The 61,641-nt window shown below is 35.2% G+C and overlaps 5 protein-coding genes and 1 non-coding gene across 10 annotated transcripts; all 6 read left to right on the top strand.

Moving 5' to 3' along the window:
- The first annotated feature begins 1,075 nt into the window (after positions 1-1,075).
- On the top strand, positions 1,076-8,708 carry LOC133291357 (D-2-hydroxyglutarate dehydrogenase, mitochondrial-like). Of its 3 annotated transcripts, none has more exons than XR_009748792.1 (14): positions 1,076-1,589; positions 1,736-1,837; positions 1,985-2,032; positions 2,627-2,697; positions 3,103-3,221; positions 3,504-3,599; positions 3,675-3,784; positions 5,068-5,148; positions 6,294-6,394; positions 6,879-6,987; positions 7,802-7,907; positions 8,091-8,176; positions 8,251-8,391; positions 8,471-8,493. XR_009748792.1 is itself a non-coding variant. In XM_061489611.1 (14 exons), the coding sequence occupies exons 1-13, from the start codon at positions 1,116-1,118 to the stop codon at positions 8,348-8,350; spliced, it is 1,575 nt and encodes a 524-aa protein (XP_061345595.1). In that variant the 5' UTR covers positions 1,076-1,115; the 3' UTR covers positions 8,351-8,391; positions 8,471-8,708. The 3 variants fall into 3 exon arrangements, 2 of the variants coding, with proteins under 2 accessions (XP_061345595.1, XP_061345594.1); XM_061489611.1 differs by having other exon boundaries at positions 8,091-8,163; positions 8,266-8,391; positions 8,471-8,708; XM_061489610.1 differs by having other exon boundaries at positions 8,266-8,391; positions 8,471-8,708.
- A 15,254-nt stretch (positions 8,709-23,962) lies between these two features.
- Positions 23,963-27,678, top strand: LOC133291382 (probable ubiquitin-conjugating enzyme E2 16). The gene is given in 7 exon segments (XM_061489640.1): positions 23,963-24,151; positions 24,272-24,375; positions 24,606-24,708; positions 24,808-24,871; positions 26,924-27,012; positions 27,299-27,352; positions 27,354-27,678. Coding segments are annotated over 7 exon segments (492 nt in total). The 5' UTR covers positions 23,963-24,121; the 3' UTR covers positions 27,402-27,678.
- A 3,844-nt stretch (positions 27,679-31,522) lies between these two features.
- On the top strand, positions 31,523-33,379 carry LOC133291399 (agamous-like MADS-box protein TM6). 3 transcript variants are annotated; one of them, XM_061489662.1, is made up of 7 exons: positions 31,523-31,716; positions 31,847-31,916; positions 32,019-32,080; positions 32,216-32,321; positions 32,864-32,905; positions 33,055-33,099; positions 33,216-33,379. In XM_061489662.1, the coding sequence occupies exons 1-7, from the start codon at positions 31,529-31,531 to the stop codon at positions 33,372-33,374; spliced, it is 672 nt and encodes a 223-aa protein (XP_061345646.1). In that variant the 5' UTR covers positions 31,523-31,528; the 3' UTR covers positions 33,375-33,379. The 3 variants fall into 3 exon arrangements, with proteins under 3 accessions (XP_061345646.1, XP_061345645.1, XP_061345647.1); XM_061489661.1 differs by having other exon boundaries at positions 33,213-33,379; XM_061489663.1 differs by having other exon boundaries at positions 33,259-33,378.
- A 2,914-nt stretch (positions 33,380-36,293) lies between these two features.
- On the top strand, positions 36,294-37,842 carry LOC133291413 (probable LRR receptor-like serine/threonine-protein kinase At4g36180). The gene has a single exon (XM_061489677.1). The coding sequence runs from the start codon at positions 36,559-36,561 to the stop codon at positions 37,813-37,815; it is 1,257 nt and encodes a 418-aa protein (XP_061345661.1). The 5' UTR covers positions 36,294-36,558; the 3' UTR covers positions 37,816-37,842.
- Positions 37,843-40,057: 2,215 nt separating this feature from the next.
- On the top strand, positions 40,058-40,128 carry TRNAG-GCC (transfer RNA glycine (anticodon GCC)). The gene has a single exon. It is a non-coding gene; the product is annotated as a tRNA-Gly (tRNA).
- Positions 40,129-50,261: 10,133 nt separating this feature from the next.
- LOC133291411 (GATA transcription factor 5-like) lies at positions 50,262-51,988 on the top strand. The gene is made up of 3 exons (XM_061489675.1): positions 50,262-50,452; positions 50,623-50,972; positions 51,102-51,988. The coding sequence occupies exons 1-3, from the start codon at positions 50,335-50,337 to the stop codon at positions 51,789-51,791; spliced, it is 1,158 nt and encodes a 385-aa protein (XP_061345659.1). The 5' UTR covers positions 50,262-50,334; the 3' UTR covers positions 51,792-51,988.
- The last annotated feature ends 9,653 nt before the right edge of the window (positions 51,989-61,641 follow it).

Genomic DNA, 61,641 nt, shown 5'->3' with positions numbered 1-61,641 from the left:
ATTGAATTTATGAATATTTATGAAATTACTAGTGTTGTTGATTATACATTCTGTTTGGATAAATTTTTGTTGTTTTATTTTTTTAAAGCAGGCTAACGGGCTAAACAAGGCTTTTATTTTTTGTAAATAAGTCAGGCCACAAGCCGATAATTATATTTATAACCGGTAACGGGCTTGGTTAGGTTGATACATTTAAATACAGACTTAGTCTTTTAAAACCAAAGCTCGGCTCGGCTCGACCTATTAACACCCTTATTGGTCAATATAACACACTCAACAGCTCAACATGAGTATTCACTTCATCTGCTTGTTCTTGTCACTCTCATCTTTCCATGTAAGAATCAGCACATCACACTTCACCGAGCACATTTCTTCTTACTTCAATATAAAAGGGAAAAACTACTCTTATGTTGCATAAGAGTAGTTTTATCTCCTATACACTCATCGAAAATCGTGACATTCATTTTTATTTTTTTTTAAATGGCGGATCCCACCACATATGTGTCATAACATGAGAGAAGATCTCTCCTTTAACATAAGATTAAATGAACCCTATATAAAATGCATATATAATCTTGCTACATTGCAATGGCATGACTTGTTTGTCTTACATTACATGCATGTGTGTCGTTTAATGTTTTGTCCATAAACGCCATCTAGAATCAGCAGTGGGTAGTGGATAATAGCTTTCATCTATGTTGCACTGGTATCGACACGAGACACAAGATATGATACGGACACAAGATATGATACGACACGGCACGTTTTGATATTATATAATTTTTTTAATTTATGTAATGTATATTATATTTAGTATTCAATAATTTAACAAAAAAATAAAGCTAAACTTATAATACCAATCAATGTTGTAAAGAAACATAATATATATTAAACTAAATAAATCGTAACCGTAATTTAACGAATCTACTAGTTGGAACTCAAAATGTAACACAACGTAACACAACATAATATATCTCAAATGTTTATATTAAAAAATAATATTTAAAATTTTTTTCCTAGAAACTAATAATTTTTTTTTCCAATCATTATACATTGGGAACACTGGGGAGAAAAGTCGAGCTATTGCAACCAGCAACAGAAACTGAAGCTGAAAAATGGTGAATCAGAATAGCAGAGCTACCCTTCGCTTGCTCACACGCTCCTTCAACCCGTTCTTCCATCGCCGAAGGAACACAGCTCTTCTCCCTTCTGCAACGCCGTATTCTGATTTTACTTTGGGGACAGGTTTTGATGAAAACTGCAGACAGTTACAACGGAACATAGTTCGTGGGGAGTGTAAAGATTTGTCTTTTTTCAATCCATTAAGAAATTTCTTGAAAACTAAACAACTGGGTGTTGGAATTACGAGTGGAATTCAACATAAGTGTTATGGTTCAATGGCTGGGTTGGTTGATAGGAACCCCAGATTCTCAAAGTTGAACGATGATGATGTTAGATACTTCGAGGGGATATTGGGTAGCAAAAGTGTCATACAGGATGAGGAAAAGCTCATCCCCGCAAACACTGATTGGATGCATAAATACAAAGGCTACAGTAAGCTCTTGCTACAACCACGGAGCACTGACCAGGTTCTTTTATTAATTTATTTGCTTTTATTGAATTGAATGAACAATTACCCTTTAGAACTTTGGTTCAGTGAAGTATTTGGAAATTGGCTTTGTCCTGTGTTTTCTTTGTTTAATTGATTTTTTCCCCAATTATTTCCCTTTTGCAGGTTTCTGAGATTCTTAAATACTGTAACTCCAGATGTCTGGCTGTTGTTCCCCAAGGTGGAAACACTGGTCTTGTAGGCGGAAGCGTACCTGTCTTTGATGAAGTATAGTGTATACCCTTTCATTCGTTCTCTTACATTACAAGGGTTCAACCTTGAAAATAAAAATAAAAATTACAGTATTACAGGAAGCATATTATGCTTTTTTTTCCTATCGTGTATTGACAAACATCCTATAATCTGATGCTGCAGGTGATTATCAGTCTTAGATCTATGAATAATATCATATCTTTAGACAAGGTAGACCATTTACTTCTTGAAAGGCATATTTGTTACAAGCTCCCTCCTTCCTCTGTATGTGTGTGTGTGTGTGTCTTTGTCTATCTGGTTTTGGATGAAATTTTTTCTTTAATTGTTTTAGAGCTTAATATGACTTTTATTGAGCACTGAGCAGCATTTGTGTCATTAAAAAAAATAGAAGCATCCCGTCTTCTTATATCAATTTCTTAATAGATTATTGCTTTCCTGTCCTATAGCCTTTTATTTTTTAAAAATAAATCTTGAGTGTGTGTTTGGATATTGGATTAACTTATTTTGTGTTCAGAAAAGCTTTGTAATCAACATGTTGCAGATCGAACTTATGGCTAAAAAGTTGTTTGTGTGTAAAAATTAAGCAAAACTAAGCAGATTACAATTCACAAACATCCATATTCAACTCACCTCAATGCAACGGTTTCTTGTCATATGAGCAAATGACGTCTATTCCACAAGTCACCTTGTACACCCTTTTGCATCAAATTTGTATTAATTTGAATGGAATTAAAGTCAATGTCAAACATGGGAGTGACAGATATGTATGCTTAGTTCTGAAGTTTCTGCCACTGTGTTTTTTAGGTTAGTGGAATATTGGTATGTGAAGCTGGGTGCATATTGGAAAATATAATATCATTCCTGGACAATGAAGGGTAATCTTTTTCACTTTATAAGGTCATTGTAATCTGTAGTTTTTATGGATCAATTTCATAGAACTGTAATTAGATGAATTTTTTTATTTGGTTTTTCTTATGCTGTCTACTTTTGGAAGAAGAATTTACAATTCTACCGAAGTTGTTACTTTTCTTCCATATTTTGCTTTAATAATTCTGAAACAGAATTGATTTGGTCCTTTGCTTGACAGAATTATATTGATAATGGAAAAAAGATTTACCCTTTGGTTTGTTCTTTTCTCAAAATTATAAATGTTGCAAGTGCAGTGATATAACTTAGGTGTTGAAATTTTTGGATGATCAGTTCCCCTTTCTTTGCCCTTTTGAGTTATACAGCTCATAACTATGCTTTCTGTATTTAAGTTGTGTACACTTTTCATTCAGATTTATTATGCCACTAGACTTAGGTGCAAAAGGGAGTTGCCAGATTGGTGGAAATGTTTCAACTAATGCTGGTGGTTTGCGTCTTGTTCGTTATGGATCCCTTCATGGAAACGTACTTGGTAAGAAAATACTTTTAACCCATTAAACTTGAATGTTCAAACAGGTTGACTGTTGCTTGTTTTTCTATATCATCTGAATTCAATGTTTCCAAAGTCAATGTATCAACGCTGGATGATTGTATTGATTTAGTCATTTTTAGAATGTATTCCAGTTGAAAGGTGGAACATCTTATGTCAGAGTATCAAAGCACTGGGATTGCTCTATATATTGCAAACTTAGTGGCATCTTTGATCCGTTTTTCTTTTAGTTCTACTAAATTTATTCCAATGATTTCCTTGCAGGTGTTGAAGCTGTTCTAGCGAATGGTACTGTACTTGATATGCTTAAGACATTGCGCAAAGATAATACTGGCTATGATTTGAAACATCTATTTATAGGTATGTAATTAACAATAATGCAAGTCTGGAAAATAATAGATCATGTGATTGTAACTTAACCAACCAATGATGTAGGAAGTGAAGGTTCCTTGGGAATTGTTACGAAGGTTTCAATACTTACTCCACCAAAATTATCTTCAGTGAATGTGGCTCTTCTTGCTTGCAAAGATTATAGCAGCTGCCAGGCAGGATCAATGCTCTTATTTTGAAATTTATTTTGTTTAGTGAATTCCTAAAACTTAGTCATTGTTTTATTCTGGTTGCTGCATTTATTGCTTTAGTCACTTACCTTAATTGATTGACCTTTAGGATTTTGGTAATTTTATGGTGAGGAATTGAGAAGCATTGTATGTTTTCTTTTTTCTTTTTGTTTATGTTTTCCTTTTTCGTTAATGGGGACCCTTATCTTTCAAATTCATTTTATTTTTTTATCATTATCTTATTGAATTTTTTTATAAAAAGAAAAAATCACTTACATTAAGGATGTAGGATCCTGAATATGATACAAAAGGACTCACACGAACCTCATTATATTTTATAAGGAGCAGACACACATATAAGAAAGGTACGAAAACATAACAATCAGGTGTATTGCTGAAGAAAATAAAACAATTTATATAAGGATTTACTTAGATAATTGTAAAGAAACATTCCAACACAAAGGCTTAAGTTAATAGTTGAAGGCCACATTTATGGTTTTATATCATACTTATTAACACGCTTCCTCACACAAGAGTCCATTAGGTTTGAAGGGTGGACAATGCATAGGTTCACCTACCTGGGCTAAGAAATTCGACAATATTTAATTATTTATTAATGGAATTGGTGGGGAGGGGTGGAAATTGAACTCGTAACCACTTGGTTACAGTTGCTTTGATATTATGTAAAGAACAATTTCAACCAAAAAACTTGTTATGTGAAAGCCATGTTAATGGTTTTATATCATACTTCTCTAACAATATTGAATTATTTTGTTTGAAGGAAAACTTATCCACCACCAGTACCTTTGAATAAATAAATAAAGAAATAACTCACCATGAAACCCTGACTTGTGAGGGTAGAACAGTGGTAATATTTGTACGCAGTCTTACCTTTGAATTTATGCAAATAGATTGTTTCCTGGATTCGAACTCGTGACCACCAATACCTTTGAATAAGCATGAGGAAAACTGGTCTTTAATGACAAGATATTAAGCTTCATATGAACTTTATGTTACCAATTTAGGTGAAATTCTTATGTAAGTTTACCTGTTGCACTCATCTTTGTTTGTCAAATTTTCACAATTAATACTGCTAAAGAAGTAAAAATTATCTGAAATTTATATGATCATATTTTTTTGTGCAGTGTAATCTCTTCAGTCAATTTTTACTAGAAAAGTTTATGCCTATATACTTTCCCCTATTGTTTCTGAGAATGAAACAGGCATACATCTTATCAGATTACTTTTGTTTCTATGCTGCTCATCAGAAACTGCTACAGGAAGCAAAAAGGAAACTTGGGGAGATTTTATCTGCATTTGAATTTTTGGATAGCCAGTCTATGAATTTGGTAATCTCTACTTATACCTTGTGATGAAATTGATGTGTGTGTGTGTGTTTTGAATGCTACTTATAAATACATTAAAGTAATCTTGATGCATACACATATGTTAAAACTTCATCTAAATGCTACCATAATCTCTAGAGCTTTGATATGTTTAATTGATTCATCACAGAAGATTAAATATTCTAAAATAGCCAAACCTGTGTTCTGAAAAAAAAAAATGGTATGCAATGAAGTTTTATAACAACAAATTCACATGTATGAATCATGAAAATTAACTTTATGCTTGGTAATACTAACTACCTGTGTACAAGTGTGCAAATGATAGTTTCGCCATTCTGCATCCAAGAATTTAACAAGGCTACAGCTGACATACCATTCATGTGTCTGTTTGTAGTCTGAATTAAAGTAAATAGCATTGATGGTGGGGTGAGATGTTGAGCACAGGAGCAACAAAGAGAATAGTAATTATCACATAATGCAGACAATTAACAAAAATTGAAATATTATCTCTTGAAGTGATTTCTTACTGAATAGGTCGGTAGAGATTATAGATAAAACTGCCAATGGGAGTTATAAATGAAAAATCATTTTGTTGAGATTTTTAGTTTTTGCTGCTGTATTGGTAGGATTTAACATCTAAAACACAAAAATTTTCTCATATTCATTGTGTAGAAATTCATTTATGTGTTTCCTTTTCACACTTGAATGTAATTTCATCAACAAAATCCCACTGCAATTCCTACACCCCAAATATTTGAAGTCAACAAAAGGTAAAGCGTACTCACTAAAAAACACGCATAAATGGTAAAGTGTATAATAAATTTCTGGCCAATCCTATGATATAGGCATAATAACATGTCTATATGGAGCTTTTGACTTTGATCTATGGTTTTAAAGAGGGTCTACTTGTTGTCATTGAATCCATTATAAACTTTATGTGAATTACTAAGTAATTTCTGATTATTGCAATATGCAGAATTTGCACCAATCATAACATTAACTATCGTAATTTAATTTTTTTTTTTTTTGATTGAGACAAATTACTCCTATAAAAATCTAGTTGAGAACATGATTCAAATTTTGTGTCTATATTTTCTTTTTCCCTTGGTTGGATCGTAGTCATGCTGATTTGATTGGATTCCTAACAGGTTCTGAATCATATGGAAGGTGCTCGGAATCCATTACCTATGCCGCTGCATAACTTTTATGTTTTGATTGAGACAACTGGCAGTGATGAATCTTCTGACAAGTACAGTCCTTGCCACTTTACCTTCATTGACTTTGTTCTGAATTTTTATCAATTAAATACTCCCGTTTAAATTAAAATTTAATCCTGAATGGAGATCAGTGTAATTTACCATGTTAATGGATTTAGTTAATGCTGAGTTTCGTTCCTTCTCATCTAAGGCTTCTGCTGGCATTAACAAATTTGCACCAGCTACTTGTTATTCTTTTAGGGGGTTGGATAGGAGAATGAATTGTAGGGTCTAATCAGTAACAGATAAGGGGACACTTATTTTAATATCTTATCCTTCGTAATTCAAACTTACAGCATTCTAAGTTTATTCAAATGAAAAATTCTATGCAATGAGCCTTAAAATGTGCTTGAATATGTTCCTTAACATGTTTTCCTTTCTTTTCTTTTTTTTTGTGTTTTTGTTTTAGTTGTCCATTCAGAGTGTGTAATTAAGGTCCTTCACATTTGATGTCACATTTTATTTTGATATCTCCAGACAAAAGCTTGAAGCATTTCTACTTGGCTCCATGGAAAATGAATTGATATCTGATGGTGTTCTTGCACAGGACATAAACCAAGCATCATCTTTTTGGCTTCTACGTGAGGTTTATATTTTCCACTCCATGATTCTCCTTTTTGGAGGAATAATTTATGCTCTCCAAAATTAAGGATATATCCGTGCTGCGCTTAGCTTTAAATGTTGGTGATCTTGTTTCTCTTAGCTGATTTTCCAATTTTTTAGTCAGTAGTTATATCTATTTTGAATTTATACTCCATTTTTAAATCAACAAGCTTGACCGAGTTAGGTCAGCTATACACCTTGGATTTGAAATTTGTATACCAATGTCATATGAAATTGTTTTATATATGTGCCTGACTCCTTACCACTTGCATGCCTACTAAGGCTCTCTACTGGCTGCTTTATCCTTAGAGCAAATTTCAATTCAAACTTTCCATATGGTTTCACACATTTACTCTTAAGAGTGGTATGAACTTCCTGCTCAATTGCTCATATTTATTCTTCTTCTTTTTTTGGGCTAAGATGCTCATTTTTATTCTTATTTCAGCTGTTGATGCTGCTGTTATAGGTTCTTGTGGATGCTTTTCAGTAGAGTATAGACCCTTCTTTTTATTTCTTCTCAGCTTATTGACATGGACAAAATAACTAGATGTTTGAACGTATTGAGTAGAAGAATTACAGTGATTGTGCTGCAGAAACTAATTTCATTTACCTATCTCATGAGGAGTTTGAAAAGGATTTCCCCCCCCTAAAAAATTGCTATATCTTCTGTTTATTGTTCAGCTATGGTTTGTCGTCAGTAACTAAAATTTCAGTTTAATATGAAATTTTAATAATTTTTCTATGAAAAAGTACTATTTTAGAATTTGGTTATATTAGATGGTATTTAATGTTTTCAGAGTATACCAGAGGCATTGATGAGAGCCGGAGCTATTTACAAGTATGATTTATCGCTACCTGTTGAAAAGATGTACAATCTTGTCGAAGAAATGCGCTCTAGACTAGGTAAGAAGCAGACCAACGTTTCCATTTATTTGTCATATTTTCGTTTCCCTAAGTTTACGGTGCATAGAAAACCTACATATACTTTAGACTTTAATGTAAAATATGCCATCAGTTGTATCACAATCGTGCATATTAGAACACGATTATGTATTTTATTTTATTTTATTTTATGTGGAATTGTAGGTAATGCAGCTAATGTAGTTGGCTATGGTCACCTTGGAGATGGTAATTTGCATTTAAACATTTCTACTCCTCGGTATGATGACAAGGTGGCTCAAGCAAACTCAAAAGAACTGTTTAGTTTCGAAATCATTCTTTTCATTTTATATAATAAGATTATCAGTATTAAAATTTGCAGATTTTATCACAAATTGAGCCATTTGTGTATGAATGGACATCTAAGCACGATGGCAGTATTAGTGCAGAGCATGGTCTGGGACTAATGAAAGCTAACGAGATTTTCTACAGCAAGTCACGTGAAACTGTATGTATACCATTATTGACCCAAGTTGCAGTTCTCTATTTGTGAATTGAATGTCTAAAGTATGTATCAAATTGAACAGGTGCAACTGATGGATTCAATCAAGAATTTGATGGATCCCAATCACATACTCAACCCATATAAAGTTCTTCCTCACTCTCTCATTTCCTAGTCTTACGAGGGAAACTTTGATCTTTTGTTTGTATCTTTGCTCACTTCCCTTAAAAGTGAGATATGGTTTGCTTCTTTGATTTCCTTAGAATGCTTCCTTCATTTGCTGCTAAATAATAATTTACTGTTCGAAACCCAAAAAAAGAAAATACTTACTGCGACATTGTAGATAATAAATAATTATGTACTAAATTCGTGTTAATCTTCCATAAATGTCCATTTTTTAGTACATACATCGGTTTGACTAATCGGATCAGGAATCAACTATATTTTTATATAAATATTATTTACTTTTTTATATAAATATTATTTTGTTTAAGAGGAGGGATATAATTATACAGAAAAATATTTCTGCTGTTAATGCAAATAAATTATCTGCATTTATTTTCAAAACAACGTCGTTTTGGGATTGAAAGATTAGAAAATTATAATTATAAAGACTGTAATAATCTTGAAATAAATTAAAATTATAAAAACATCATGATTTTCGTCCTAAAACGATGTCGTATTGAGCTTACTGCAGATAACTTATCTGTCGTAACTGCAAAAAAAATGAACCCATAATTATAATGTAAAAGTTTTACAACATCTTATTATTAAATTTTAACCGTTAATTTTTGCTGATCTAATGGTTATAATTTGTTAGGATATATTTATTAATTTATTAATTTTTAATAAATTATAATCGTTAAATTAATAAAAATTAATGGTTAAAATTTAGTGGTAAGAAGTTGTAAAAAATTTAGGTTATAAATATATCTTCCCTCTTAGTTTAATAATAATTTAGGACTCATGTATTTTATTTTTGAATGAATATTTTGAGAATAAATTAAATGTATTAAAATTGAAAAAAAAGTACTTTGCAGTTTGCCCTCCATATACTAGCGCTTTGCGGTCATTAAATCAAATTGAGAATGTATGGCTATAAATATAAATAGGGAAAGTATTGTCTCACGTAGAAAGTTATGTCATCATTTTTTTTTTTTATGGGTGATGAGTCCACCACATCATGTGTCTTCAATAACATGAGAAATAAAACCCATATAAATAACCTTTAAATTATAGATTAAAATTCTCAATAGAACTGATCCGACCATGAATTAGATATATTTCTTGTTTATTTAATTTAATTATGTTTTAGAAACTGTTTGTTAAAAAAATTAATTAAAATATAGGTTTGTGGAAATTTTATAATTATTTAAATAGATTTTCTTAGAAAAATAGCTTTAGTATTTATTATAAGTTAAAAAAGTTAATCCTAAAAAGGTTTTGAGAAATTATATTACAAAAGTGCTTTATTTTTAGGTAAATGATTTTTTTTTGGTAAAAACAAAAAACTAGTAAGTGTCGTAAATCTTGTATGTGACTTCAATGGTGTATTTGTTGATCACGTGGAATTAAGATCAAATTAATTACACCATTAATGTCTAAAAAATGAGTATTTATTTAATTAGTCACTATTACAATTACACAGAGAGACTTCTATTGGATTTACACTCACCTGGTCAATTAATGTGATTAATAATGTCTTAAAATTCTTATTTTTCTTAATTTTATTTTAATGATATGATACTCTGGTGCCTAACAATTAAGGCGGTGATCATCTTCCTTATCCCTCCCTAATTTCACCACTACTTACAAGTTCATATTATGCAAATCATTCTAATCACTCTTCATAGCTTATTTGATGGCAAAATGTGGGGAGGCCCAAGCAATGTAATTTTTAATTGGATTTTTCATTATTTATTAACTTCTTCTCCTCAAAAGCATGAGCAAGAAAATATAGACTAGACGATTCGCCCGTGTTTGTCAATACTCAATACTACACCCATCTTTCATGATGTTTCAACTCACAACGTGATGGTATGTTTTGACCCGAAGTTTTTCCAAAGGACAAACTGGGATATAAGTGTTCCACTAATCACGCGTGGAATATGCTTATCTCCAACCCTGAATTTGCCTTGGAAACAAGCAAAATTTAGAAGTTTAAATTTATTAGTGCTTAAATTGGGACACGACACACACGACACGAGGTCATTGTAAGGCATCCACTGAGAACAAAAAAGTTATAAAAACCATAAAGTCGTAAAGTTTTTTATTTCTCCCTAGCTAGTCTTAATATTCTCAGGGTTTCAGCAGAAAGCAGAAAGGCACTAGCAGCGCCGCTTTGTAGTTTTTCTCAGCTCGCACTTCTGGTTTTATAAATTAATGCTATTGTCTTCATGAAAAAACCTAAATAAGTGTATTTATCTATAAGTATAAAACTATATTATATATAAAAATATAAAGTTAGAGATTCATAAAAGACGTTATTTTTTCAAATTAACTATCATTTTCCATATCTCACTATAACAAAATTTTATGCCATTATGTTTTTTAAGATAAAAGCTGATTTTTTTTTTCAAGATAATTGCCTAATTTAAAATTACAGAAGACTGGTTTATCAAAAGATCAAAGCTTACTTTAATATTTTTTATAATTAAATAATTAGTTGAGTAGTGTTATTTTAAACAAAAAAAATCATTCTTTAAATATTAATAAAAATAAAAGACTGAAATTTTACAACTATTTCTGTTTGTGATAAGTATAATGATATCTTACTTTGAAAAAGGTCTTTAAAAGAGAATTTATATTTGAAGTGAATTAGATGAGCATCCTCTTATTTTATATCACTTATTTATAGTTTTATAAAAGTTATTGGCTTCTAATTCAGTGGCTGATCCTTATTGTGATAAGGAGAGTCATGCTCATGCCTTTTACAAAAGTCATTAAAACCTTTTGAAATATATTTAAAAAACAAACATTATGCAACTTGTAAGGAAAAAATATTAGAAAGAACTGTCAAAAAAGAATTTATTGAAATCGCGACTTAATATTTAATTTTTTTGCTTAAAATTACGGCTGGAAATCATTCAGTCCTTGATCCTTTTTTACAACCACAATACTGAATTATTCTATTATTAACCATAACCTTATAAAAACTAGGGGAATATGTTATTTATCTTGTATCAGATAAAATTATTTCATACAACACACAAAAAGGTTTGTGGGATCCACTAAAGAGAAGAAAGAAAAAGAAAAAATGGATTTCACTCACTTTTTGTGTGTACATGAAACAATTTTATCTTATGTAACACGAGAAACATATTTTCCAAAAACTATTATACTTTCATTTCTTAATTGTATTCACTCAAATCAACATTGTTGGGTTTGTCCATGACATGATCATCAGTTGTCATAGCCACATCCATACTTACTGGTTCAATTTTATTTTATTATTTCTTTATGCAATTTTAAGTCTATGTAAATAATAAAGATCAAATTCAATTCCGAATACATATATAAAATATGCAATTTACAACAACTATATAATTCTTTAAATCTTAGATCATAATAAATGATTCGAGACCAATATTTTTTTTTCTCCCGCAAACTTTTTCTTCGAGCTCTGCACTGTTCGAATCTTAAACGAGTGTGGGTGGAGGGACCATTAGATTCATATCAAGGCAAATAATAGTGTCTAGTTGTTTTGGGGCTTTCACTTGACAACCTGGCTGAAATATGATACACCCAACGCACGTTGCGAAAGTAACTTGACATTAATAATAAGTAGTGTTCATGCATCAATTCTTAAAATATGAACTCTACAATCGGACATATCTTCCCATTTTATCTGAGCTTTATTATACGAATATCACTATCACTATTCACTAGGATCCACACGAGGTTCTATATTGAATTCCATCCTCCAATTTTCACAACCCGACCAATGGCTTGTAATGAAATTATGGACCACGTCTTCGCTCTTCAACGGCTCAAAGTTTTACGTGACTCCTTTGTCTATTTTGGATTTTGTTAAAGGTAAAACTAATCTTATATTACATAAGATAGTATACTTCATATTGTGAAAGAAAATTAAGGTGGGATCCACTGGCTTTTTGACCCTTTTACCCCTCATTAATTAATTAATAACCAATTTGCCCCTCTCTAAGAACTATCCACCATCCTGCTCTCATTTAGTCGATCAAGTTGCACTTTTAATCGACTAAATGGGCAAAATTCAGAAATCAAGAAACACGAATTTTAGTCGACTAAATATTCACCTTGATCGACTACATGTCGAGCACATTTAGTCGACTAAGACCATTATTTAGTCAACTAAATATCGCAGAAAATCCTATATCCAGACCTCTCTCGGTCTCATTTGCAATATTTTCGAAATCAAAACCCCTCTTTCTCTTGTTTGTCAGCTGTGATCCTTCCAATCACCCTTCCATTTCATCCCACCATCTCCAATGCATAGTAATTGTGAAATCATTGTCATTTCCCTTATTTTCTGATTTGTTTCCCCCAAATCCGAACCCAAAACCCTAAAATACGATTCCTACCCCCAAATTCGTGTGAAAGATAAGCTCAAGTCCAAACATGTATGTTACCATGATTTACTATGATGGAAAGCATTATGAAGGCCCCAACGGTGTTCAATTTGAAGGAAAAACGAAAATGTTGAAAATCAAACGGGGCACTACGTACAATGAGCTTAAGGGGAGGATTCACCAAAAATTGGGGCTACAAGGCAGCCAGTACGTTCAACGGATGATCGCCAGGGTAGAGTCTATGGTTGGTAAGGATGCTATATTCTACATTGGTAATGATATATGTGACGATGAAGATGTGGAATGTGTCATAGATGCAATTGTGGACCGAAAATTTCAAAACTTTATTGAGATATATGTTGAAATAGACTGTGGTCAATCTTCATCTTCACCTATGCATGAAAGAAGTCAAAGTCAAGAAGGCAGAGTGGTCGATTTATCTGCTCCTGCACCTATCTTAAGTCAGATAACACTGAGGGAAATAGACGAGTACGAGGATGAGCATGAGGAGGATATGGACAGTGAAGACGATGGTGAACCCGAGAGTGTTATTCCGCTGGGTGACAGCTCAAATACGGACGTAGAGGGAAATTTTGACGCTGACACTAGTTCAGGAAACTTGAGTTCCCAGGTGATGCCACCACTCCGTGTTGACCCTGTTAGCTGTGGTAAGATAGTAAATTAAAGTTTTTAAATGAATATTTCCTATTTGTGTTATCAATCGTACTGACGAAAAACTCCTGGAATTTGGACGTAGGTTCTGATATTGAGCCGTTTTGGAACGAAAGCCCACATTATTCCTTCATTAATTAGGCTCACCCTAATGATGAGACAGAGATATTGTATGGCGACGATGACTTCCACGGTGGCTGACATTTAGGGGATCCATTATATTTGTACCAGGAGTTTCGAACTAAATCTGAAATGCAACATGCAGTCAAATTATATTGTATGAAGTCTCATCGTACTGTTGTGGTGGCAAAAAGTGATGACCATAGATTTGTGATGAAATGTCGACACCATATTGATGGTTGTCCCTGGTATGTGCGGTGTAATGTCCCACATCGGTTGGAGAGGGGAACGAAGCATGCCTTATAAGGGTGTGGATACCTCTTCTAGTGTGAGGCCTTTTGTGGGGTGTCCCAAGAAACAAAACCGTGAGCCCGACGGTGCTTGTGCGCGGGGCAAAGCGGACAATATCATGCTACAGGGTTTGGGGCTATTACATTTGGTATCAGAGCTTGGCCCTGGACCGGTGTGTACAGCGGGGACGCTGTATTCCCAGTGGGGGAGGATGTAATGTCCCACATCGGTTGGAGAGGGGAACGAAGCATGCCTTATAAGGGTGTGGATACCTCTTCTAGTGTGAGGCCTTTTGTGGGGTGTCCCAAGAAACAAAACCGTGAGCTCGATGGTGCTTGTGCGCGGGGCAAAGCGGACAATATCATGCTACAGGGTTTGGGGTTGTTACATGCGGGCTATGTTGCCCAAGAATGGAAATACTTGAGTTGTTAGGAAGTGGGGTAAAGAACACACCTGCCTAAACCAAGGCCTTACCCGGGACCATAGACAGCTGGATTCTGATGTAATCTGTGCAGCCATTATAAGTATGTATTACGTGATGTTTGGTTTAGGGTTTATGTTTACGTTATTTTTACGGTATATTTATTGACTGTGTTGACTTTGATTTTTGTATAGGTATGTTAAAAGAAGATCCATCTCTCAAACCAGTTCTTATTCAGGAGAGGGTACAACGTTTGTATGGATACAACATATCTTATAGGAAGGCTAAAATGAAGGCCATTGTGAAGTTGTTTGGCGACTGGGATAAATCATATGCCATCTTACCTGGTTGGCTGACCTACATGACACAGATTAATCCTGGTTCTGTGTTCAAGATTGATACGGACGAGTGTTGATACGAACGACGTGTCTACACCGATAAGGCTGTCTTTCGCAGGGTATTTTGGACTTTTCACCAGTGCATTGAGGCTTTCAAATATTGTAAACCCATAATCCAAATTGACGGCACGCACCTGTACGGGAAATACAAAGGTACCCTCTTGATTGCTACGTCACAGGATGGTGATGGATACATTCTGCCTATTGCGTTTGCCATTGTTCCACCGGGTGAGAGATTGGATGATTGGTTGTGGTTTCTTAGCCTGATGTGTTTCCATGTCACACAAAGGCATGGTATATGTCTAATATCCGATCGTCACCCCAGCATCATCAGGGCTGTGAAGGATCACACAGGTTGACAGCTTCCATATGCGTATCACGTGTTTTGTCTTCGTCATATTGGAAGCAACTTTAACACTAAGTTTAGGGACGTGGAACTGAAGAAAACGCTGATGAAACTAGGTAAGCTATTTTCATGAATGTGTACATGTTGTATGTAATGTTGTTTATGTATAACTCATTCAATTTGGGTTCATTTTTTGCAGGATACATGTGTTCGAAGATTCACTTTGATTTAAGATTTCAAGAATTTGTCGACAGTAACCCCCAAGTAGCCACATGGATAGATCAGATTCTGAAAGAGAAATGGTGCAGGTCTTATGATGAGGATGGCCGAAGGTTTGGTCATATGACGACTAACCTATCTGAGTGTATCAATAAGGTCCTACGGGGTGCACGTAATTTTCCAGTAACGACATTGGTCAAGATGACGCAAAGTAGACTTGTAGAGTATTTTGTCAAGAGGCGTGAAAAGATCCAAAAAGCAAAGACCAAAGGATGGAAAATTGCAAAAAAGGTTGAGGACTTCTTACAAAAGAATGATCAGTTAACTGTCAGTCTCTGTGTCCGTGTTTTTGATAGAGACTTGCAGTTGTTTGAAGTTGAGGATGCCTACAATCAATCTACGCATGATGCCGGCGACATTATGAGGGTTGACTTGCTAAATCGTAAATGTCAATGTGGACGGTTCACAGCTAGACGATTTCCTTGCAGTTATGTGCTAGCGGTGTGCAAGGTTGAAAAATTGAACCACTATGACTATGTCGATCCTGTGTTCTCAATTACACAAATTGAGAAGGTCTATGCTTCACATTGGTTTCCAATGGGTAATGAGTTGTTGATTCCAGAAATAGATGGTCCAACTATTATCCCAAATGCATCTTTGGTTCATGCACAAAGGAGACTGAAGTCTACAAGGATACAGAATGAGATGGATTGGGTTGAGTCCCAACCCACAAGCAGTCAAAGTAGATGTAGCACCTGTAAGCAAATTGGTCACAATAAACGTACATGTCTTATGAGGATTAGACAAAGTTGAACCAATCATGTGCATGTATTTAAGGTCTTATGGTAGAGTTCATGTAATTGTGTTATGAATTTTTATGTTACTTTGTGTTACTGTCATTGTCATTATGTTATTTGACTTTTCATGCCTATTCAAATTAGTAACATTGGTCCATATTGATAGATTGAAACTCATAACAATTATTGATATGACCCCTAAATGAATTCACCTAGTTTCGGGGAGCGTAAACAAACGGTTTCAATCAAACGTACCCAACAATGCATACGAATGGGGTATTGACTGTTTTGTACCTGAAATTATGTTCCCCAAGTCATAATACGCTTGTACATTAGACTACAATTGTAGCGCCCCTCTTGTATGCATCCAAGAGATGCGTTATTGCTAACTTGTATTAGAGTCGCAGCGGAAAAAAAAGATTGGTTTAACGTTTGCAAAAGCTAAACACAAAGAATCTTTACTGAACCACTCAAGATTAGAAAACCTTGTACTTAAAATTGTTTCGTCACGAAAACAGCGAAAGTTTCAAAATAAGCGCTTGCTGAAATTTTCTCTTGTTACCAGAAAAACGTACTATTCTCTAAAATTCATATAAAATCAATCTGATGTCGGGTAAAAATGATTCTTCACTACGGTGAAACTAGATACACGGGGCTTCGCGTCCATATAAAATATGTGCGATTCCGAGATGAATAGCCCCTTGAACTTGAACTCGCAAGTTGCTCGCGAATTCTGCGAATTTTCTTAAAAACCTGCTGTCTTGCGTTATTTTTCAGAATTCGTACAGTTACCATAAAATTTTGACTTCTGCAGATTCTTAAAGGTACTTTCAGGGGCTTCGCGTGCATATAAGTTATGCCGCATTTGGAGGTTCGTAGCCCCGGGACGCCAACTTTTAAGTTGCTCGCAAAATAACAGTTTCCAGAAAACAATCCATACTTCCAAAAACATAGTCATTAATCCAAAACAGCAATTAACCAAAAGTTCAAGATCAGTAACTGGACCAGAATTTTCCCAAACAAAATAAACAACTTTTGTAAAATCCAAAATAACAGAATAATGAAACTTCAAGTTATCCTTCTTGCAAACACAGTCATCCAACTCAACAAACAGCCATGAATCCAGTTACGGGTACACAAAACAGCCAAGCATCGCATAACAAAACATCAAATACTTTTGCGTCCTCCTGCCATTGTACATCAGAAAACAGAAGCCCCAAAGGGGTGAGAAACATTTCCCAGTAGTGTGAGACAATACCAAAATGCAAAGAGCATAAGCTAGAACCCGAAATAGTTGAAATAACAAGATTTATCATATATATATATACATGCTGCCATATGCTAAACAAGATGCGTAAAATGCCAATAGTACGTTATAGCACTAATGTGCCCGTACTACCAAGCACAGTGGATTACCCTTGATGGCTTCTCAAGAAGGGATCCAACCGTGGCCTAAGCGGACTGAAGCCAACTGTCCCAAGACCTTGGTACCGAAGGTAATGCCTATATGGTGCATGCTCATCCATATGCTTAGTTTTTAAAAATGATTGTTTTGTCGCAATAGGAAATTGATGCTCGAATGCTATGCTTTGTGACGCACGCAGCAAACAAAATAAAATGTCCTAAGAGTTCTCGTCAGGCAGATTCAGAGAAGACATAACCGTACTGTTTTAAATTTAATTAATTTAAACCAGTAGCACTTTATTCACAACCGGTAAAAGTATTTTTAAATTTTAACAAGATACATTTTCTTCAAATCATCAGAGATTCGGTTCTTACAGCAAGGGGCAGATCAAAACAGAATAGAAATTTAGAAGGTTCAGCCCTTGTTTTACCTTCAAGACCGAACAGAAAGGAAGAAAGAGATGGATTCAGATTTCTGCTTGTTGCTACACCAAGTCGCTCGCACGTTTGACCACTAGGCAGCCACCAACGCCTTAGCTGGACAAACCGAGAGGAGTCTTTAATAATTTTAACGAAGTCAGGGACAAAAATATATAGCAAGAAGATACCTTACCTTCTTGAGCAGGAAGGCACGGCTGAACAGAGGGAAAAGGTATAAAGACGTTGAATCTTTGTTTCTGCTTCAAAAGGGGTTACACGGTTTCTGCAACAGAAACCCAAGAAGAGATGAAACCGTTCTTCCGTTTGAACTCCAATGATGTTGCGGTTTAGGGAAAATACAAGAAAATAGAATCAGAAGATAACTTTACAAGTTTATCTTGGTTGAGGAGAGGAAAAGAGGGAGGTTGGCTGTGAGTTGATCCACACAACCAGAGATCAAAATTTATGCCCATCACTCTGCTGATGAACGCGTGAGGGAAGAAGGAAGGGAGATAAAAAATTTATCCAATTAGAAAGCATGCATCCTGCTCTCTGTCAACCGATTGGCTGCTCCTAGAGGTGGGCAGATTTTAGGGGTTTACAAAAAGAGTTAGGCAAGGTAGGCTGAAACCCTATTTCTGATCTTTCTCCACTGCACAAGGCAGAGACGTGACTCACTAGGTGATAAGGTTGCTTTGGCCAAGAGGATTTTCATCCAATCACGTTGAGAGGAGAGGGATTTCACGCTGATTAGGTAGGAGTGGAAGGCTGGATCAGATTGGGAAGTGAATTGGGTTGGGTTGCTGCTCCAAGGCTCTTGGGTCGCAGGTCAAAACAATTGTTGTGGCCCAACATACTAACTTATGAAATCAATTTGAGATTAGCCCATCAGCAATAAGCCCCAGTGCTTTTAAATTAGGCTGACTAATACTCATCATCCTATGGGCCAGCGACCTTCTCCCCCAAACAAGGCCCAACATGCTAATTCCTCTTATATTATAATTCAGCCCATCACTAATTAAATTCATTTAATTAATTTATTGCCTCTTACTTTATTTTTAATAACTTATGGCTGCAATTCTAAATTAGCTTTCTCATGCCTAACATAATTTCTGTGACTAATTAATTTGTTTCAAGAAACTTCCTAACTCAAATTAATTTTCTCCTAATAATTATATACTCGAATCAAAGCACAAAGCACATACAAGAACATAATACCCAAAATTCTCATAGCAACATAATATATTTCCTATTTACGTGGGATGTTACAACAATCGGTTCCATACAAAAATTTTTCGAGGAAATCAGATTGGGGTGCCAAAACCACTGATTTAGTCGAGCAACCACTGATTCAATCGGTTCCACACACACACTACAAACGTAAAGTAAAAAACATAAACCCTAAATCTAATCCTCCTCCTCCTCCTCCTCAGACGTCGTCTCCTCGTCATCCTGGTCGGACACATCAGCCCCCTGCTCTGCAACATCCTCAACCTGCTGTCCAAGCTCTAGACAAGCAAGCCTATCTTCAACACCCTTGAACCGTCCCTGTATATGTCTAAACCTTTCATTCCCTTTCTGGATGTGACTCTTCCTCCATTTTTTGTGTTTCAGCGCCATTTTTTCTATTTTCTTCAGCGTGGCGTTTATGCCCTTCATGACATCACGCAATGAAAACCCACCCTCAGGCTCAGCTATCTCCTGCTGATCACCCTCATCATCATCGTCAGCATCATCCTCCACCTCGGGCTCAACCATGTCTGCAAGTGGAGCAACCATGTCAGCTTTCCAAACTTATGATTATACCTTGTGGTCTTCTTCAAGGTCACATTGCCCATGGGAACACCAAAGTGTTCCAATATCCTCTGAACAAGACAAGCAAATGGAAGTGCACCCTTGTGTTTGGCCTTATACATCATCCAACAGATGTAGTGCCTCCAGTTCACCAAAGTACCATGTCGGATAGCCCACATGATAGGAATGTCATGTTCCAACACCCTGGAATGGTTGAACGCTCGCGGAAACAGAATGTGGGTGATGACATAGTGTAGTATACGGGACTCCACAGTAAGCAACCCCACCGTATAGGCAATATGTTGCCCATGGACTCTTCTCTGCTCCTGCACGGCATCACCTCATGTATATCCTGGAAGTGTGGAGCCGCTATCTGCGTCATATTCCACAGTGTCCGCAGAATCAAAGTCATACCCCAGTAACTCCAACCATGCCGGAGCCGTCATGATGATCTCCACCCCGCAGACCCTCGACCTCAGCTCACCTTGTACATAGCTGAGGTTATGGTAGAAGGCCCGTACATGCAGCTCTGAATATGAACACGACAGCTCAGCCAAAACCCTAAGATGTGCTCCTTCCAACCACCTCACAATGTTAAAACCTTCTGCTTCAAAAAATGTTGTATCAAGTGATTTGGCCCCACATATGGGTCGGTTAGCAAAGTCACAGACAAATGAATCATGAACCACGGGGTCATGCTCGAACAAGTATCCGAATGGGAGGTCGACAAGAGCGGGCTCTTCATCTTGTGGCCTTGACGAAGACAGACGGTCTTGTCGTACCTTTTTACGTTTCTCATTTCCCACGTTATCCGATCTTCTACGCTCAGCCATGGGAACAACGGTACCTACAATGCAAGTGGAAACAATATCAATGGACAATAACCATATCAAAAAAATTTAAAATTCAATATAAAAAACTAAACCCTAACCCTAAAATAAAACATAAAACAAACCCTAAACCCAATCAAAAACAGCAACCCAAACCCTCAACCCTAACCCTAACCATAACATAAAAACATGAACCCTACCCCTAAACCCAACCTACAACAGCAACCCTAACCCTAACCCTATCCCTAAACCCTAACCCTAACCTGACCCTAACCCATCACAGGAAAACCAATCCTATACCCTAACATAAAAACAGGAACCCTAACCCTACACCCCAACCAAAACAGCAGCCCTAACCCTAACCCTAACCCATCACAGGAAAACCAATCCTATACCTTAACATAAAACAGAAACCCTTAACCTACACCCAACCAAAACAGCAGCCCTTCCCCTAACCCTAACCCTAAGCTACCACATCAACCCTAGTCAATTACCCTCACATCAAACTCAACACCCTACCCCTAACCTAAATCCACAAAACCGCAAACAACCTTCTACCATAAACAAGAAATTTAAAAAAACAGAAACCAAAGAATGGAGAAAACAAAAAAAAAATAAACCTAAAACCAAATGCAAGTCAGAAAACGTTACCTACAATGTCAATTTCGCAAGTTGTGAACCAATGATGCTTCAATCGGACCTTCAAGGGATGAGATTCGAACTTGGTTGAGGAGAGGGGTTCTTGGAGCGAAATTAGTCGACTAGGATTTGAAAATAACCCCCATTGCGAAATGGGGGGGTTTTAAAAAACCTGGTCCGCGATATTTAGTCGACTAAATAATGGCCTTAGTCGACTAAATGTGCTCGACATGTAGTCGATCAAGGTGAATATTTAGTCGACCAAAATTCGTGTTTCTTGATTTCTGAATTTTGCCCATTTAGTCGATTAAAAGTGCAACTTGATCGACTAAATGGGGGCAGGATGGTGGATAGTTCTGGGGAGGGGAAAATTGGTTATTAATTAATTAATGAGGGGCAAAAGGATTAAAAAGCCGGGATCCACTACAAAATAAAAAATATAAAAAATAAATATGGGACTCACCTTGATTTTGTTTCACGACATGAGATACGTTATCTTATGCAACATAAGATTAGTTTTACCCTTTATTAAATTATGATCATTTTTAGCGGGCAAATGACCGATGCCTCAGTGGTTTATGTATGATGTATATATAAAAAAAACTCTTCTTATTACTAATACTTATTGATATTAGAAACATTGGCCATAGAGTTTATTAGTGTTGCCGATGAGATTAATCCATCTCATAAAAAAAAATTAAGCTTATTTCCAAAAAAAAAATTAAGATAAGGGTATACATAACAACCTTCTTGGAATTTTTTTTTTTTAATTCTTGGGAACAGAAATGGATAGAATACTCATTTGGTAAAATCAATTTATTTTTTTGTTCTCGGGATGAATCTTATTAATCTTTGTACTGGAAAACAGAAAAAAAAATAAAAAAAATTCTGTATTTTTGTTCCCAGACACAAAATGAGAAATATTTGTCTCTCTCAATCACTCTCAACCACTACCATCATTACCACCGCCACCATCATCTCGACACGACCGTCACCACTATCGTCGCCGTCGTTGTTGTACCACCAGAGTCATCGTCACCATCACCACAACCACGATGTCATCGCAACCATCATTATCACCATGCCACCGTCACCACTACTACTACCACTGCCACCGCCACTACCAGCTATAGAGTCGGCAAAACGAGCTCGGCTCGATGGCGGAATAACCCGCCGGCCCACCAAATAGGGTGGGTGGGCGGGCTCATTTTTTGGCGAGTTAATGGCGGGGAGGGAGCGGGCTGAGGCGAGTAAGTGTAAAATAGGTTTGGGCCGACGGGGCGAGGCGGGCTGCCTACTTTGCCACCTCTAACCATCACCGTCACCATCACCACCACAATTATCGCAACCACTGTCGTCCCACTCCCACGCCACTGCCATTACTATCGCTACTACTACCACTACCACCACCATTACCATCGCCACCACGCCACCACCATCGCCACAACTACCACCGCCGCATCATCGCCACCGTCACCAACCACCACCACCATCGTCACCACCATGCCACCACCACTATCGCCACCATCGCCATTGTTGTAGCCATTGTCACCACCACCACGCCATCACCACCACCACACCATATGAAAAGGAAAGTGATGATCCGAAAAAAATTTATGCTTAATAAGAATTATTTTTTATTATATTATTTGTTGTGTTATCAAATACAATTCTTATTCTTAGAATAAAAATAGAACATGTTATCAAATACATTTTTTTTCTCAGAAAATATTCCGAGGCACGAAAATAGAAAATAATTGTTTCTTTTTAGAAACAGTGTCAGGGAACATAATGATTATCATGCACACCCTAAAGAACTAAAGCCCCAAAAAAATTTGATTAAGGAAACTAGGCCACATGCAAAACCCACCTATCCCATATATATATATATATATATATATATATATATATATATATATATATATATATATATAAAAGTTCATAAAGAATGAAATCACTTTCATGTTATTTTAAAAATTCTATAGAATTAAAGTTATTTTCATTATTGAAAACACACGAAGCATAAATACAAAATTGATAATTATTGGTTTACATAATTCAAATATTTCTTATTATTATCTTTAATATTTCTCCTCAAATTATGTGTATGTATTTGATTCTCTCTAGTATCATTTTTGAGAAATGTTTAAAGTCTTAATCTCTGAAATTCGTCCCGAATCGGATTAGTCGAAAAGCGATGAAACGATTGGAATATATATATATATATATAGGAAAATATTTTTCTCATGTTGCATGAGACAATCACATAAAAAAATGAGTGGGACCCACTAAGAAAAAGAGAGAAAAAAGAAAAAAAAAATGGATTCTACTCATATTTTTATGTGTTGCATGAGATAATTTATCTCATACAACATAAGAAAAATATATTTCATATATATATATATCCTCCCATTGAAGCATAGAGATAACGAATATCCAACTAACAAACTAAAAAGATAAAAAAAATATCTTGCCCAACTAACAGTGTACCTGTGACTTGTGAGGAATCCCTACAACTACAATGTATTAATCCGGGAAAAGCTATTAATATTGAAAACGATTTATTAAGTGAAACATGAAAAGTCCAATAATAATAATAATAATATATAATAAAAAACAATTATCCTTAAAGCTCATGTAATTATTATAAAATATGGTGTTGGCGTGGGGAATAATATTAAAGCTCATGAACCAACGTCGCCGATACCATTTTCCATCTCGTCAAACTCCTCTTTTTCATTATTTAATATTTATTCACTACTCACTCCTTCTCTCTCTCTTGCTTTGTTAATTATTCTGAATTCTTTCTCCTTCATCTCTCTACGCGCAAAAATCATGACTGGTTCCTCAGCTGCCGCTCGCAAGGTTAGCCCTAGCTCCTTCAATTTCGCTCCCCCTTTATAGTGTTTATCTCTCTCTTTCTCTGTCTGTGTTGGGTTTTTGCGTGTGTGTTTGTTGATTGAATTTCGATCCGTGATGTTTCAGAATCTGAGTAAGATTGCCTGCAATAGGCTCCAGAAAGAGCTTGTGGAGTGGCAGGTCAATCCCCCCTCTGGTTTCAAGCACAAAGTCACCGACAATCTCCAGAGGTATCAGATTCTTCTAATTCACCTCTTAATTTTTTTTTTACACCCCAAAATTTTCAATTTTCCCCCGTTTCACGGGTTTTATAGTAGTTGTTTGTTTGTGATGCTTTATGGGTCCTTCAAAGTCCTTTATTTTCTTTCGATTTGGTTTATTGATCCTTTTTTTGTTGCATGCCCACCATTGTACCTTTACATTGTTTTGTTTTTTTCCATTCTTTTTTTCTTTCTGGAAGGTGGGTTATTGAAGTGACAGGAGCTCCTGGGACACTTTACACCAATGAGACCTACCAGCTTCAGGTCGATTTTCCTGAGAATTACCCGATGGAAGCTCCACAGGTTCTTCTTTTACCCTTAACATATATAAATTCACCTTTCTGTAGCAAGCTCTGGTCTTCGCTGATGCTACTCTGTTCTGACTTCTCAACGGTTTTACAGGTCATATTTTTGCATCCGGCTCCACTGCATCCTCATATCTATAGCAACGGCCATATTTGTTTAGGTGTGTGTGTGTGGCTTTAATCATATTTATCTTCTATATATTTCCAGTTACTATGTCTCGTAGTCTCATCTTATGAGATATTCTGTTGGTTAATGTTTTATCCATTTTTCATTTACTTTTTTATGTTCTAGCAAAGCCTTTTATTGCAGGATTTTGGTATGTGTTGCTTTTATTTATGTTTGTTTGCATTAACTTTTATGTTTCCTTGCTTGCAGACACTGATTTTTCTGACAGTTTCTTCGTTTCTTGTAAATGGCTTCAGATTTTCCTTTGAAGTCATGATATTCAAAATTATAATTTCTTGCTAAGAATTCTTGAGAAAGAGGATGGCGATGGGTTGTTTACTTGTTTAAGCTTCTCTGATGCCTGAGAAAATAAATTTATTCCGTAATTTATTCTATATCCTCCTAACTATCTTCGTATTAATCCTCCATATTACTTAAAGAAAAAAAATTATTAAATGCAATCACATTTTTGTTTAATACTTACTATTTTAAGCAATTATGAGGATTTGTTAGGAGGATATAGAAATACTCAATTGAAAATTTAAAATAGCTTACATATAAGAAGTTAATAGACCCTTAGAAAATATATGAAGCAAGAGAATCTTGTAGCAAATGGCCTTGTTACTTGTGCAGATGTACATCTTCCTAATTCAGTATGTCCAAGATTCTAATGGGACCTCAGTATAAGTTTGAATATGCTAGGAATGTGATTTGAAGGCTGTAAGGGTAGCTAAGAAGATAGGAAAACTATGGTATACCATTTATGGGAGGAATAGAAGCAAGTTTGGGTCTCACTCTCACCCTTCTTACAAGTGCTTTTCTTGTGTGTTTCAATGCATTATGCATGCATATCATTTTTCATGTTTTTAAGTAGTTGTTAGAATTGCATGATTTGCGATTCAAATTTCGTGATTTTATATGATTTGGCAAGCTAGCAATTCACCTCATGTTATGAATTGCATATGGCTTTGATTTGTGCAATACATGCATGAATCACTGTGATTTTGTTTCACCGATACGAATCACAGATTCAGCATTTCATTGATTTTTATTTATTATTATTATTATTTGTTTTTCTGTCACCAATTCTCGTGAGAGAAAGTGAAAAGATAGAAAAGCTTAAATTGTTAAATGAAAAAGGAACTGAACGAGCGCTATTTTACACAATCACTCACTCATTCTACACACCCTATTTGGGTGTTCCATTACTTTGTTTTCTTTCTTCTAAAACAGAGGCTTCACACAGTCACTCACTCTATACAAACCTTATTTGTCTATATCATTGCTCTGTGTTGGGAAACATTGGCTTCATGCAGTCACTTTATGTGGCTCCTAAGGCTAAGAAGAAGAGGAAGAAGGATGTTACCTGAGAACAATTGTACTGTTCTTGGCAATTGTATGCTTAGTATAATTATCGTCCAATGTCCACAAACAAGGTGGGAGTAATGCACTTAGGATGAACTACCATTTAGTATGAACACGTAAAAGTATTATGACTTGTGAGTTTACTTATGACTTTTGGCAAATGATGGCATTGTGATATTATTGGAGTTTACCTTTTCCATAGTGATATGTAAAATTTAAGTATTGATTTGACACTATTGAGTATTTTGTTAATGTTTTTGTGTTGATCATGTATTTTAAGTTTTTTAATGATGCGTTTTTTAATTGCATGGTATGTTACAATTTGCATTTCAAATTGAACAAACAATTCTCGATACAATTCAAAATTTGACAACTATAGTGTATTTCAACCTTCATATTCATAGAATCATAGTTATAAATGTCTCCATTTGTCTAGGTTCTATATTTGGGCCTGAGCTGCTTCTCTTGTTTTCTCTTTCTCCCTATCTATTCTGAGAGGAATAACCTTGGAGTTCTTACTTACTGCAAGATGGTTTAGACTTTCTAAATGAATTATATGAATGTTTGACAGAGATATCCTACATCATTGTCAGGCAAATGTTCTTTTTGTCTTTCTCTCTCTTGCTGATTAGGCATATTATTTGGTGTTGAGCTGACCTTTAATATCCTGGGAATTATGCAGATATATTGTATGATTCATGGTCCCCTGCCATGACAGTTAGTTCTATTTGCATCAGCATTCTCTCAATGCTTTCAAGCTCAACTGTAAAGGTGTGAACTTAGTTACCGTGAATCTTCTGTTTTTCTTATTCTTCCCGTTGTGCTGTGATAGGATGCTGGTATTTTGGAATCATAAACATGCTTCTTTTATTGGCCATGTAGGACATATTCACATATCCTATTCTTTTAACCAATGTTTGAATAAAATTAATTTGGTAAATGATTAGAAGCCTTATTGGTTAATATTTAAGTTTCTAAATGTGAATTTAGGTGGGTCAGTGATCCAGCATCAAATGGATGTCATTTTGACTTATCTCTGAATTGATTTCTTTGGCAGCAACGCCCTGAAGATAATGACCGCTATGTAAGGAACTGCAGAAATGGCAGATCTCCCAAGGAGACAAGGTGGTGGTTCCATGATGATAAAGTATAATAGCTAGTATTCTCTAATAAGTCCACAAAACTAGAGTAGAGGATTATCCTTTTGAAACGAAAATGAAGACATGGGAAAAAGCATTTTGAGAAACGAAGATCCCTTCAAATTAAGTGGATAATAACACTTGTAAATTGGCATTGCCTGGTATTTGTAAAGGAAGAGGAAACTATGCGTCTCAAGCAACTTTGGTAACTCGCCGTGTTTAGTGTTTTTCTTTCTTAAGGATTATGTCATATATATATATATATTTATATATATCTCCAAATTGAAATATAAATTGTTACGATTCAGTCTTAGTAATGATATTTATATATATAATATATATATATATGAGGTAGGATTCTTTGACACTTCATCTGATAGTCGTTAGATAAAAAAAGATCAATGGTGTCACATGTTTATAAATCAGAGTTGTTGATCTTTTTTGATCTAACGGCTGTCAGATGAGGTGTCAAATTTTAAATTTTACACTTCATCTGAGAGTCGTTAGATCAAAAAGATCAATGGTGTCATATGCTTACAAATCAGAGTCGTTGATCTTTTTTGATTTAACAGCTCTCAGATAATGTGTCAAATTTGAAATTTGACACCGGTGTCAAAGGATCCTAACTCATATATATATATAGCTTTGATTTTTTCATGTTGTATGAGAATTGTTTTTTTATGTTGTGACTCACCTAGTGATGAACCTTACACATTCAAATAAAATTTTTGTGCATAAATCGAAAGATCATAATATGTGTAAACACTTCTCACTTAACACGAGAAGTATTTTTTCATCCATATATATAATTTTGTTTTTTTTTATAAAAATATGGAAATGAATCGTTAAAATTAATAAATTTAATTTAATAATGTGTGATATTTTGGAAGGGTGATAATTTGATGGGAATCCGCATTGGTGCCGTAGTTTTAAAAATGCAGAGGATCATCCTCATCCCTGGGTAACTTGTCCAATCTAAGCTCACATGAACATGGCCAGAATTATGTGTGAGCGTCAAATCCAGCAGACCTACCCCTAGCTTCTGTCTCTGTGCATCCTGAAATAAGGGCATTTCGAATTCGAAACCACATAAGACATAAAGGATTTCATATTATACATTAATTGTATTTGTTAAACCTTAAACAGTTATATTATACCATATATAAAAGGGTTTTCGTTTTATCCTTTAACATAACACAACAAACTTTCCTACACTCACAACATTTTGTGGGGCTCATACTTTTTAAAACAAAAAAATAAATAAAAAATTAAAGCACGCAAAATGAATCTCTGTAACATTACACAATCATTTTTCCTACAACATAACTCTTATAAAACTATATTTAAACCATGTTATAGATGAATCGATGATAGGTTGATTGATTAATTTAGAAACACAGTGTAAGAAGCAGCTTTGAACCAATGGAGAATTGATAATGACAAGCATGTGATGACTGAGCTGAGAAGCAGCGATGGGCCAGGATTGTAGATTTTGGATTAGAGAAAGATGGGACGGGTCTATGCTACCAAACAACGTTAATATCTTCGAACTTTCTCTATCACATTGCCGTGCCTCGATATTGATGAGTGATTCAATTTGTAAGTAGTAGTACAATGCTAGCTATATCCGCAAATGTAATCACTCCATATGCTGACACGAGTATTCGCTGCAGGACGTACGTGCCTATTTGCTTTCAACATCAATTAGTGCATGCTGATTGATAGCTATTAATCCATCAGAGGCCTGTCCTGTCATTGTATTTATTAATTAAAACTTCGAATGTTGTTATTAACTGTAACTTAAACCTTAGTTTATCTCGAACAGTGACCAAAGTGTCAATATTTACCAATTTTTTTACCTAAATGTCACACGAACAGTCTTATTTCTCAATCTGTCATGGAGGCAAGTTCGTTACCCGGTGTAGCGAACTTGGTTTGCTCACGTGTTACATTTCTAGTGGATAACAAGTAACAAATTTTTTTTAAAAAAAGTTTGAAGGTCGTTACATAGGGTAGCAAACTTGGTTAAAACCAAGTTCGTTACCCCGTGTAGCGAACTTAGTGTCCACTAGAAACGTGACACGTCAGCAAACCGAGTTCACTACACCGGGTAGTAAACTCGCCCCCGTGTCAGATTGAGAAATAAGACTGTTCGCGTGGCATTTAGATAAAAAAATTAATGAACATTGGCATTTTGGTGACTGTTCTAGTTTATCTCATTTAGACTATTTTGTTCTATGATCCATTCCCAGATTAAAATTAGGAAAAATGGTTTCTGCATTTAAGTTGTGTTCTTTTAATTGCTTATAATTATTTATCTTGAATAGTATATAATTATATTATTGAAATTAATTTTTTTTCTCTCTTTTGAAACTATTGATTGGCTTGAAAAATAAAAATAAAAAACATAATTTTAATATTATAACTATGTATTTTTTAAAATATATAATTATAATCAGCTAAAACGACATAATTTGTGTTCTTTAAAATAATAAAAAAATTCCCTTAAAATAAACATGAAAGACACGGATAATAACATTTGTGTTTAATAAGAGCAAGTTGGTTATCAGGTGTGTGTCTGTTCTATCATTGGTGAGTTATTCTTAATTTCTACCTTCACCCTTGAAAATGAACTAAAACTCTGTGTGCATGTCTTTGTGTCTTGATCCTGCAACATTAATACTTTGTTTCATCTTTGGTTTTTAATTTCTCTGATCATTGTAAACTACCAAACTTCTTACATAATCCATGCTCCTTCCAAATTGAAATTCCATTTTAGCAACTCAAAAAACCAAAAAAAAAAAAAGTGGACACACTGTTCATTGAACAAGATTGGCCTATGTATACTGTTTTCTGTTATACGATTCGTAAATCTGAAGTTCCCAGTTAACCTAACACTACTTGAGGGGGGAAAGTTAATTACTGTTCTTTTCCTTTCATATAATATCATTCTATTTCCATGATTTCTCGGATGAATAAACATGGATTTGATATTTTGTGATATCGTGTATGGAGTTAAATAAGACTTCCTGTGGACTGACTCGTAATGACTTAAATAAAGCAAGCAAGACGCTAGCAGGTTTATTTCAGGAAATGAGTAATGACAAACAACGCAAATAGCCATCAAGCATGAGAGAACTCAATGCAGGAAAATTTTGCTATTAGTTGAAGGGGATGATTAGAAGTACACTAGGTTATACTATGTAATTCCGGGAGTATATAGTATAATTTGTAAAAATTTGTGAATGAATCATTTCTCTTAGTTTATATATATATATATATACTCTTGATTGAAGTATGATCGGTCATACACTCTTAATTAAAGTACGATCGGTCATATTTTGTGTAATTTGTAAGAGTTTGTAAACAAAAAGTTTATAAATATAACATTTATATATATATATATATAAAATATTAACCTCATGTGATAGGAGACAACAAGTCTCTCCTACACATGCACTCAAAAAGATATGGGTCCCACTTTAATTTTTTTCTCTTTTCCTATACAATGGGATCCACATAAAATTGTGAGTGCAACATGAGATATCATTTGATATCTCATGTTGCATAAGAAAATATAATCTCATACATATATATATATATTTAACACATCCAGTTTATATAAAAGTTTAAGGTTTAGGTAGATTGTATTAGGTTATGTGTTAAATTTTTATTTGTATAAAAAGAACTTAACATTGTAGGTTTAATTAAGTAAGAAAACAATGAATGTTATTTAAGATTCATCCATGGTCTAATAAATAAAAGTATGAAGTGGTCGCTGGCTATTAATTAGAGGTAGCCAGCTGTCCAATAATAATAATGCTTGGCTTTGCTTTTCACACAGTTTCACCAATTTATAATTTATTCGCAGTTACACTCCAACCCTACTTTTCCTTTGGCAGCATGGCTTTCCTATTTTAGAAACACTCTTCACTCATCCACCCTAGCTACTCACGCTCCTCCTTTTTCTTTGTTGTGTGTGTGTATGAGTTACTACTCACTGCACTCTCTTTGGCTTTATTATTAGCTTTGCTATCTTCCACTCTCTCTCTCTATCTATATCTCTTGTCTATTAATATTGCTGTTTGGAAAGGGAAGGAAGCGAAAGATCAAGAGTAGTAGCTAGCTTGTGATCGATCTAGCTCGAGATGGGTCGTGGGAAGATTGAGATAAAATTGATTGAGAACCCCACGAACAGGCAGGTCACCTACTCCAAGCGAAGGAATGGTATCTTCAAGAAAGCTCATGAACTCAGTGTTCTTTGTGATGCTAAGGTTTCACTCATCATGTTCTCCAAAAACAACAAGATGCACGAATACATCAGCCCTGGCCTTACGTGCTTATCCTACTCTTCTCTCTCTCTCTCTCTCTCTCTCTCTCTCGGCAATAATATTTAGGAGCTTGTTCTTTGTGTTTTTTATTTTTATTTATTTGTTGATACCCATTTGTTGTGACTTATGAACCAGGACAAAGAAGGTAATTGATCAGTATCAGAAGACTTTGGGGGATATCGATCTGTGGCGTTCTCATCATGAGGTTAATCGAGCACTGATCTTTCTCTCTTATTCTTAATTATGGGTGTTTGTATTTGTGTTTGTGTTTTGTTGTTATTTTTCTTATGTGCATTCATGGTTGCAGAAAATGCTTGAAAACTTGAAGAAACTGAAAGATATTAACAATAAACTCAGAAGACAGATCAGGTAAATATAAAACAAAATCGGGGATGCAACTAGTTAATATTTTTACCTTTTTTTTTTTAAACACTTCTATGCACACGCACGTACTATTTTGGTACCCATGATGAAAGCTCATTGGAGAAGTTATGATTTCAAAAGGCATAGGATAGGTGAGGGTTTCGATATGGACGATATGAGCTTCCAGCAACTGCGTAGTCTTGAAGAAGATATGGTGTCTTCTATTGGGAAAATACGCGAACGAAAGGTATAATCTTTTCTAAAGTTATTGTTTTTGAAAATTGGTACTTCTTTCCCGTTTCATGGTTTTTCTTGAGTTCTGTAATATCCTATTTCTTCATCCTTTCTACAAGAACCATAAGCTAGTCTTAATTTCGGTCTTCAAGTAACTCCAAAAATAAGTTTAATTTACTAACTATTCTCCTTCCTTATTATTTTCTCTTGCAGTATCCTTTTTTTGTTTTCTTTTCCTCTTGTTTCTTTCTAAGAAAAAGGAATTAAAGAGGTTAAAGTTAAGTCTGGGATTCTTGAATATTTTTTAAAGGGTTTTATAAGACTTATGTTGTAGTAGGAGTGATTGTGTAATGTTATAGAGATTCGTTTTACGTGCGTTAATTTTCTTTTTTTCTTCAAAAAGTGTGAGTCCACAAAATATTGTGTGTGTAGGAAAAATGCAAACCCCTTTTTTAAAACCAAATTTTAAGATAGATTGCTGATTTATATAGCTGCATGATCTCCTTTAGGCTTTAAGCTGATAATCTTATGTTTTTCATTCATCCTTTTTCACAGTTCCATGTGATCAAAACTCGTACTGATACCTGTAGGAAAAAGGTCAGCAATTATTATAATGAATCGCTCAATTCTATTAGCATGATTATTAATTGTTTCTTTTCTTATTTATGGTCTAGTTTTTTTCTTGCACTTGTTAATCTTATGAACCAGTGTTCTTTTACAACTTTTTGGCAATAACATATATACAGGTTAGAAGCTTGGAGCAGATGAACGGAAATCTCCTGCTTGAACTTGTAAGAACTTTTCTTTTTAAATTCATGTTCAGGAAAGTTGCATCTTCTTTTGATTGTAAATCAATATAGTGGAGGAAATGATTTCGTTCCATCTTTGTCAACGGAATATTAAGAAGGAAAAGTGTGTGATCCATCCACAATTTCTTTTGCACGATGAAGGAGACGAATTGGCCAACGGTGCCTCCAACCTGTATGCATTCTGTCAGCACCATACTCATCTAAATCTTCCCCACCATGGAGAAGGGTTTAAAATTGATGATCTGCGCCTGGCTTGAGTGGCACCAAAGTCGTATCAAATTTGCTTGAATTAGAAATGTAAATTAGTCAGCTAGCGCTTGTTATTTAAGCTTTTGTACTATCTTAATGGACCTATATTATGCCCAAAGTTGGTTCCAACCTCTCTATCTGGGTAGAGAATTAGCTAGCTCTTATATATATAGTATTTGGCAAGAGTGTGGTTTGAAAAACAGAACAACCGACTATGATGTACTGTGTACTATTTGTTACTAAAAGTTTATATTGGGTGAGTATGTTATATTCATTGCTTAATTAGTTGCTTAGGTAAGATCATTTTACTTGCATAAACTTGATGCATATAATTAACGTGAGTTCACAGCCAAATAAAGTATTAATACGTCATTAATACAGCAGTCACCAGAACATTGATTTCACAAAATTAAACGATATATCAATATTTTATATATAAACTTGGTGCAATAAGTTAGATTTGTGAAGTTTATGCAAGAATTTTTTTTATAGCTAAGTTTTCACAAGCAACAAAAAGAGAAGTTTGCAATCAAGGACAGGAATTGAATTGAATATCTAGTCCCGGTGGTACTTTCCAATGAATAAGGATTGAACTCTTTATCTTAGAGAAAGAAATATATATGTACCTCATGTTGTGTAGCTTTCGGTTGTGTGTGTGTGATAGACTAAATTCAAGCGTGTGAAGTATCAAAACCCCTGATTTGCTAACTTAAAATTAAAGAGATTTTTCTAGAGATGGTACCCGTGACTAGAGGTAAAAATTGCATATAGTGAGAGAAAAGAAAAAAGAACATGAAGTTATTAATATTAACTAAGAGTGAGATTTTGAAAATAGAATTTAGAGTACGGCAAAGAGTTTGGAAACCCCAAGAAAAGGGAAGGAACATAACAGTAATAAAGAATGCGGGTGAAGATTACTGAAAATCAATGGGCCATCGCTGTAGGATGCAGTGAAGCAATGGACATATATAGCTTCTCCGTGTGCAATTCGGGTGTTTTGAGAACTTGAGGATGTTGGTGTGTGTGTGTGTGTGTAAGAGAGAGAGAGAGAGAGAGAGAGAGAGAAGAGACCAGTCCAGTCCATCTGGTAAACTATAAAACCCAATGAAGATTATGTTAGACCAAACCTAAATGGGTGAAGGATTGACTATCCAGTCCCCAGTTCTCAAATATAGAAAACTGTTACATCTTATTTAAGTAACAGGGTAACACATGCAGGTGTCCCTCAATAATTGAGTTGAAAAACTGGTTAAGTATAGGACAGGCCTTGGCCCTATTATTCAATCTGGGCCCATTCATTTATTAATGTGCTTAAAAATTTAGAATCCTACCTCATTCCTTTAACAAGAGATAAATTTTAAATTTCCATAAAATTCACATTGAAAATTTTAGTTTTGGTATAAGAATTTTTTAAATTTTTATGAGAAAATGAGATTATTAGGTAAAATTTTGAATAACAATCCCACAAAATAATATCACCAAATAAGTGATATTATTGAATTCTCATCTGGTGGTGATAAAATTTTATATAATTTATAGGACGTAAATAAACCTGCTTTAAAGCTTTAATCCTGGACCCGCCCCGAATCGGATTAGTTATAAAACAATGAACCGATTGAAATATTTTTAAAAAAATAAATAAACCTGCTTTAATGTTTTCATGACTAAAATAACATGTCTTGTTAAAGCTCTAGCCATGATACTTTATTCACAATTTTTTTCTATACTATATTAGTTTGAATTACGATAAAATACTTTCAAGTGCTGTGTTTTGACTTTTTTTGTAGCATATCAATTTTTTTTTTTCAAAAATTCATTAAATGTTAGTTTTGTAAAATCAGTAAACCGCACACATTCTTACTAATCATTAACAATCAATCAAACATGAAAAAAATTTGAGCCAATAGTTCTATGAAATTCACTTTCCTAACATATTCACAGGTTGTAATTTTCAGGAACACATTTTTGTTTCCTCTCTCAAACTCCCCTAAGAGCTGTCGGCTTAACGATTCAACTCATCATCTCATTATTCTAGACTTGATAAAATGGTTAAGAATTAAGATGGCGTGTTCAATGCCATACATAATTATAAAACATTATAATATTGAAACCACGAGATACAATATGTGAAACCAGATTTAATTATTAAAGTGTACCATAAATATATTAATGATAAGTGTGAAGTTTAAGTAAAATTTACAACTTAAAAATAAGTTAGTTAGGTTTTCAATTGTTGTTGACCTAGCAATCATTATTCTGATAATGACTTTTGCCAAATGTATGACTTTCGACGACACCTTAATCATCGACGATCGATCAGATACATATATACATAAGAGTTTTTTTCTAGCAATGGTGTGATAAGTTGGTTGGAAGCACCAATAGAGATTATTTATGTAAAAGATAGGTGGCCCCAAATTTTAAAGTTTGTTAGCCATAATAGAAATGTCTAAACACAAATCACTAACCTCTAACATTGGGACCCGATGCCCAAACAACTTCGCAACAACTGCCATCGCAAAAGATGCCACATTGCCTGGCATTTGATTCTGCAATCTCCACCAACCCTATATAGTTTCTTCTAACTTAAGACTACCTAAGCTACTAAGGTATAATGTATCGGATTTTCCATTAATACGCATCTTTTAATTATCACATTCCCAAGGGCGATTTAGGAATGTTGGATAAGAAGCAGCAAGAAGGATCCGTAACGGCTAGCCATCAGAGAAGAATACTTGAGAAAAAAAAAAAGTACAGCTAAACAAAATTCATTTCTCAACACACACACAGATGTCAGTATATAAGTAGCCAATGTGTCGTTACGAGGACCCAACACTGTACGAACCCTCAAAGGGAGGGTTTTGCCTTTCTTCTTTCTCTAAACAAACAAACACCCAAAAAAATAAAAATCTCATTTTCAAAGAGATTGCTGCATCGGATAAGCGTCTTAGATCTGCCCGTGAAGCCACTCATCAAAAAAATCTCTGACTCCTGTGAGTGGGGAAAGAGAGCTACGCTACGCATCATAAAAGTTACCTTTGCTCCACTTTCCCTTCTTTCACTCTGTACTCTTTTCTTCCATCACCATCAATGTTCTCTTTCTGATTCCACATCCAGCGGTCCTGATTTATTATTACCCCGCTAACTTGGGTTCAATATACATCATTCTTGAGAGAACAGTGAAAATTGCAAATGGGGTCTCTCTCTTTTTCTCTGTTTGTGACCATTGCAGCAGCTTCGGGATTGTTATTCGGAGCAGAATCAAAGACATATTGGGGAGATGCTGAGGTTCTGAAGGAGCTGAAGAATGGCCTGGACCCTCGTTCCGTGACTCCAGGTTCATGCGTGAGCTCGTGGGATTTCACGGTCGACCCATGCGACAACCTTTTGGGCGAGAAATTCACGTGCGGTTTCAGGTGCGACGTTGTCGTGTCGGGGCTGAGCCGAGTCACGGAACTCAGTCTCGACCAGGCGGGTTACTCCGGGTCACTTCCCTTCACTTTGAACCTTCCTTATCTCGAAACACTCGATGTCTCAAACAACAACTTCTCAGGCAACATTCCTGAGTCTTTATCAAACTTAACTCGTCTCCGTCGACTCGGTTTGTCGACGAACTCGTTCTCCGGCGAGATACCCGATTCCGTTGGGTCACTCTCCAACCTTGAAGAGCTATACCTCGATAACAACAACCTACAAGGAACAATCCCAGCCAGTTTCAACGGCCTCGTGAGCTTGAAAAGACTCGAACTTCAATCCAACAAGCTCAATGGGCACCTTCCCGAATTGGGTTCCCTCATAAACCTTAATTACCTCGACCTCAGCAACAATGCAATCACAGGATCATTACCAACTTCACTACCCGTTTCCTTAGTTCAGATCTCAACGAGGAACAACAACTTAAGCGGTGCCTTAACATCTGAAAGCTTCAAGAATTTGATGTACTTGGAGGTAGTGGATTTCAGTTCCAACCAATTCAGTGATTCAGTTCCTTCTATTCTGTTTGAGCTTCCATCTCTGCAGCAATTGACACTGTCCTTCAACCAATTCTCATGGATCGAAGTGCCCTCTTACACCCAAAGCGAGCTCATAGCGGTTGATCTGAGCAACAACCAGCTTCAAGGGGTTTTGCCCACGTTTTTAGCACTGATGCCAAAGCTTTCATCTTTGTCCTTAGAGAACAACGAGTTCACTGGTCTGATACCCATTCATTATGCATTGAAGACAGTTTTTCCCGAAATTGGGATCTCTCCATTCGGTAGGCTTTTATTGGGGGGCAATTACTTGTTTGGAGGGATACCCCGTCCTCTGTTAGTGCTCAAACCTGATTCTGCAAATGTGAGCTTAGTTGATAACTGCTTGTATAGGTGCCCTCATATTTTCTTTTTCTGCCAAGGTGGACAACAGAAGTCATTGGCAGAATGTAAGGGATTTAGCCCTCTCATCCCTTAGATCATCATCATCATAAATGGTTTGATTTCTAGGCGATCTTTGTAAAATTCTTGTTTTCTGTTTCTTCACTCTCTCTTTTTATTTTTTTATTTCTGATTTTGGATTTTAATTGAGGATGTGATATCTTGTCTTTAAATACAAAACAATCATGAAACGGAAATTCAGATTGTGTCTGAGGGTCAATGTTAATTAAGATGATCAAATGTAGATTTTGTGTCTCTATTCTGACGTTGCAACCATGTGACAATAGGGGATGGGAAACCCACGTTTGGACCATTACGAAGATTATTAGGTCTGGACCACTGTCAGAGATGCATCATGATTGATGGCCACTTTCTTGGGCAAATGCCTTGGGTTTTACTTTTTCCTAATTATGGTTTTAATGCATCATTAGTCAGCTTGACCCAAAACAATTTTGATCAAGGCCCAAATAGTGTGATAATTTAGTCAAATGAAATTACATTTTCTTCAACTTAAGGTATTATTAATTATTTTGAAAAAAAACAATACTTATTTGAAACAGAGAAAAAGTATTAGTTACATTTACATGACATGTCAAACTAATTAAATGGTGTAACGACGCATTATGTGATTCAAGTCTAAAATAATTTTATTCTTATACTATATTAAAATTAAATTCATCCCGAAAAAGCTCCTTGCAAATAGAAAGATATAATTAAAGTAACTGAAAAAAAAAATTAAAAAAAAAAAAGAGCTGTGATGCCAGAAGACCTATATAGTGCATTTCGTTTTTATTTAAAACTCCAAAACCATAAGAAATATATTTCTGCCCAAACCATGGTTTGAGAGTTTCCAAATAAAAAACCACACATGCAGCTGCTAGTCATACAATTAAGGTTGAGGACCAGCCCACAACTTGCTAGGATGCAATATTCACAGGTCTTGGATTTGTCATTCAATCCACTAGTATAACACAAAATATCCAACTCGTATCCATATCAGCTTCCGGGCTAATCTTAAATTGTGTGGTGTGGACCGCCACTTACAGAATAAAGATTTTTATTTTTTTCTTTTAACTCCCTTCTTCTCTAAAACCTGACAGTGTAAGGAAGACTTGTTTTCATTAGAAGACCTGGGCTCCGTTCGCTTATACATTATGAGCCTGTTTGGATCCTCTTATTTTTAAGCTAGAAGCTACTTATAAGCTAAAGCTAAAAAAAAGAGCTTAAAAAAATAAGCTAAAAGCTGTTTGGAAATTACATAAAAGTTTTAGCTTAAAAATTACTTAAAAGCACATATTTCAAGAAAATTATCTCTTTCTATCTTTATCACTCTTTATTTTAAAAAAAAGCACACAATTCAAGAAAAACAGATAAGAGCTTAAAAAAAAGCTCCTCCTAGGAGCTTTTAATTTTCAGCTTTTTTCTTCATTATAAAAAAAAGAGCTTTTCGTTATAAGAGCTTTTCCCAAAACATGTTTGGCCTAGCTTATGCTTATAAGTAGCTTGTAGCTTAAAAAAAAGAGGATCCAAACAGGCACTATATATACCCACGATAAGCCATTAGACATTGGCCTAATAGTAGCATCAAACCATCGCCTCCCCAGGCCCAAATCCCTGAAAATTCGAGATGCAAAGCCCAGCTTCTCATGTACCTCTGTCCTAAACCAAAAAAATATCCATCTAAAGTCCTATGCAATCCATTTGAAGATCAATGACAATTAGTGTCACGATCCCAATAACTTAATGGCGTAATGTATTTGAAATGGATAAAATTATATATGTAAATAGGCTGGGCTGGATTAGCTTAAATACATTAAGTTTGTGTTAAATTTTAGGTTTGACTTAGTCTGTTAGCATATATAAACTCAAATTATAGTCTGTCCTAACCTATATTTAAAAAATAAAAGTTTTGTTTTAGGCCTGATAACTTGTTTGAACCTATTAGGCTATTAGGTATCCAATAATTTAAAATTTTAATTAAAATAATATTATTTTATTATTCAAAATTATTTAAAAAAATTTACATAAAATAAATAATATAATATAGATCACCATGTAAGTTTATAGGTCCATCCGGCATATAAAAAAAAAGTGTATGACCTGCTTTTTAAAAAGAATTTTTTTTAGACCTAAGCTTATTCTATTTGATTATATATAATAGGCCGAGTTTGGCCTGACTTAACGTAAGCTAAACCATAGGCTCGCGGGCTCATTTTCAACCCTAGTTGAAATATACATTTATTTTATAACAAAAGAAGTGCAGAGACACTTTTGTAAAAGCACCAGTGGTCTAGTGGTAGAATAGTACCCTGCCACGGTACAGACCCGGGTTCGATTCCCGGCTGGTGCATTTACCTTTTTATAATCTCGTTTCTCAAAGAAAAATAATTGCCACTCAGATAGCTGAAGATTTAAATATGACTCTCTGTTTTTTCTTGAAGTAATTAGTCACTGAGCTGTGCTTTCAATCCAATACAATGAATCACAGGTGTCAGGAAATTTTACATCTCATGCGTTATTATTGTGAAACCTAAATATTCCAAGGTGTGCTATTTGCAAACTTTCCCAGACGAAATCTTCCAACGGAGGTAACACCTAAACTGAGATTAGACCCTGTGTGTATGTCATTTAATACATACAGCAAGTACTATATTACTAGTGTTGCGTATATATAATATAACCTCTATAACCAACTCAGTGGTTTCCCATTCTTTCTAATCCTCTAATTAACAGCACCCCAAGGATAGGAAGTTGCTCGAATGAAACATGAATTGATCGTGTGGTGATACACTGATACTACAATCTAATGACCTTCGATTAAATTTCGTAAGTACTCAATAACTTCCAATAATTTACTCTCATAATTTATTCCTTACTCAAACTACATTTTTATATGAATAGTATGAACAAGAAAGAAAGAAAGAAAAAATTGTAGACGATTATTCGAGTCAAATCGAATAAGACCATACTCAAGAATTCTAAAATGCAATTTCTACCGAAGGTATGCTTTATATCATCCAAGGATTTAAATCTTAGTTGACATCACCTAATGCAGCCACATCATTCTGTAGATCATATTGGCCACAAGCCCATATCTCTCTCTACAAAGTAACTGCAATCACAATTTCAAAGAGATTCGAAAATTATTAGAACATAAATTAGCTTTTGATAAAAGCTAAAAATAGCTTATACATATTATTTTTACGAGAAGTTTAAATATTTTCATACATGATCTGCCTCACATTTCGGATTAGTTTTTTATAACTGACTCAAAGAGTTAAAATTTGTGAAAATATCAGAAGAAATCAATTCGCTTCAAAGAAATAATTAGAGTTAAGTTAACTCTAATAAAAAAAGAAAGAAAAAAAAAGGCGCTTTTGCAAATTGTGCTGGGATAAGGTTAGGTGGTTTGCACTTTGGAATTGCTCGAGTGCGTGTCACACACAAACACGAACGTTTTTGGACCCTTATGCTTGCTCCTTTACCCTTTATATTCACGGACCATTTGCATGCTCTGTAGTGTTGTGTCTCGTTTGAATGCATTCTATAACTGCGTAAGAGTAACTCCCCTCTCTGTTTCTCTTAATTTGCTTTTCTGTTATTGCAGTGCAGGGAACCAACGAAACTTGGTTTGTAAAATTTGACTAGCCTCATGGTGGGGACCAACCCATATTGATATATAATCGTGACGCACACATGTGATATGTCCAACGATAACCACTATCGAGACCAATTCATGAAAAATTAAATATTGAGTTACTTCAAGTATTAATCATGACTATTGACTGGCTAGTAGCTACTGCACTAGAAGCACGACTCACATATATACCCAAGCAAATTTCTATCGTTTCTAAAACTCTCTAGTTTTTCAGTTTTTAAATCTTACTAATTTTTCTATACCTTTAATATAAATTTTTAAATTATATACTTATTGAGAATAAATATAAAGAAAGAAAAAATCTTTATTCTTATCAAAATACATAAACTAAAAATCTCAACATGCCGTAAATTAGATAGTTATAATGTGTGGTTTTAGCACATATATCACAACAAGGAAGAGCAAACAGAGGATGAACAGACAAAGAAACCTTCACCCCTATGACCTTTTCTCATTTCATGCGGACGTAGCATGCTAGCTAAGAGGGAAAATTAGTAAGAATATAACAATTGTTGGAATGTTGAAACCATGAAAGTTTAACGAAGAAACTTTGATTTTTCACTTCCGCATGAATCGCAATTTCAATCCTAATTCATGTTTACAATTTTTAAATTCAAGAATAAACAAACAGGATGGTAAAAGGAACAAACTCCTCCCATTCATAACTCCAAAGGTAGGTTTGGTTTTGACAAACTTCCGAATTGTGAAAAGAATGAAAACTACTCTAAATTATCATATGTTATGATTTTAACTCTCAATCTTTATCAATTTACACAATCTTTTGTTGGTTGATATACTGCAATTTGTATAAACCAATATTTGTCCAAGTAAGAAAATAAAACAAATATTTATAGAAACAAAAGCAAAAGAAAATAAAACAAATCACGCGAGAAAGTTCGGTCCAGGATACCAATTAGGTAAACGAAGATTCTTGTCTTAAACAAAAGACGCAGTTTTGCTAGATTTGTAGCCGGTATGAAATAAATTAAAAAGAGGAAAAAGAAGTTAAAATTGGAGATTTGAGAAAAGAATAACAACATTGAAGCAATTACTGGATAAGGATGAGTATATCACTGATTGAACTGAAGTTGTCTTCAAGGAATAACATCACCTAAAAATCTGAAATATGGAGTTTCTGGTTCCCTGCTCCAGAACATGGATTGGAAAATGCGGATGCTGTTATCAACTAGGACCGTGTGATTTTCCATTCACAGTGAATTATATAACAACTATCAATAAACATTCATTTAAGTGGTAAAGAGTTGGCTCCTTTTCATTAGAGATTTTATTTGATCCTAGTAATCAACGTTTCTATTGGATCTGTAAGCGAGCGGTGTTTATGGAGAAAACAACCACACGTGATGACAGATCCTTACTTCGCAAGCCCCATTATCAACTTGTATGTTCCAACTTGAAAGGAAGTATTAGATGACATAGTTAGGATTGTACACATAACAACTTTTTGTTTCTATCTAGTAGTTTAGATAAGGATAAGATCATGTGAAGTTTATTTGTGCATTTGTTAAACAATCTCTAATTGTTGCGTCTATAAAAGACAATATCTCAATAAATAAATAAAAAGCAAGTCATTCTCTCAAATATCTCTTTTGGTATCAAAGTTTTTGTAATTAAATAATCACGAATTCAATTCTCACCTTTCTATTTTTTAATAAAAGTAAAAATATAAGTTAAATCAACATAAGATAAACCAACAAAAATTATTCCTGTCTATTATTCATGCTTAAAGCCCAAGAGTTCTACCGTGAGAAAGTGTGTTAAAGAAATAATATATAAAATCATTAACGTAATCACTTAATGACTTAAATTTTTGGATTAAATTGATTCTTTATATTCTTATATTTTTATTTACATTTTATTATTTGTAATTTTCGTATTAACTTTCTCTGTGTTATGTTTATGTCATATGATAATTTTGTGAGATAGTTAATGATTTACAATCTCTTTTTCACAAAGTATAAAATTCATATAGTCATTTCTACTAGTTAAAACTATAAGGTTTAATCTTAAACACATTCAAATTAGTTGGTACAAACTGTAATTCATCTTAAAAATTATTTTATGTCCCATTAAACTTAGTTTTTGGCCATGTATAATTTTACTTTTTGTGAGATTAATCATATCATGTTGTGAAGCATGAAATGAACCAAAAAAAGTTTTCTCGAACAACATTTGATAGAAGGAGATGAAGAAGTAACCAATAATTATTGGTTCAATTGGTAAGGAGGTTGTTCCTTTTAATCAGAGATCTCGAGTTCGAGTCCAGTCAATTGAAAAAATGGTCCTGGGAAAGCCATTGTCAGGTGTCAAACACACTTTGTTTTTAGATGCAAAAGTATGGTAAATGTTATTGTAAATGGTTGAGAAAATAACACATTTTGTCAAATGCAAAAGATTCTCAACTTTTTATGATTTGATGTATTACTGACTTACACATATATTGATTTCAGGTTTAAATTGCTATTATGGAACATTAGAACAATGGTTAAGCTAGAAATACTTAAAGCGATAAATGATGAGTAACCATTTAGTGAAAATCTATTGAAGTTGTCTTTCAGCCAATTTTTCGTATCTAATATGATAGATTTGGATCTCATGTTCTTTATAGAAGTTGTATATCTTTCTATTATCTTTCCAACGAGATCCCATCAATTGAACGAGTACAGCTCAAGTTATGCTTAAAATACGAAATCATTTCTTGTTGTCGAATTTGCTCGCTGGCATGCTCATTTCTTGCTGTTGAATTTGCTCGTTGGCATGGCCGCTTAAGCAAGCAGATAGACGAGGACGTCGTATTTGCTCGCTAAGTAGAAAAAACTGGGCCAATCATGTCCAGAGAAGACATGTTAGGCTGCTGATTCGCGTTCAAATTAGGCGAGAGTACTCACGCCTCTTTTAAGCATGTCCCATGCATGGACGACGCCTTAATTAGACGTGAGTGATCACGCTCATTTTGAATATTATTGAGTACAATAAATTCATAAATTGGTTTTAAACTGATATATTTTTGTAATTAATTATTAAAATAATTTTTTTTTCTTGCAAGTAATACTGAACCTCACTTTTTGGGTGAACTTCCTAATTCGTAATGAATACGTGTGTCCCTTTTTATGATCTAGGACTCCTCTACCTCTCATTCCATACTCTCTCTTCGGCGTTCCCTTCTGAGCGAAAAGCCTTTCATTGGAAACTCCACAATGTTCCGTACTTGAGGTTTCAGTTCTCACTTTCTGCCTTTATGTGTAAACCGTGCAAACTGCAAGGTGTAAACCCTTCTCATCTGAACAAAGACAATAGTACTCTGTTGTACCAGCTCCAGCTACGCCAAATCCAAGTTATTGTAGAACTTATTGTCTTACAGTGCGTTTGGATTGCCTTTAAAAAAAGTTATTTTATGTCCTACTTATTTCAAAAGTGTTTTTTATTAAAGTTAAAACGATTTAGATTTTTTAAAAAATAACTTTTTTTTGAAAAAAAAAAATTAGCTTTTGACTTTTGTTTTTTTGATAAGCTAAGATTTTTAGCTTCTGAAAAGAAGTAAATTTTTAACATTTTTTATGACTTCTGCTTTTTTTAGAAGCAGCATCCAAATGCACTTTAAAATAAAAGTGCTTTTTTTTGGGAAAAAAAGTAACTTCTGACTAAAAAAAACTCATCCAAACGGCACTTAATGTCACCGTTACGTTAAGGAGGGCAAGGGGGAGCTTACGGAACATCGAAGAAATGAAGCCAATGTCATCCGTGTAATTCACCCGCCAAAATGTACCCACAAATTTTCTAGAATATTTTCTTATACCAGTGTAAGAATAAAAAATGTTACATCAAATATTAATTATTAATTTATTTATATTTAAAAGTTTAAATATATAATAAATTAAAATCGTTGAATAAAAATAAATCAATGACTAAAATAAAAAATATAACTTCATTGGTATAAAATGATCTTCACTGATAGATATAGACGAAATGCGATATTCTGTCACTCTCTTTTACGAATCAGGCCGTAGTTATAAATTTTTTACTCCCATTTTAAATGACTTTGAATATCCAAAATTATCCGCTTAAACATTTTATTAATAAAATAAAAGTTGTAATAAGAATGATAAATTACATATATTTTTTTATTGAAAATTAATTAAGTGTATGTTTAACTTTGGTTATTTTTTATAAAACTTTTATTTTAAATATGGAAATATTAAATAAAAAATTTAAGCTTTTAATCATACTTTATTTTTTATTCAATATTTTATTATTATTAATCCTTTAAGAAAACTTCTTAAAGGTAAGAATAGATTATTTTTAGGGGAAAAATACATTTTCAAATTTTTTGTTTACAAATTTTCACAAGTGTATCACCGGTCAAACTTAATGTAATTTGTAAAAAAAAAATTGTAAACGGATCATTTTCTTTATTTTTATATGAAAATAAGGGTAATGAAGTTCTCTTGCCCCATAAAAAGAGGGCAAATTCCTACTGACCCATCGATTCACGTGCTTTTATTTTTTTGTTTGTTTTTTTCTCTCATAGTGGGTCTCACTTTGGTTGAGTATGTATAAGAAATTTTTTTAGTTCCTATCACGTGAGAAATGTAAAGTCCTCAAAAATAAACACAAAACCCTAAAAAGTGAATTTTTATTAAAATTTATAAGATCTTATTTATGATGTTTGTTCTTATATTTTTTGCATGACTTTGTCATATAAAAAATCACAGTGAATGATTCTTTTTTCTTAAATTACTCTTTAAAAGAATCTTTAATAATATATTATTGTAAATAAAAAAATAAAATAAACTTAATCACATGTGATTTGCGACAATGTTCTACAAAATGTCCTTCTTTGTAATGATTAATGAATCCGTTGTTGTTAGTTTAAAAATAAAATAAAATGAATCCGTTGTTGTTAATTGTTATTGTTGGTGAACAAAGGATCGTTTTAAAATTAACAAAGCAAGCAGAGTTAGTAACCTCGAAATCGCAGCTTCGTGGACAACGTCATTTGACAGCGCCATGCCCAATCATAGCATAACACGTAAATAAAAAAGACCTGGGGCGGCTAAAAACAACTTAGGAGCCGGCTCCTCTCTTCTATGTGCTTTGTTTTATTTTTTTTCATTTTTCTAACGATCACAAATGAAAAATAATTAAAATTTGAAATTTAAATAAAAAATATTTTTTAAAATTGATTTTTTTAATATTTAAATTTTCGTTTGATACTTACTCATCTCTCTCAACAACGTATTTTTTTTTAGTACAGTCTATAACGTATTTTCAAAACCTCAAAAACTTCACTTTATAAGTCATTTAGTCACATTTATTTAGAACTTGGACGATAACCTGTTTAGTTTTCCGAATAACAAAAATTGAAAGCGTCGATCATTGGCATCTTAGATGCGTGCGTGCGTATTTAATTTGACTCTCTTCGCGCCTTTCTTTTATTTATTTTTTATTTTTAATCAAAAATGTTTTAGTTGTTCTACTTGTACGAGCTCAGTGAAAAACTTTTATTTCTAAAATTGTTAATTGAGGGTCTAGAATATTCTTGTTTTTTTATTTATTTTTAAAACCTATTACTGGTAAAATACTAAAATGTATACCTACTAAAAAAAATACTGAAATGTATGAAATATATTTAATTAATATAAAATCTTCGAGTTTAATATCGGGTGTTATAATATAATAAAATACTATATTCGATAATGTTTACGTACAGAATAATTTAAAGTAAAGCAAAATAAATAAATTGTATAAAGGCTGCAGTATTTTTCAATGTTTAGTTAATATGTAATAAGTTATTAGGAATATGATTAAATTGTTTTTAAAAGAAATTGATCGAAATAATTAAAGTTATCTTTTTATTTGTAATTAAGATGGTTCAAAACTTATGAATGTAAATCCAAAACAATAAATTTATTAGATAGATTCTTTACCAAAACGATAATTCTTTACATAAACATTATGATAAAACCATATTTAATTTATAATCTTAGTGGACTAAATTTCAGTATTCCATTTAATTCGTTCTGAAATTGACCATTTCTATAACTTTTTTAGAAAAAGATTCGGCCATAAGTCATTATATTTTTATCTGAATTAAGTTATTAACTTTATAAATAGAGAACTAATTTTTTTTATTTAAATTTATAATTCAACCCAAATCTTTATCTATCCCAATCGCATAAATGATGCCGTCGTACTCGTAGTATAATAATACGATGCATTTATTTGTTTATTTTTTCAAGAAAAAGTATTTTTTTATTAAAAAGATTTCTATAGTAAATATATAATTCAGAAAAAAATATAAAAAAATTATTTTAATTTAAGCATAATAAAACTGAAAAAAAGTAATTAATATTATAAAACTTTTTAAAAATATTTATCAATACACTTTTAATTTATTTGATTACATAGCTTGTAATATTATAACGGCTATACATTTTTTTTCTTGAAATGTAGCGTTGTTATTATTTTTTCTTCCCTGATAAATTGTGATAATCGTTACCTTAATAAATAAAAAGACGGTTATATTGTCTCCCTATTTAATTTTTCTATTTTTAATTCCGTTGATTAAATTTGAATCAACAGTGATGAACAATTGGTGTAATTAGCTAAGAAAAATAATGAAGAGAGAAATAAAATAATTAATATTACAATGTTTAAAACTGTTAATTTAAAATTAATCAACAATAATAAAATTAGAAATATTAAATAGGCAGACATTTATATCCCTATAATAAATTAATGCTGGTGGGCGAGTCTAGGGTTGGCTAAAGGTTTGAAGACTACACGGATATGGTTCATCAATATTTATACGCACGAAATGAGCGAAGGGGTTATTAATAAAACAAGTAACATCAGATCACACATTAATAGTTTGGTTAAATGCGTATTTTCCAGACAAATTTTAAGTGTCAACTCAATTAAGTATATAAAAAATAAAACTAATTTAAGAAACAAAACACGATGAAACTAAAAGAAGAAACTCGCGATATGATTTTGGTATAAAAAATTAAAATGGATTTATCGAATTTTTACTTACCAAACCAAGTTGGGCCCTAATTTAATAAAGGTTAAAGCGATGAAAATTGAGTAATTAGAGTGGTTATAGATTAATATAGGAAGCTAGTGTGGGTGAGGAATAATGTCAGTTGGGTTACTGAGCGACAAAAGCTGATTTGGTGTCATTGCTTGGTATCACTTTTACTCACTTTGCTTCCAAGGCATGCCATGTCCCAAAATCCAAACCGAAACTGTATCATCATGACCAAGGGTATTCATGGAATTCCGGTTATATCATTTTCAATCATTTTATCATATACATTAAAATATTTACTTAAAAAAATAAAAATACTCTATACGATCTTATCGCCTTTTCTATTTTAATAAAAAAGAAGCACACAACGTAGTCTACAGAGACGGTGAAGCAAGTGGGCTCGATGTAATTTAGCACATGGCGTGAGAGGAGACACAACTCCAAATTCTACTAGCAATTTCATCCGTTTTATTAATTTTCCATGCGAGACACGATTTTCCCGGGCTGGACTGTAATCCAAACGACAGAGAACTCATTTTGCTTTCCTTTTTATTGTTTTTGTTTCTGTTTTTTTTTTAACCAATATGAAGTTCAGTCATTGTCCAAACATATATGGTTTTCTTATTACAAATTATTCTATGTTCTAGTTCAAATTTCGAACATTAAACCATATTATTTAAGCATTTTTCTTTTACAAAAAAAAAAAAATGGTGTGGTTTAATTGATGAAAAGATACCTTCCATAATTAACCTGATAAGAAACCAAGCTGGATTAAACAACTTTCAATCCCCACATTAACCATTTAGGAAAAGTTGTAATTCATCATCAGCCTATTGTCCTGTACTATTGATAGCTAAAGACGCATGCGTGTTAATAGTGTATGTATATGCATTTCACGCGCAACACGAAATTTGTATTAAGAGTATAGATCCGTGACCCTTTCCAAATTCAAGTTAAACTTTCCGTGATATATGTAAATATATATTATCATTATTCGGAGCCTGTTGGAGAAATCTTTATAAAGCTTCAGCGGAAGTGCATTTGAGATTAAAAAGCTATTACATAGTAGTTTTTTTTCTTAAGAGAAACAAATTAATGAATATACCATGAGAAAAATAAAATATAAAATAATTAATGAACCTTCTTTTAGATAAGATAATTATTTATATAGTATGTTATCACGAAGTTATATTATATTTTTCTAAACATTTCGTAGGTGATATAATTGGAAAACAGAGAGCGGGAAAAGTAAACTATAGATGGGAACGGGCAAATCCAAAATGAGCGGCGATGGGCACGGTGGGGCAACAACCAGGCATAGCGGGTAATTCAGTGAAAGACTTGGCCCAATTTTTAGTTTTCCATTCTCTTCTCTCTCGAAGGGGGAAAAGAAAAAGTTAAAAAGAGAGAGGGGAATATTATTTTAAGAAAGAAAGATTGTGGTTTCCTAGGTCTTTCCGAATTATGGTACCGGGTGGAAGAGGGTAACAGTAACACCGTATGGTATAGTATTTACCAACATTGATTGAAAATTAAAAAGTTATAATAAATCTACCAAAAACAAAAAGTTACAATAAATAGTAAAATATAAATTTGGTGCCAAATTTTGGATACGGTCCGAATTGTCCTACTAAACCAAATCCAATTGAGAATGGTCACGGGACATTTCGGGTAAATGTGACTGTACAGTTATATGCAAAAATATAGAAACGTATCTGAAATGTATAAATACTTGGTACTATAGGGAGAGAGAAGAAAAGTAAATTAGGGAGGGAGTGGGAAGAGAGAGAAAGAGAGAAGGAAACGGGTACTTTTAGTAATAATCCACGGACGCTTTCACCCTTTATTCAATGCTTTACCAAACTCCCTATCCTCTCCTCTTTCAATTTCATCCCTTGCCTTCTTCTACCCTTCCTCTTGCAACCACATCACCCATCTCTTCTGTTCCTCTGTTTTCTTATCTTCCTCTCTCCTCAGGTATTCTCTCTCTTTATTTCTCTCTCTCTCTCTCTACATGTGAGAATTTTCTGAATTAAAACAAATAAAAATAAATAAAACAAGCGAAAAAAAGAACGGGTCTTTGATAAAGTTTCTGTTTTTCTAAATATATATTGGGTCTTGGTTCTTTTTCTTCTGTTAGGCTGAAACAGAAATGGAGTGTGTGGAGGCAGCAGCGTTGAAGACCAGTTTTAGGAAAGACTTAACCGCCGTGAAATTCAGCCCCCAAACCTTCATGGAAGAGCTGTCAGCGCTTAATGTGCCTAATGCCGCCTCCTGCGACGACTTTTCCGTTGACGACCTGCTTGATTTCTCGCACGTGGTGGAAGATGAGGAGAAAGAAGAACAACAACAGCACAAGGAGGAAGAAGACACTGCTTGTGTCTCTATTCAACAAGCGAACCAAAGCCATCAAATTTGTAACCACGGCACCAGTTACTCTGTCAAAGATGATTATAACTCTCTGCCCACTAGCGAGCTCAGCGTTCCGGTACTTTCATTCCCATTTCTCACAACACACACCAAAAAAAAAAAAAAAAAAGGAAAAAAAGAAAAGAAAAAGAAACAGTTTTTAAGGTTGTTTTGTGTTGGTTCTTTACGAAAGTTGCAATTTTTACAGGCGGAAGATGCGGCGGACTTAGAGTGGCTGTCTCATTTCGTGGAGGATTCCTTTTCGGAATTCTCTGCTGTCTTCACCACCGTAACATTAACGGAGAAACCGAAGTGCCTTGTGGCGAAAGAGCCTGAACCGGGAAGCAATGTTCCTAACCAGCCATGTTTCAAAACTCCGGTTCAGACCAAAGCTAGAAGCAAGCGAACCAGAACCGGTGTTCGGGTTTGGCCACTCGGGTCACCTCTTTTCACCGAGTCCTCCTCGAGCTCCACTACAACATCTTCTTCTTCCTCCTCTTCGTCCCCCTCGAGCCCTTTACTAATTTACACCAACTTAGCCCAAAGCCTCGAGCAGGTTTGCTCCGAGGTAAGGCCGTCGGCGAAGAAACCGAAGAAAAGGGCCTCTTCAGACGGTGCGGCCGCCCAGACGCCACGACGGTGCAGCCATTGCGGCGTACAGAAGACCCCTCAGTGGAGAACTGGACCGCTCGGAGCGAAAACGCTTTGCAACGCATGTGGGGTCCGATATAAGTCGGGTCGGCTCTTACCCGAATACAGGCCAGCTTGTAGCCCCACGTTCTCCAGCGAATTGCACTCGAACCACCACCGTAAAGTGTTGGAGATGCGGCGGAAGAGGGAGATAGTGGGTGGAGTTGAAACCGATGTGGCCCCTGCTGCGATTGTTCCCAGTTTTTGATTATTATTAATTATTAATTTGTTAAAAAAAAAAAAAACGAGAGAAAGAGAAGAGAGGAAAAAAAGGAAGAAAAAAAAAAAAGAACTAGGTAGACAAGGTAGCGCAGATTTTAGACCCGGTTCGATGGACCCGATTTAGTGTACATTTTTTTTTTTCCTTGTGTTGAGTGCGGTAGGCGTTAGGCTTTGTAACTGATTAGGAGACTTTAATATGTATGTCATTTTTACCTTTTTTCTTTTTTGGTTTTAATTTGGTAATTTTTTTTTTCCGTTCCAAATATATTTAATGGTATGTATGGGGTGGGGGTGGTGGTGGGTTGGTGGTTTTGAAATGCTGTTTGAGATTTTGTTTTGGGGTGGCCGTTGAAAGGCATGAACTTTATGAACGAAACAACATAAAGAAGTGGTTAAACGGCTTCTTGTGTCGTAAGATGGACGTACTTTGGGTAACCGATGCAATTTGGAAACTGCACAAGATGGATCGTATCGAAATCGAACGGCCCATGAAACCTTTTACCATCACTCCCAACAAGTGATAAAACTAAAGAAATGTGCCGCGGCTTAGTAATCTGAAACTTGATTTGGACTTTTATGCGACACTATATTTTGGACTGACCTATTCATGAGGCATAACTATTTATCAGCGAAACAAGAACCACTCCCTCTCTCTCTCTCTTTTTCTACTGTAGACTGTTGTTCTCACTTCTCAGTTGGCATTTATTCTTTCAACATTTCGAAAGGATATTCTCTCTCTTCCATTTGTTTACTTCGATTTCCGGCCTTTGTTGGAAAAGGAAATCTCTCGTCAGCAATGGAAAATAGAATAGTAAAACGAGTTATTTGAATGATTCCCCGCTAAGTCTTGGGCCTAAAAATAATAGATGAGGATAGTAAATTAGAATCTCTAATGCAATAATGTTGGACGAAATAGAGTGTTAAATAATATCGCAAGCTTATTGACCATATATATATCCTTTTGTAAAAAGATAACCGGTGAGTAAAATTGTTGCCGGGTAAGGAGGGAAATGTACATAGCAAAAGAACACATCCATATGCGACTGATCCCACATGGCAATCTTATCTTTGCTACCAAACCTAACAAGGTAATCAGCGTATCGACTTTACTCTTCCATAAAGTTTGACAAAAGATGATATGAGCCCTCAGATGATGGGCCAGCACAGTGAAGATAACTCAGCCCATGAAGACACAGCCCATGAAGAAGAAGACACAACAGCTGAGCTGGACCAGTTAGTTACTCCTAAAGCTAGATGGGCCAAGCGTCAGAAAAAGAAGCCAAAGTGGATGAGAGATTATCACATGATCTAAGAGCTGAGTGACGGTGAATTTACCTTCTAGAAGAGGTTGCATTATGTAAATAAGTTAGTTAGCGGATACCACGCTGAGTAGGACGTTGTTATTTGTTATTTCTCCCTTGTATTCTGTTATGCGAATGTGAGGTGTGAGACTCACAGATCATTGTATTTAAACGTTCTGAGTACCCTTGAATGGGGAAGGCAATCTTCAGTATTTTCCTTGTTTTCTTTAATTGTTAAGGAGGCTGCCTCACCCTCGAAGTGAGGCCTTATCATCTGGTGCTTTCATTGAGAGTACATCACACTCTCTTCAATGGCTAGCCCATCTACCACAAACGAAAACCTGGAAATCACCTTAAACCGTTTGCTGGAGGCTCACCTCGCTATGCAAACCGATTTACAGACCATGACACAGAGAATGGTGGTGTTGGAGAATAGACCCCTAGCTCTTCCCCACCCACCTCATCATCTTCATGCCGACGCCAACAACGTTGTGCCTGGGATTCGCACAACCATGAAATTGGATGTGCCCAGATTTGATGGATCTGACCCTCTTGGATGGACCTTCAAGATCTCGCAGTTTTTCGAGTTTCATCGCACTCCTGAAGAGCAACGCCTACGCATTGCTTCTTTCTACATGGAAGGAGAGGCCCTTGGGTGGTTCCAATGGATGCACGCAAATGGACAGATAAATACCTGGCCTCAATTTCTACAAGCCCTCGACCTTCGTTTTGCCCCCTCTCAGTATGAGGACCCTCGAGGTGCTTTGTTCAAGCTGTGCCAGACGGCATCTGTGCGAGAATACCAAACGCAGTTCGAGTCATTGGCTAACAGGATCGTCGGGTTACCACCACCGTTCTTGTTAAGCTGTTTTATCTCTGGGTTACGAGCTGACATTCGGAGAGAAGTCCAAGCCTTAGTTCCTACTACTCTGTCCCAGGCCATAGGACTTGCTCGATTGCAAGAAGAAAAGGCGAACGACATTGCTAAGAGCTTGCCCAAGAGCACGCACCTTAGCAGTACCAATTACAAGCAGCAATCTACCAACCCCAGATACGCGAGTGGAGCGCGTGAAGGACCCGTTGCAAAAAACGCCATTCCTACAAAAGGGGGACCGCTAATCAAACGACTCTCGCAGGAAGAGATGGCAGCACGGCGGGAGAAAGGGTTGTGCTACAATTGCGACGAAAAATATCGTCCGGGGCATCAATGTAAACGCCTATTCATGCTGTTAATTGCAGATCCAGACTTCGAATTAGATTTTCAGAGATCTGATCTAGAACGTCAATTAGATCCAGGGAGTGAGCCACCTGAGGTACCCGACGTCCCTCACGATGATACTGGGCAGATAAGCTACCACGCCTTGGTGGGTCATGGGGTTCCACAAACCCTACGCGTCAAGGGACGCATTGAGAAGACTGAGCTCTCCGTTCTCGTTGACGGTGGGAGCACGCATAATTTCATTCAGGAGAGGATGGCGAGATTTTTGGGGTTGCAAACTCACCAGACCCAAGGTTTCAAGGTCATTGTTGGTAATGGCGATGAACTCGACTGCTCACTGATGTGTAAGCAAATTTCCTTGCTGTTTGGGCCTCATAAATTTGTGGTGGACCTTTTTGTGTTACCTATCAGCGGTGCAGAAGTGGTATTGGGGGTCCAGTGGTTAAAAACCCTGGGACCCATATTGACAGACTATGAAGACTTAACAATGAAATTTGTTAAGAATGGGGAGATAGTCCTGCTCAAAGGAGCCCAGCCCAGTGGACTCCAAGAAGTATCCTTGGCCCAGATCCGCCGAATGTCCGCTACTCAGTCCATTTTAGAGCTGTTCCATTTGCAAGTGGTTCCCACTTCCATTTCTTCTCAGCCCACTCCAGAGCCGAACCCTATTTCCCCTTCTGTACAACAGCTACTCGATAACTATGACCAGCTGTTCGCAACACCAACGGGAATTCCCCCAGCTCGCGACATTGACCACAAAATTCCTCTACCGGAGGGCTCTACGCCGGTTAACGTTCGCCCATACCGGTACCCTTTCTTCCAAAAGAGGGAGATTGAGAAGCAGGTCAGTGACATGCTTGCCGCAGGAATTATTCAAGGGAGCACCAGTCCCTTCTCCTCGCCGGTGTTGCTGGTCCGTAAGAAGGATGGGTCGTGGCGTTTTTGCATAGACTACCGCGCCTTGAACGCAATTACCTTAAAGGACCGCTTTCCGATCCCCACCATTGAAGAGCTTCTGGACGAGCTCCACGGTGCCTACTGGTTCTCTAAGCTGGATTTACGCTCCGGGTACCATCAAATACGGATGGACCCCGTGGACACACCCAAAACAGCTTTCCGCACACACGACGGACATTACGAGTTTCTGGTCATGCCCTTTGGGCTCTGCAACGCACCAGCGACTTTTCAAGCAACTATGAACAGGTTGTTCCGTCCTTTTCTTCGTCGTTTTGTGATTGTGTTTTTTGATGACATATTAGTTTTTAGCAAAACAGAGGAGGACCACATAGGACACTTGCAGCAAATCTTTGAATGTCTTTTGCAGAACCAATTCTTCCTCAAGAAATCCAAGTGTTCATTTGCTCAGAGGTCCATTGATTACCTGGGCCATATCATATCCGCAGGGGGGGTTGGTCCTGACCCAGAGAAAATCAGAGCTATGACCGAGTGGCCACTGCCAAGCACCTTGAAACAGCTACGCGGCTTCCTGGGATTAACTGGGTTCTACAGAAAATTCGTACAGCGGTATGCAGCCATTGCTGCTCCCCTCACAGACATGCTTAAGAAAGATTCCTTTGAATGGACAAATGACGCACGCACAACGTTCGATAATCTGAAATTGGCAATGACACAAGCCCCTGTGTTACAACTCCCGGATTTTGATTCAGAATTTGTGTTGGAAACTGATGCCTCGGGGCTGGGCATGGGAGCAGTTTTACTACAAAAGGGGCACCCGATTTGTTTCTTCAGCAAGAAGTTCTGCAACCGGTTGTCAAAGGCTTCCACTTATGTCCGTGAGCTACATGCCATCACCGAGGCAGTGCGCAAATGGCGACCGTACTTACTGGGGCGTAAGTTCACCATTCATACCGACCAACGCAGCCTACGCGAGCTCATGACACAGATTATTCAAACCCCGGAGCAACAGTACTACTTGTCAAAACTCTTGGGGTATGACTACACTATAGTGTACAAGCCGGGAGCCTCTAATCATGTTGCGGATGCCTTGTCACGAGTAGAGGACTCACATGTATCCTTATCTGTCCTTACTGTACCTCAGTTTGAATTCGTTACTAAACTTAAAGAGGCTTATTCACAAGAGCCTGAGGTGCAGTCGCTCTTACAGAAATTGGAGGCAGACCCTCACTCCCAACCACACCTGCGAGCTGTGCAGGGCTTACTATTATATAAGGGCAAAATTTTTATTCCCTCCCGATCTCCGATTAAGAAGTTATTACTGTCCGAATTCCACTCTTCACCTTTGGCTGGCCATATGGGTATTAGCAAGACTATAGGGCGCCTCAAAGAGAATTTCTACTGGCACGGAATGAAGGCAGACGTGACACAATTTGTTAAGCAATGCCTGGTCTGTCAACAAATAAAATCTCCTACTCAAGCCCCCATCGGGTTACTCCAGCCCATTGACATACCCAACCGCGTATGGGAGGATGTTTCTCTTGATTTTATTGTTGGGCTCCCTTCGTTCCAAAACCACACGGTCATCCTGGTTGTGGTGGACCGTTTCTCCAAGGCAGCACACTTTGGCATGCTTCCTACTCATTTTACAGCGTCCAAAGTGGCAGATGTGTTTTCTCAATTAGTGTGTAAACTGCATGGGATGCCCAAGAGTATGATTTCTGATCGCGACCCAATATTTTTGAGTCATTTTTGGCAAGAGCTTTTTAAGCTCAGTGGCACCAAGTTACGCTTATCAACAGCCTACCATCCTCAAAGTGACGGTCAGACGGAAGTAGTCAACCGGACACTACAACAGTACCTACGCGCGTATGTTCACGAACACCCTCACAAGTGGGGCAAATTCCTCCATTGGGCAGAATGGTGCTATAACACCACACTCCACTCCGCTACGGGCATGACCCCATTTGAGATTGTTTACGGCAGGAGCCCACCTACCATACCCGCATACACTCTGGGCAGCAGTGTTATAGATGCTGCGGACGTCGAGCTAGGAAACAGAGAGGCAGTATTGGCCAAGCTGCGTCGTCGCCTTCTGAGAGCTCAAGAGAGCATGAAGAGATCAGCTGACCAGCATAGACGACACCACGAATTCAAGGAAGGAGACTGGGTCATGGTCCGCCTCCGTCCCTACCGTCAAACCTCGGTGTCGAAGGCCCATTCTCAGAAGCTGGTTAAACGCTTCTATGGCCCGTTCCAGATCACCCGTTGCATCAATCCAGTTGCCTTTGAGCTGGCACTACCACCCGACTCCAAGATCCACCCCGTTTTCCACGCTTCCTTGCTCAAACCCTTCCTTGCAGGAGACACAGACACACCGGATCAGACCCTCGCTCTGCCAAATACTGCTATTGGCAATCAACCTGTAGTTCAGCCATTGAAGGTGCTGGATATTCAACCCGGATCCGGACCAGAATCGACCAGGGTATTAATCCAGTGGCATGGGCTGTACCCGGAAGACGCATCTTGGGAAGTACTATCGGATCTGCAACTAGACTACCCTTTTTTTTCTCTTGAGGACAAGAGTGGTTTCGATGGGGTAGGGGATGATATGAGCCCTCAGATGATGGGCCAGCACAGTGAAGATAACTCAGCCCATGAAGACACAGCCCATGAAGAAGAAGACACAACAGCTGAGCTGGACCAGTTAGTTACTCCTAAAGCTAGATGGGCCAAGCGTCAGAAAAAGAAGCCAAAGTGGATGAGAGATTATCACATGATCTAAGAGCTGAGTGACGGTGAATTTACCTTCTAGAAGAGGTTGCATTATGTAAATAAGTTAGTTAGCGGATACCACGCTGAGTAGGACGTTGTTATTTGTTATTTCTCCCTTGTATTCTGTTATGCGAATGTGAGGTGTGAGACTCACAGATCATTGTATTTAAACGTTCTGAGTACCCTTGAATGGGGAAGGCAATCTTCAGTATTTTCCTTGTTTTCTTTAATTGTTAAGGAGGCTGCCTCACCCTCGAAGTGAGGCCTTATCAAAAGGACACATAACAATCAAATTAGTTTTTGAAAACTTAACACTCAAACGATTCCGTAATCCTTGTGTAGCATTTTGGTCACAACTTAAAAAAATAAATCATAGCGGAAGATTTTGATCATAGAATATCATGTTATATTCTTCCAATTAAAAGAAACAAGACTACTGGTAATGGCTTGTATTTTAAGTCGTAACGCACTGTTAAAGAATTAATGAACTGTTGATCAGGTAAGAAAACAATCTTTGTGTAACCGATAAAATCAAAAAAGTGTGTAGGTTGCACATTGTTTTCGAACTTACTCTTGGTTTCTCCACTGGGTTTAAATTGAGTGTCTTAAAAGAGAATCGGTTATTTGTATCGGTACCTGTATTTGGTAGGGTTTGTTTTAGTAGGTGGTCTTTCAAATTTTAATATTCAATGCAACGAACAGTGCGGTTATGGTGAATAAAGTCCCCACCTGACATCTTCATTCAGACCTTTATGAAATTGATAATATCACACGAAGCCGTGTAGTGTAGTGATCAGGGAGAGGGGTGTTGAATTGTTGATGGTTCAGGTTTAGCCGTTTAGGTAAATACGAAATCCAAACCAGTTAAATCTATCTTAATTTGTTTTTAATTTGGTTTTTGGAAAAAAAGAAAAAAGAAAATTAACCAACTCAAACCAAATTAACTCAACTACTATGGAAATCATTATTACAGTCATCGGGTTAAAATAAAAAACACAAATTATTATAGTTTTCTAAGATTTTATTCTCGCACATTATCTTCCTTTTAATGTATAATTTTAATTTTTTTACTAGTTGTAAGGTAAAATACTATATTCCTACTCATACATGATGCGAGATAATTATCAAATCAATTATAAAAATTAATATTATATTCTACTAACATTTAGTGTATTCTACAATTCAACTTTCACATCCCCATTAATTTATTTACCCAAAATATGATACAAAACTATACATCAAACATGACCAAAGAAACTTGATAATGATTTAAATATTGGGTAGGGATGTCAAAATAAATAAAGAGACCAAAAGCAAGAAAAGAAAGAGACACCTGATCACTAAAGTTTAAAATATACATCTTTACAAGCTTAGGAAAAATACAATGAAAGGAATATTATGTTAGAAATTCAATTATTGAGTTAAAAAATCATTTACAAAATAACTAAACCAATTATAATTGATTGTGTTTATGTTTAACGAGAAGTAAAATAATTATTTAACTCATTCTGAATAACTTTAATTTAACTTAGATCAGGGTAACTTTTAAATGTTAGACGGTTGATTGACAAATTGGGTAAAAATAATTACCGATAATTATTATTTTTTTACAATATGTACAACAGTACAAGGCGCTAACCCACGCGACCCCTTGTATAAACCTCTTGACACCTTCCACTCAAACCCTATGCTTTCCCCTCATTCACATGACTCTTTAATATTTTTTGATATAATCTATTTGTCATTTTATTTTGAGATTTATAATTTTTTTTGGTAGTCTAATTTAATATTATTGTATTATTAAATATTGTGGTTTATGCTATTCTATTTTTAGTTTATGTATGTTGTTAATTATTTAAATTAATTCAGTCATTTATTTATTTATTTTTAATTTTTGGTAAACATTTTATTTATTATGTTGATAGTTATTTTATTTGTTATTAATTATTATTTAATATTATGAGAAGGTTATAATTATCCTCATTTTTTCCTTACAAACTCTTATGGTCAAAATCAAATTAGCATTCTCAGTTGATGTCATTTTGTATCTGTGAATTTTCTTTTGATAATCGCAAAAATAGTTGTAAAAGGACCTGTAAGTGAAAAATGGTTGTAAGTATATCCCCGTTTAATATTAAATATATTTATGTCATTTATTATTTATGATTTGATGATTTTTGAATTCATTTATGCACTGCAACAAATTTAAGTTGTAATTTAAATTGAAGTTGACTGAATAAAATTAATATTTTTTAATGAATAAAATTTATTAGATTGATATATATTAAGAGAGAAACAGATTTATGAAGTTTGCTATTACTAAATATTAGGGGAGAAATCGTTTTTATTTATTTATTTATTTTTGGTAAGGTAAATCGTTTTTCTTTAATTAATGAGAGGTTGTTAATTATTAAACTAGATATTTTTATTTAAATTAAATAAAAATTATAAATAATTTGTGTCTATCTAAACGAGTGAAGGATAGTAACCTTCAAATGGAGTGTTAGCATTTCTCACAAGATATATAGAAGCATCATATATTGATTGTTGACTCCATCGTAAATAGCAATGCGTATTCTTTTGGAGTCAAGTGGAACTAGAAGTCACACCCATTTTTCTTTTTCTTTTTCTTTTCTTAATGAGAGTCACTCCCAATTCTAAATTTCTAATGATATTTTTTTGGCCATAATAATGGCGAAAGTCAATTTCCTGTTGATTACCATTATCAACATTATAAAAGCAGAATTGTCGGCGTTTGGTTGAGATGCGTGATGTTATCATATATATGTTATGCTATTTTGAGACTAAGTAAATAATTTGACTGGGGTAAACTATCCTAGAGTGGAAATGGTGCTGCTACAAGTGAAATAGAACTTACGGCCACTCATTCTACCAAAATATAAAGCCCTTAATCGCTTCGCGGCAATAGCTCTCACCCGTTCCTAACCACTTCTGTAATGTCTATAATAGCACTTCAAGAATAAAAGTAGGGATATATATCTCTTCATTAGAAGAAAGAGAAATTATCTACCGTAATCACATACTTTTCAAAATATGAAATCATATCTTGAAAAGTATATATCAGCCGGAAATGATTTCTCTCCAACAATAAAAGAGTAATAGAATCTATAAAAGTAGACGGATAACATATCAAATTGATTTGCCAAGTCGTTACATATGCTGCATATGCGACTGTTTTGCTTAGCTATGCTAATGTGTTATATGTCTACTTACTGACTCTCCTTTTTTCTATAAAATTTGAGAACCAAATGAAAAAAAGTTGAGATTTAAAAACTCTGTAATGGCAGCCATACTATAAATGATTTTTTTTTTTTTTTTTTGGTATGTGGGGTTTTGAATTGTGTTCGAGCGGTGGTGTTGGGACGCGTTCGATTTTCAAATGGAATATAAAGTATAAACAATGGAACAATGGTTCAAAATTTAAACGTTATTGGAACGCTACAAATATGAGTTTGAATTCTGAATCTTTTAAAAGCAACTCAAAAAGTAATAATGGCAATAAAAATTAAAAAGTAAATATAAGGTGTGGGTTTTTGAATTCAAATTAAATTTAAAAACGAGCAGCGCGTTGTTATAAATTCTAAATGCAAAGGCATTTCAAGAAA

Source organism: Gastrolobium bilobum, unplaced genomic scaffold (assembly GCF_033153095.1).
Source record: "Gastrolobium bilobum isolate Gb01-03AN ecotype WA unplaced genomic scaffold, APGP_CSIRO_Gbil_v1 utg12132, whole genome shotgun sequence".
Taxonomy (NCBI): domain Eukaryota; kingdom Viridiplantae; phylum Streptophyta; class Magnoliopsida; order Fabales; family Fabaceae; genus Gastrolobium; species Gastrolobium bilobum.
This window is presented reverse-complemented; position numbering and strand designations above follow the sequence as displayed.

Bases quoted from the DNA above. Each gene is read 5' to 3' on its own strand.
- LOC133291411 (XM_061489675.1), top strand. From the start codon at position 50,335: ATGCTTTACCAAACTCCCTATCCTCTCCTCTTTCAATTTCATCCCTTG. The intron at 50,453-50,622 runs TCTCCTCAGGTA...TTTTCTTCTGTT, and splicing joins TCTGTTTTCTTATCTTCCTC to AGGCTGAAACAGAAATGGAG. The intron at 50,973-51,101 runs GTACTTTCATTC...CAATTTTTACAG, and splicing joins CTAGCGAGCTCAGCGTTCCG to GCGGAAGATGCGGCGGACTT.
- LOC133291357 (XM_061489610.1), top strand. From the start codon at position 1,116: ATGGTGAATCAGAATAGCAGAGCTACCCTTCGCTTGCTCACACGCTCC. The intron at 1,590-1,735 runs GTTCTTTTATTA...TCCCTTTTGCAG, and splicing joins AACCACGGAGCACTGACCAG to GTTTCTGAGATTCTTAAATA. The intron at 3,785-5,067 runs GCAGGATCAATG...GCTGCTCATCAG, and splicing joins AAGATTATAGCAGCTGCCAG to AAACTGCTACAGGAAGCAAA.
- LOC133291413 (XM_061489677.1), top strand. From the start codon at position 36,559: ATGGGGTCTCTCTCTTTTTCTCTGTTTGTGACCATTGCAGCAGCTTCG.
- LOC133291399 (XM_061489661.1), top strand. From the start codon at position 31,529: ATGGGTCGTGGGAAGATTGAGATAAAATTGATTGAGAACCCCACGAAC. The intron at 32,081-32,215 runs GTAAATATAAAA...TGATTTCAAAAG, and splicing joins AAACTCAGAAGACAGATCAG to GCATAGGATAGGTGAGGGTT. The intron at 32,322-32,863 runs GTATAATCTTTT...CCTTTTTCACAG, and splicing joins GGAAAATACGCGAACGAAAG to TTCCATGTGATCAAAACTCG.